Consider the following 70,423-nt stretch of genomic DNA (forward strand, 5'->3'; position numbering starts at 1 on the left):
AGGCATCATCCTGGAACATACGGACACCAAGAATATGAAATGGCTGGACATGGAACATCTGTTGACCTGTAAGTAACAAATACAGGTGAAATCCTATTCATTAGTGAGTTATAAAGAAATTTAGCTGACAAGCAAGCAGTAACTGATACCACAGGTGTGAAGTGCATCAGCCACACATCAAAGGACAGATTCAGCTTTAGTCTGCTCTGAAAGAGGTACGTCTACACTACAGCGTTAATTCAAGTTAACTTAATTCGAAATAGTTAATTTGAATTAAGCTAATTCGAATTATGCATCTATACACAAAACCTATTTCAAAATAGCATTTTGTTCTTTTGAAATAGCGCGTCCACACTGAGTGGACCCTGAACCGAAGTTCAGGCTGGCCGGAACCAGTGCTGGCAGGGCATCAGGTTAGGACATAGTGTGTGGGGCTGCTGCCTCAGGCTAACTGAGCTCCGTGCTTCACGGGACCCTACCCCCACCCCGAACAGACAGTTCTCAGGGTTCCCCGCTCGCTTGTCTACCCCGATGAGGGAGAGCAAAGCAGTCCTGTCTTGGAGTGCCCTGAGTGCCTGCACTCGGGACACCACAGCACTCGGCCACATGGAGCCAGAGCTGCCCCTGGGCACACCGGTGCGTCTCGTAGGGTTGTTGCCATCAGCCCAGCTGCACTTGCTGCAGGCTACCGTCCGGGGAGTCCATCGGGGGGCTGTCAGGATCCAGGAGGCCCTGCAGGAGAGTGTCCACCCCGAGGAGCCCTCAGAGCCACCCCGGTCCTCCCCACCGGGGGCTCGTGCCCCATTCCTCCCTCACGTCCATCTACTTACTCCTCCCTAGCCTCCCTTCCTGATGTCAAATAAAAGACATGTATGTTCAAAAATAGAAACTGGGTTTATTGAACAACAGGGTGAACCTCTGGGGAGACTGGGGAAAGGAGGTGGGAGAGAGGAATAGAGTGGGTGGGAGAGGGGAGGGTGAAACCTGGGAGGAGGAAGTTGGAAGGGAGAAGCAAAGGGAAGAAGGGGGAAGGGAAGATCAGGGCCCAAGGTTGGGGGTCTCACCGCACCAACTTGATTGTCATGCAAACCTGCTCCTGGGTTCGCATGTGGCCTTTGGTGGCCAGGCTGGCAGCTATCCTGCCATTGACGGCCGTGTTCCTCTGTCTAGTGCGGAGATCATGGATGCTGGGGCATCCCTCCCAAACCTGAATAAGGTCCATGATCTCCACCCTGGACCAGGAAGGCACCCGCCTTCTCCAGCCCCTGTCAGGCTCCTGGGTGCTGGCAGACTGCTCCTGAGGAGCAGTGGAGGGTTGGCTGCCAGTGCCTTGCTGGCTCACGTTTTGTGGCTACTGGCTCAGGGGCCCCGGTGGCCACTGCTGGCTCTTGGCTGGTAGGCTTGGATCTGGCACGGGCCAGGGTCTATCCCTTTAATGGCTCTGGGGCCAGGGGGAGAGGAGAGGAAGTTTTCCTGGTTGTGCCCAGAGTGGCCACCAGGGCTCCCTGGGAAGGGCTGGAGGCCCCCTATTTTGAATTAATTGTCTACACAGCACTTAATTTGAAATAGCTATTTCAAATTTGGTGTTACTCCTCGTAGAATGAGGTTTACCAAATTTGAATTAAGCGCTCTGCTATTTCGAATTAATTTCGAAATAGCGGTTTGCATGTATAGATGCTATTAAAGTTAATTCAAAAGAACAGCTGTTATTTTGAATTAACTTTGCGGTGTAGACGTACCTGGAGGAAACTGCAGCCAGTGTGATATAAGTCAGTGCATCTCCTGGCTACCCTGGCAATGCCTCTTCCCAACCTGTGTGATCCACTCTTTGGGCTCCATCGGCTCCCTGGGAGCCACTTTTTGCTACCCCAAACTCCACACCATCAGATTTATTTCTGTCAGGAGATGTAAAATAACTTAAAAGCAGAAGCTATTGAGTCAATGGAGCACCTTCCAATTGGATGAGTTTCTGGTAGGGTCAGGGTCTCCCCTCTCCCCCCTCCTCCATCTCAGTTTGGAGCTTGGAAGGATCCCAATGGAGGAACCTAAAGCTTTGTTTGTACAGAGAGCTTCTGTAGCTTGGTACTCACTGGTACTAAATCTCCAGCTACTGCAGGCATAGGTGACTATATGAAAAGTGAGTCATATTCTCTGTAATTCCAGCTCTCCAGGTCCTACAGAATGACCCAAGTCCCATTGTCCAGCTGGTGGCAACTCAGGTCCTAAGAGACATCTGACCTGGATGAGTGCTCGGGGAATGAAGCACAGACAAATAGAAGAAAGAGCTCCTGCTTCTGTTTCCAGCTTGCACATCATATACTTGGGTGGGAAGCTAGACTGAACGCTATATCTGCTAGCTGTCTATGGGGTAGGGGAGTAGTATAAGGGCCCTACCATCAATCAAACATTAGCCCCGCCCCCTGACCCTGGAAGTCCCGCCCCCCCGACTCCCCGGAAGTCCCTTCTCCCTTGTCACTGGCAGTCCCGCCCCTGGAGGGTAGTACATCCGGGTCGAGAGGGACAGGTGACCGGAAGTAAAAAAGGATGTCATGTGACCCCGGTTAGGCCCGTCCCCTGTCACCGGAAGTCCCGCCCTTGGGGGTAATACATCCGGGGTAAAGAGGGGCAGGTGACCGGAAGTAAGGGGTGTCATGTGACCCCTCTAAGGACTTGCCCCTCCTCCCTCTACCAATCAGGAAGGGCTTTCCCCGTAGGAACGCCCCGCGAACCGCTTTGACCAATCGGGGGGCAGTTCCGGGAACGGATGACCCGCCCAGAAGTGGGTCGTGTGACCCCTCTAAGAACTCAACCCGCCTCCCTCCACCAATCAGGAGGAGTTTTTTCCCTGTAGGACCGCCTCGTGAACTGCTTTGACCAATCGGGGGGCAGTTCCGGGAACGGATGACCCGCCCAGAAGTGGGTCGTGTGACCCCTCTAAGAACTCACCCTGCCTCCCTCTACCAATCAGGAGGGTTTTTTTCCCTGTAGGACCGCCCCACAAATCGCTTTGACCATTCGGGGGGTGCAGTTCTGGGACCCGTTGACCAGACCGGAAGCTGGTCGTGTGACCCCTCTAAGAGCTTCCCGTGACACCCTCTGTCAATCAGAGCATAGCACTTCCCCATAAGTTCTAGCGCCACACAAAAGAGGCCATCTTGTTCCAAGATACAGCTAGGACACCGCAGCGGCACGCCCACGCTGTCTGAGCACGTTCCGCTCAAGCAGAGGCGGCAACAATACCTGCAAGAGTGGTCATGACTGTATACTGTGTGGCAAAACTCACAATAATTTTTCGCTCCGAACAACTTTTTCACATCCAGAACCCCATAGTAATGCTCATCTCCGCCAAGCGCCGCGCGCCCGGGGCCGGCGCTCCCCCCGCAAGCGCCACGCGCCCGGGGCCGGGGCCGGCGCTCCCCCCGCCAAGCGCCGCGCGCCCGGGGCCGGCGCTCCCCCTGCCAAGCGCCGCGCGCCCGGGGCCGGCGCGCCCCCCCGTGCAAGCGCCACGCGCTATGTGCCCAGGGCCAGGTCAGCCCCGAGCACCTGGCGGGTGCATGCAAATGCCCCTGCGGGCGCCATAGCGCCCGTGGGCACCGTGTTGGGGACCACGGACCTACGGCAATAACAGTATTTAATAAGATTTCCAAACACAGTTCAGCACATAGGCCCTGGAGCTTGCAGTTTATACCCTCTGGAGTCCAAGTCAAACAGTCATGGTACCGCTGGGCTGGCGCATTTATGACACAACCCTCACAGTCCTCAAAAAGCTTTTCCCTAAGACAGTGACTAAGGACGGTATAAACACTAATGCGTACAATAGAGCGCATAACTTTTTTACGCTTATGATGTGGCACTGGCTCAACTAGGTCAATGCACAGCCACCTCCTGAATTCTTCATGGCCGTCATCCTAGGCGTTCTCTTCAATGCTTTGTATCGGTGTTGAGCAAAAACAAGGTGGGCCCGGTTCGTCTTCCTCGTCCGATGCAATGCTGTCCTGGGTCTGACGGTCAGCTAGAAAGGCATCGTCAAGCTGTCAAAAGATTGCCAGAAAGAAATAATGTAAGACGCTCTGGTCATTTTTTTTTTAAAGTTTACAAAATCCCGGATTCCTAACCCCATGATGCCCCAACTTCGATCTTTCATTTACCTATTTGGCTTCTTTTCCATGCGTCTTGTCCGACTCCTGGGAGCCATGGGCACCTTCTTCCTCCAGGCTATCTAGCTTGTCTGGCTGCATCGTGAGCGGTTGGGTTTCGGTGTCAGATATTGGTGTATCCATCAGCGGGTGGGTCAAAGGGCTCCCTTCAACTTCTCCTTCCTCCTCGGAACTGTCGCTGAGGTAGCGCTTTCTTCTCGGCACCAAAACAAAGTTGGTGAAAGAAGCCATGTTTCCGCTCAGCGTTTGCACGCTCTCTGAAACACGCGCTCTTGGAACAAGATGGCCTCTTTTGTGTGGCGCTAGAACTTACGGGGAAGTGCTATGCTCTGATTGGCAAAGGGTGTCACGGGAAGCTCTTAGAGGGGTCACACGACCCGTCTCCGGTCTGGTCAACGGGTCCCGGAACTGCACTCCCCGGATTGGTCAAAGCGATTTGTGGGGTGGTCCTACAGGGAAAAAACCCCTCCTGATTGGTAGAGGGAGGCAGGGCGAGTTCTTAGAGGGGTCACACAACCCACTGCTGGGTGGGTCATCCGGTCCCAAAACTGCCCCCCGATTGGTCAAAGGGGTTCGCGGGGCGGTCCTACAGGGAAAAACCCCCTCCTGATTGGTGGAGGGAGGCGGGGCAAGTTCTTAGAGGGGTCACACAACCCACTGCGGGGCGGGTCATCCGGTCCCAGAACTGCCCCCCCGCTTGGTTAAAGCGGTTCGCGGGGCGGTCCTACAGGGGAAAAACCCTTCCTGATTGGTTGAGGGAGGCGGGGCGAGTCCTTAGAGGGGTCACATGACACTCCTTACTTCCGGTCACCTGCCCCTCTTGACCCCGGATGTATTACCCCCAAAGGCAGGACTTCCGGTGACAGGGGACGGGCCTAACGGGGGTCACATGACACCCGGTCAGCTGTCCCTCTTGACCCGGATGTACTACCATCCAGTGGCCGGACTTCTGGTGACAGGGGAGAAGGGAATTCTGGCGGTCAGGGGGCGGGACTTCCGGGATCAGGGGGCAGGGCTAACGTTTGATTGATGGTAGGGCCCTTATACTACTTAGGGGATTCCACATGCCGGGGGAATTCACTAAGGGTGGCTTTAATTGGCATTTAAGCATCTAACTGTGGATTTTGGTGATTTCCTTTAGATATCCAGGGCCTTTAACTGTGCTTGTATTGTCCAGTCTCATAAGTTGCTGAGTGTCCTCAAACTCCCTCTGATGATATTGGGAGTTCAGAACACTCTGCCCTTCAAAGAAGGTACTCAGCAGATATCATTCGTCCTCCAAATTTAGAGGCTATGATCCTCCACCTCATAGAAAAAGTTTCCTGAATAGTTAGGTTTCTAGTCTCTCTCAGCACTTTACTCTTGCCCTCCTGGGTTCTGGGCCTATGAGGAGTCACCAGACAACAGTTAGCAAAGGAGGGTAAAAGGCTGAGGGGGTCTGGGATATCATTGTCTGTGGTTCTCAATGGGGAGAGAATCTTCCTGTGATGGCTGAATATGGGAAGGGGATCAGTGTTTTCCCCTGTTGAATTGACACTTTCTGATAATTCACTATATTAGGTAATAGGAGTTCCCCTAATCTTGTGGTGTTTCCTGTTTTGGAGATTGTTTTCCATTCCATATCCAGCAGCTTAATCCCAACCCATATTATTATATTTATTAAGGGGCATTGTACAAATGCTGATGACTCTTTAAGTTTATTTCTCAGGTGCTGGCCATGCTGTGTCTCACAAACAGTCACCTGTAAATAACCCTCCCCTGTAAATAATATAGTGTTTGTATTTACTGTGCACATGTTTCCAATTAAACTCTTTGAAGTATCTGTTTCAATTACTCAGGGGCCTGATTTCTTCTTTCAGAGTATGTCTACACTACAGCATTATTTCAAAATATCTTATTTCGAAATAGCGCGTCTACACACAAAATGCATTTTGAAATAGCGTTTTGCTATTTCGAAATAGCGCGTCCACACTGAGTGGACGGTGAATCGCATTTAAGGCCGGACAGAATCAGGTCCGGCAGGGCATCAGGTCAGGAGTTACTTTGTGTGGCTGCTGCCTGAGGCTGTCTGAGGCCTGTGCTTAAAGGCACCCCCTTGGACAGCCAGTTCTCAGGTTTCCCTGCTTGCTTGCCTACCTCCATGAGGGACAGGAAACCATTTTGTCTCTGTGTGCTCTGGTTGCCTTCACTCGGGACATCACAGCACTCTGCAACGTGAAGCCAGAGCTGCCCCTGGGCACTCTGGTGCTTTTCGTGGACGCGTTGCTGCGGACCTGTCTGAACTTTCTGCAGGCTGCCATCTGAGAGGTCCATCAGGGGGCTGTCAGTATCCAGGAGGCCCTGCGGGAGAGCTTCCATCCTGAGGAGCCCTCAGAGCCTCTCTGGTCTGCCCCACTGGGGGCTTGTGCCTCATTCCTCCCTCACGTCCTTCCACTTACCTCTCCCTCAGCCCCCTTCCTGATGTCAAATAAAATACACGTATTTTCATGAACACAAACTATCTTTATTTAACAAAACCCCGGGGGAGAGGGGGAGAATGAAACTCTGGTGAGACTGGGGAAAGGAGGCGGAAGAGAGGAGAAGAGAGGGGGGGGAGAGGGAAGGGGGAAAACTTGGGGGGAGGAAGCAAGGGGAAGAAAGGGGAGGGGAAGGTCAAGGCTCAGGGTTGGGGGGCTCTCCAGACCAACTTGATTTTCATGCAAACTTGCTCCTGGGTTCACATGTGGCCTTTAGTGCCACGCTGGCAGCTATCCTGCCATTGACGGCCGCATTCCTCTCTCTAGTGCAGAGATCATGGACATTGGGGGCAATCCCCCCAAACCTGAATAAGGTCCATGATCTCCACCCTGGACCAGGAAGGTGCCCGCCTTCTCCAGCCCCTGTCAGGCTCCTGGGAGCTGGCAGACTGCTCCTGGCGAGTGGTGGAGGGCTGGCTGCCAGTCTTTGCTGGCTCATGTTTGGGGGCCACTGGATCAGGGGTAGTGACTGCTGGCTCTGGCCTGGCAGGCTTGGAACTGGCACAGACACTGTGGCCAGAGTCAACCCCTAAAGGCTCCGGGGAGGGAGGAAGGAGAGGAGTGATCTTGGTTGAGGCTGGAGTGGCCACCAGGGCACCCTGGGAAGTGTCAAAGTCAGACAGGACTCACAGATTTGGCAGACTGCTCTGTTTATTTCAGCAAAGCTTTGCTAAAATGCATTCAGAAAATGTGAGTACCATACAAGGTTCAAACCCCTTGATTTTATACAGTCAAAAGGCCAAGTTAACAAGATCAAAGGGTGTGGCAAAACTTCACATTATTAGTGTGGTTAAGTATCTTCATTTCAATATCAAGCACACAGCAATCTCCTGGCTATATCTCCCTGATTATCTAGAATTGCTTTCTGTCTAACACCTAATGTTTCTCTTCCTGTTAAACTCAGGCCCAAATTGGCTAGCACCTTGATCTGCATACCTACAATCAACATTAACATACTTTTCTTCTTCCTCTTAAAAGACAAACAGAATTCCTTCAACTTATTCAATTATTACAGTACAATTCATCTTTCTCCTACAGTATAATTCTTTCTACTTTCACAATCCCTCCTTTTGGTCAAGCCTCGCCTATGACCAACAATTACTGGGTTCCTTGCATTAACCGTTCTTTGTCTTTTTGTTCATTAGTGATATTTAAAAGCATCAGATTAGCACTCTGGTGAGGGGACATGTCTGTGACATGTCTTGCACAGTTTTGGATACAACAGGAGATTAACTGAAAACATACAAAAATTATTAAGATTCCAAATAGGATAGTCAGGGCTTCCTGAAACAACCAGTTTCCTATGCCAGAGAAATTGGACAAGTTACTTAGCCATTTTCACAGGGAACTTGGCTCTTCGTTGGAAAGGTATGCAATCTTTTTTAAGTAGCTAGCGCGATCTATTCTATCATTGGTGTTGTCTGGTATATATACACAACATTCTTTGCCAATGAGAGCACAGGTCCCTCCTTTTGCTGCCAGCACTATATCCAATGCCTGACGGTTTTGGAGGACCACTTGTCTGATCGCTCCTGTTTCTTTGGCCAGGGCCCTTAAACTTTTTCCAGTTTCATTTTCCATGATTTTAACTACTGTTTGTAACCTCAGAAGCCTTTTTGCATGATGTATTACTCCCCCAAGTGGGTCAAAGGAACCACCAATAGCCTCTTCCCAAGTTAAAGGGCTTATGTGATTCACATACCATTGGGCATCCGACAAGTCCCTTCTTTTTCGCCTAAAATTACGGAGGCGTTCTCATGGGAAGGACTCTAACACTCGGAATTGTGGGAAGAGTTGGGCGGGATAACAGATACCTGACCAGTTAACTGGTAATGTGGTATAGGCCTTTGTTCCACAGACCCAATGATGCCCTATCAAAGCCGGGAAGGGTCGGTTGCACCCCTTTGCCATATAGGTGTCTACAAAGGAGGAGTAATATCCCCCGAAGGGCACACGGTGATTCTCCTTACGGGGAGTGGTGTTATTTGCATGGCATTAAAGATTGTACTGATGTTACAATATGCTGGAGACAACTGCTCCTCCCCAGATTCAGCCCCGTCCCATTACACACCAAACACCAGTGACCTTTTTTCTCCTCCACACTTATCCGTTTAGATACATTTATTCCCACAATTATTCCCACTGCTTCCCAAGTGTCATTACTGTTCCATGTCTTGTTAAACGGGTGAGGCCTGGGGAATTAAGTGGGATTGCCAAGACAGGAACCAGCTTGTGAGTGGGATGGAATGTGGCTGCAGACCCAGCAATTAGAGATATTAAGGGTCTGAGCGATCCATACTTGCTGGTGGATAAAAGAATTGTCATTGTCATTGTGGATTCCCCAGATCTTAAGACACCAGTGGCCGAGGAACAGGCCCCACCAGAGGCACATGTTGGAGGCAAGACCCTTTTGGTTCTGACAACCTCCACTGAGGGACCCGCAGTTACGGTTTTATGTCCACCAGGCAGCAGGCGCTAGGCTCACTACTGCTTCTTCTTGGGCCTTGCTTTTGGTCCTCATCTGCTTCAGGCAATCCTTACGCGAACGTAGGTTGTAAGGTATTGCAGGCTGTTCCTCTACGTCTTCTTCTGGAGTCAAAATTGACTCTGCATGGTCCTGAGGTGATGATTGGTCCGCTGGGGATGGTGCCTTCTTACACTGCGAAGCCTGTATCCATGCTGCGATGCCGGATAACTTAACAGCCGTCTGGGCAGTGAGCAGCACCTGATGCAGGCCCTTCCACCGGGGTTCCATGGCGTGTTTTCGTTGGTGGTGTCGTACGTAGACCCAATCACCTGTCTCGAGAGTGTGGCAGGCATCCGAGGTGGGTTCCGTCGGCCAGGCGGCTCGAACCTGTGAATGGAAGTGACTTACAGCTTGCATTAGTCCCTTGCAGTACTGAAGGAGTGTACTGTGAGTCAAGTTCAAGTCTGAGACTGGAGTAATGGTAGCCATTGTTCACATAAACAATTTCAAAAGGACTTAATTTATGTCTTTGGGATGGTAGGGACAGTGCAGCAGGTGTGTGACATGTAACACACGATCCAGGTGCTGAACAAGTTGTTCAGTAAAACGTGTACCCCGGTCACTGGACAGAGTGGCAGGAGTTTCTTTGGCAGGCATAATATGATTTAACAAACATTTGGCAACAGACAGCGAATCAGCTTTGCGACAAGGAAAGACTTCAATCCAACCCGAAAATAAGCATACCATAACCCAAATAAATTCATATAGTTGACACACAGGCATTTGTACAAAATCAAGCTGCCAATGCAAGAACAGTGCTTGGGGCAGGCCCCAGAACCCTTGAGCTACCTTTACAGGTTTGCCAACATTGTAGCTTTGGCAAGTGGTACAGGCGGCACAGTGGTGAGCTGCAAAAGAGCTGAAATGGGGGGCCCACCATTCTGCCTTAGTTACAGCAGAGATCATACCCTCCTTTCCGACATGCGAAACGCCGTGTAGCAGGGCGGCCAGAGCTGGGTAGAGCGAAAAGGGGGCCACAAAGGCACCAATAAGGGGGCGCCAAAGGGAATCAGGGTGTAGAGAGCAACCCCGGGCGACCCAGGAGTCTTTTTCTGTTTCTGAGGCAGAGTCTTGGAGCAGGGTGACTTTAGAAAGGGACTGCGGTGGTACAGAAACAGAAAGGGAACCGAGAAACGCACCTGGGGAAGGTTCTATGGCAGCATTACCCTTAGCAACATCAGTATCTGCTGTGGAGTGACCAGGGCACTTAACAATAGCTAATGCAGATGGGAGTGCATACAGGAGAGCAGCAATGTAGGGGCCATTCTTGATAGGGGTACCAGCAGAGGTAAGGAAACCCCGAGCTTGCCAGAGGGTGCCAAAGTCATGTACAACCCCAAAAGCATATCGAGAATCAGTATAAATGCTGGCGGAGCGTCCCTCAGCCAGAAAGCAAGTGCGGGTTAGGGCAACTAGTTCAGCGACTTGTGCTGAGGTCACAGAAGGGAAAGGCGCAGCTTCTAGGGTTTCAGAGAGTGATACCACAGCGTATCCTGCGAGGAGACGACCTTGGCTATCTCTAAAGCAGGAACCGTCAGTGAATAACACAAGGTCGGAGTTAGAGAGAGGGACATCAGAAAGGTCGGGGCATGAGACGGTGACAGCAGAGACACTTGCAAGGCAGTCGTGGGGTTCACCGTCATTAGCCAGAGGAAGGAGAGTGGCAGGGTTCAACTGAGAACAGCACTTTATGGTGATATGCGAAGCCGAAAGCAGTAAAAGTGAGGCGGGCGGAGGAAAGGTGAGCTGTATTACATTGTAGCAGGAGAGTATCTATAGAGTGAGGGACCATGAGAGAAACAGGAGAGCGGAGGACAAGGGACTCAGACATTTCAATTAGGCGTGCCGCGGCAGCCACAGCACGCAGACAGGGGGGTAGACCTTGGGCAACAGGATCCAAGGTGGCAGAGAAATAAGCTACTGGACGATTTTTGCCACCATGCTCCTGAGTAAGAACCCCAAGTGCACAACCAGATTGCTCGTGGCAGAAAAGGGTAAAGGCTTACAGTAGTCAGGTAACCCTAAGGTGGGGGGGGGGGGGGCAGTGAGAAGCACTAAAGAGTCAGTTTCTGAGGCAGATAATGAAGGGGAACAGAGGAGTAGATCATTTACACATTGGACCAATGTGGACCCAGAGGGGAAGACCAGGTCAACAAGGTCTTTGGCTAATGCTTGGGAAAAGTAAGACGGGCTTTCTGTGTACCCCTTGGGAAGCATACTGCTGCTCCTTGTAAGAAAAGGCAAAAAGATACTGGAACTTAGGGTGAACCGGGACAGAAAAGAAAGCAGAACACAAATCAACAACAGTAAAATGAGTTGCATCTGGCAGGATAGAAGCCAGATTGGTTGCTGGGTTAGGGATTACAGGAAAGGTGGGTACAACAATGCAGTTAATAGCTTGAAGATCCTGAACAAACCGCCATGATTTACCATCAGCTTTTCGAACTGGGAGGATAGGAGTGTTACAGGGGCTGGAATAGGGGACAATAATGCCTTGTTCCCACAGGGTGGATATGACCGGAGCTGAAACCTCTAAATCCCAAAAACCCGGTGCCACAACCCCTTCTCCGACCTTATCCCCATTCTTGGTACCCTCCCCGTTCCCAGTACTGTCTGCCCTGCCCTGAATAATGCTGTATTTGCAGAGCTATCAACTTTTGTGAGGACTGCTTCTCTTTCCTTTTAGAGTGCAGTGGCAATGCTCTGCCACTGCTTGCAATTTGTCCATGGTCTTGGCCTCCCATCCAACACTTATTTGCTTTAACATACTGCTAATAGCAGATAAGAGGCTATTAACAAACGCATGCGCCAGGGCGCCCTGTCCATTTTTACCTGGTTGCTGTACCCCAAAAACCCCCCCAAAAAAACCAAACAAACAAAAAAAACCATCAGTCAGTCTGTGTGATAGTTGCCCGGGTTTTTTTTTTTTCTTTGTTGCTGTTTACGGGGTTATAAGTAGCTTACACAGTTGCAGGAGGTCTGCTTCAGAGGGTTCATAGGCATTGCACACTAGCAAAATTTCTCTGCAAATTTGGTAGGGTTTTCCTGGGGCTTTGGAAAACCTTTTAAAATCGAGTGGAGCTCCGTGTGGGCCAAGGGTTTATAGCTTCAAGTAGGACCGGTCTGAGTCTTCTTGGAGGACGGGGTAAAGGGAAGCGCTCGATCTGGTGGTGGGAGAGGAGGTTTCCAATAAAGCTTTTTCTTATAATTAGAATTTTTAAGGGAGGCGAGCTTCGATTCAGTTCATTTAAGATTTGCCTCGTCCCACCACTGCATGAAGCTATCTACCTCTCCTCTAGCCAATTTAGTTTTTGGGAAGGCCAAGTTTGTCTTTTAAGACGTCCACTTGGTCTTTGTTCCAAGATCCTAACAGTGGCCACTGAGTTTTGGGATCCCCCCAGAGTCAATCTAGATCATTTTTCCAGAAATTTACAGGAGTCCGGACCCTTTCTAAAATATATAAACTGAGCCAGGGTCCCTTTAGGGAACTATCCCTGCTTAGATGTCTAGTTACCCATACAGGAGGACTTCATACACCAATCACACAAGGAGGAAATTCGGGTTCGTCAGAGCGGTGCCCAGTGCAACACACAAAAGAAGCCCACAGGCTACTGCCTCAATCGCCCTTGCGTTCACTCCAAGGATTTTATCCAAGGTGCGGTGCGGCTGCGATTGTGCAGATTCCAGTCACACAGACCGTGGGGACAGGAGCCCCTTGGTCGGCCAGTCCCTGGACAGGGATGGCTCCCAGACTCACTCACACCACAGGGAAGACGGATAGACACAGAGACAAGACAGTCCTCAGTCCGGACAAAATAATTACCTGACCAGAGTCCTGATGTTAGATCCCGGGATCCCTACCAGAACAGAGCAGGAACCAACAGGTTCGATGGCGTAGACTTCGCTGTGGTTGTGCACCTTTCCGTTCTGGTGGAGGACCGCTCGGGCCAAATGCCCAGGTGCCGGCTACCACGGTCATCCTGCCAGACAGTCAGGGATCACACAGCCTCAGCGAAGACGGTTGCCATCTCAGTGGGACCTCCAAATTGTCAAAGTCAGACAGGACTCACAGATTTGGCAGACTGCTCTGTTTATTTCAGCAAAGCTTTGCTAAAATGCATGGAGAAAATGTGAGTACCATACAAGGTTCAAACCCCTTGATTTTATACAGTCAAAAGGCCAAGTTAACAAGATCAAAGGATGTGGCAAAACTTCACATTATTAGTGTGGTTAAGTATCTTCATTTCAATATTAAGCACACAGCAATCTCCTGGCTATATCTCCCTGATTATCTGGAATTGTTTCCTGTCTAACACTTAATGTTCCTTTTCCTGTTAAACTCAGGCCCAAATTGGCTAGCACCTTGATCTGCATACCTACAATCAACATTAACATACTTTTCTTCTTTCTCTTAAAAAGACAAACAGAATTCCTTCAACTTATTCAGTTATTACAGCACAATTCATCTTTTTCTTACAGTATAATTCTTTCTACTTTCACAACTTTGACCACCAGGGTCTGAAGCCCCACAGACAGGGGCCACGGATGGGGAGGGGGAGAGGCAAAGGGGGCAGTTGTCTCGGGAGCTGATGATTTAAAAGGGTCCAGGCCTCTGGGTCACTGTATCGACTATTATGGCAGCCGCCACTGCCAGAGACCCGGGCAAATGAAATCAGTCCTAGAGCTCTGTCTGGTGCAAGGTGGGTGGCGCTAAGGCCTGATTGGCCCTCGCCTTGCCCCTCCTACCTTTAGCTTTGCCCCTTTGAGGGGGTCTAGAGCCTTGCCCCTTTGAGGGGGTCTTGAGCCGACCCCCTCCCATACATTACCCAGGGCCCGACAACGTCTGTCACCAGCCCCGTTGACATGAATGTGCCCCAAATCCCTCAGACCCAGTACAGTCCCCCCCTCCTTCCCCTCCCGGATCCTTAATTCTTCTCTTGTCATCTGATTGCTTCAAGCATTGTTACAGGCTGGGGACCGACTGGCTAAGCAGCAGTTCAGCAGAAAAGGACCTGGGTATTCCAGTGGATGAGAAGCCGGAGATGAGTCAACAGGGTGGCCTTGTAGCCAAGAAGGCTAATGGCATATTAGGGGGCATTAGGAGGAGCATTGCCTGCAGATCCAGAGAAGTGATTATTCCCCTTTATTCGGCTCTGGTGAGGCCACATCTGGAGTATTGTGTCCAGTTCTGGGCCCCCAACTACAGGAAGGATGGGGACGCATTGGAGGGGGTCCAGGGGAGCTTGACCAAAATGATTCGGGGTATGGAGCACATGACCTATGAGGAGAAACTGGGGGATTTGGGTTTGTTTAGCCTGCAGAAGCAAAGAGTGAGGGGGGATTTGATAGCAGCCTTCAACTTCCTGAAGGAAGGTTCCAAAGAGGATGGAGAGAGGCTGTTCTCAGTAGTGAGGGATGGCAGAACACGGAACAGTGGTCTCAGGTTACAGCGGGGGAGGTCTAGGTTGGATATTAAGAAAAACTATTTCCCTAGGAGGGTGGGGAAGCGCTGGGCTGGGTTCCCTAGGGAGGTGGTGGAATCTCCATCCCTAGAGGTTTTTAAGTCTCGGTTTGACAAAGCCCTGGCTGGGATGATTGAGTTGGGATTGGTCCTGCCTTGGGCAGGGGGCTGGACTTGATGACTCCTGAGGTCTTTTCCAACTCTAGGATTCTATGATTCATCCGTGCGATGTCACTGGAGTCGCAGGGAGGTACATTGTGGGCGAAAGCCCCGATCTTGCTTCTGGTTTTGTACAGGCGGCCGTGAAAGTAACTTTACAGTTTCTCACAGGTACTGTCCTGTTGCAGCCCAGGTCTTTGCAGTTCTTGCTGGAGCTGCGCACCAGGGCACTTTCACCTCTGTGTTCAGGATTCAGAGTTATCTCTTTTCCCAAAGATCTTCCCTGGAGCTGTTCAGAGAGAGCTTGCTCCCTCTCGCCACAGTCTCTCTTAAGGCAACCATGTTCTTCAGAGCCTCTGGCCTGACGTGGAACGGGACGGGGGACACCACAGAAGAGGCCAAATTCGCCGGGGGAAACACTCCAAGGAAATGGATGCTAAAGAGGGTCCATTCGCCAAGACTCATGTGCAGGGCCTCTTTGATTTCAGTGTTGTCACTGTAGACCAGCGCGCGCCCGTTGAGATTATGGTCCCTGAGCCTCTGTTTGTACAGCGGGATGTTTTCCTCCTTCAAGCCGATTGTGTCCATCTGGAAGAGAAGTGGGAGCACCCGTTAGTGCCGTGCATCTACTGAACATGTCGCCAAACACGTTTTTAGGAAGGGTCCGCTATAGCTCCCGAGAGGAACCTGTCTGGGCTTGCTCAGATTCTAGCAAACAAGGCGGGCCGGCCGGCTGTGGGGCCAGGTATGGTACCCTGCACACCCCACTGCCGTGTGCTTGGATTCTGCTAGGGGCACCGCTGAGCAAGTTGGCACGGCAGGGGAAATAGCATGCTCTCTGCAGGCAAAAGCTAGCAATGCAGGGATCACTGGAGGGGTGTGTTGAAATGAAGAGGGAAGGTTTCCTGACCCTGCTTGTAGGCTGGAGGGAAGCATGCAGTCAGCCTGACGGGGGTGGAGTTGGGCCTCTCGACCTAAGGCTATATCTACACTGCGGGCCTTTGCAGGCAGAGAGTATGCTAATGAAGCACTCGTTAGCAACTTCTTGTGCTTCATTAGGGGTGTGTCTGGACTACATGCCTCCGTCGACGGAGGCATGTAGATTAGACAGATCGGCAGAGGGAAATGAAGCCACGATTAAAATAATCGCGGCTTCATTTAAATTTAAATGGCTGCCCTGCTCTGCCGATCAGCTGTTTGTCGGCAGATCGGGGCAGTCTGGATGTTCCCCTGTCGACAGAAAACCCTTTTGTCGACCGCCCCGGTAAACCTCATCCCGTCGACGGAGGCATGTAGTCTAGACACACCCTAGCATGCTCTCTGCAGGCAAAAGCTAGCAGTGTAGACATAGCCTCAGGGTTCTTGTGTGTTATTCTGGATAAGGGGTATTACGCTGCAGGCCTCCAGCAAGAGTATTTATGTTTTTGCCTCGCTTCTCTCTGGAGTGCATAACAGACAGCTACGGGTCTCCCAGTCTTAAAACCGACCAGTCACTTCAGAGCGTAAAGGATGAACCCGGGGAGAGCCAGCCAATGGCTTCGGGGTTGGAGGAAAGAGCTGCAAGGAACCGAGTTGTTCCAAGCAGAAATTTTTTGTGCAAACCAAGAGTCAGGAGCAGCAGAAAGTGGGGGAACTAGCAGAACCCGGACTGTGGCCTTGCCCCCTACATCACCCTTTCCCCCTCATCCTCACTCTGCCCATTCCCCCTCATGTGCCCCCCTACTCCTGAGGCCTCAAACCCACACTGTGCCTTCCCCGAAAGCCCCCATCCCACACCGCCTGTTCCCCTCAACATCCTACCCCCACTAGTTCTCGCTCCTCTCCCTCCAGTTATGCACCAGTTATGTGGGACAGTTTTCTCCCAGCTCTGGGGCCCGTAGTCAGGGCTGTCCCTAGGCCCATGGGAAATATGTAGCTGCATAGGGCACCGGAAAATTTGAGTTCCCCAATGCAGCAGCCATGTGTTCTTGTATGTCTGAGGATATGCCTCTGCCGGTTCGTCTCTGGGGACGCTGTGTCCTGTCTGCTGCAGGGCTTTTCCCTTCGCCCTCCCCCACGTGCTCCTCTCAGCTGGCAGTGTAATCCACACACCTAGTGTGTGTGGTTCACTGTCCCTTCGTGTGGCAATTGGACCTCTTACAGCCAGAGATAAGAACAAGGGAGCTCTACATCCTAAGCTGGGAGCCAGCTGCCTTCATGGCTCCAGCTGTCGAGGCCTCTAGGGGTGTGTCTAAACTACATGGCTCCATCGATGGAGCCATGTAGATGAGGCTGATCGGCAGAGGGAAATGAAGCCGCGATTTAAATAATCGCGGCTTCATTTAAATTTAAATGGCTGCCGCGCTCTGCCGACCAGCTGATGATCAGCTGTTTGTCGGCAGATCGGGGCAGTGTGGACGCTCCCGTCGACATGAAAGCCCTTTGTCGACCTCCCCTGATGCCTCGTGGGATGAGGTTTACCGGGGAGGTCGACAAAGGGCTTTCACGTCGACGGGGAAGCGTCCAGACTGCCCCGATCTGCCGACAAACAGCTGATCATCAGCTGGTCGGCAGAGCGCGGCAGCCATTTAAATTTAAATGAAGCCACGATTATTTAAATCGCGGCTTCATTTCCCTCTGCCGATCAGCCTCATCTACATGGCTCCGTCGACGGAGCCATGTAGTTTAGACACACTCCTAGAGGGCCTAGGTTCAAATCTGCTACGGGGTTCAAATCAGCAGCAGCAGCAAGCTAGCAAACAGAGAGGATCTGCAACTCTGCTCTAGTTCCTGAGCCCTGCTTGGGGTAGGGAGGTAGTAGGAACGACCAGACCTCCAGCAGAAGCTGCATGAGGGGAAAAGGCCCAGGCAATCCTGCAGAAGGGCCCTCAATTATTCAGGGCCCCACGATTTGCAAAGATGGCTCTGCCTGTAGCCATCATCTGTGGGCAGCTGCTGTCACATGAATGACATGCTTCTTGCGATGAAGAGGCATGGACATTCTATCGACAGCTGGCCCTGCTCGAAGGAAGGAAACCCAAGGGTGACCCACCTCTCGGCAGACATCCTCCACCGTCATACCCAGCAGAGTGCAGGTGCTGAGCTTGTCGAATTTCTTTGTCCGTTTCAGTCTGTGGCTGCCACGTTGCAGCTCCATCTGTCTTTTCAGGGATGGGTCCAAATTGACCGTGAAGGGGAGGTAGAAGAGGGCCTCCTCCACCCGAAACCTGCCGCACAGGAAAGTGTGGAACAGCTCGGGATCCTGGTCCAGTTCCAGCAGCTTTTCCATCTGGCCTTTCAGCATGTCCAGCTCTTCCATGTACTTCTCGTAGACCTCCCACAGAGACATGTCGGGGCGGAGCGGGCTTCCATGGCAGCTGCCCATTCGACTCCTCTGCTCCTCATCCTCGATGCACTGCAAGAGCCAGCTCAGACGGCACGGCCACTGGTTGGCAAGGAGCACCCATTCCACCACCTTCTTCGGACACACTTCATCCTTGGGGATGTTACTCGCCAGCAGCCTGATGGTGATGGTGACGGTGTTCACGATGCGCCGCATCTGCACCACGTTGTCTGTCATGAATTCCTTCAAGGCGTCATCCAGGAGGTAGTCGAAAGCATCTTGAATGAGGTCTTTGGCTCGGATACCTTTCCCGCAGCTGCCGGTTCCCAGCGCTGGGGTTCCAACCATGAGAGGTATCTGGCTGTCCTCTGCAACTGGATTCTGGGCATCGTGGTTGGCCGAATGGTAGCGAGAGATGTTGAGGAAGTCAGAGCTGGCTTCCATCTTGCCATCCTGCCGGAAGCCGACCTCTGCCTCTAGCTGCTCCTTGCACGCGATGATATTCCTGATCAGCCTCCGCTTGGTGTCGCAGTCCATCCGAGGGACAGAGAAGGGCAGGGTGACGATGCGGTTTAAGAACTCGTAGCCGTTGTTGGCCATACCTCTCATATACTTGGAGCTTTCCACGCAGTCGACAATGATGCTGGAGTCAACAGCCAGGATGGAGATGAAAGGGGCGTCATCGTCTGAGAGGAGGATGTTCATGGCATCAAGGACGCCCACCACCTTGTCAGGGCTGCATGTATCCAAGTGGGTGATCTCCAGCACCACCCGCAGCTTCCGCCGCTGGAAGATCTCCATGTACTGCAGGAACCCAGTGATTGTCCTGACTTCGCTTTTCACGCAGCTCATGAAGCCCAGCTGTGCGCTGAGAGCCGTCTGGTTCATCTGTCTCTCCAGCTGGCTCTTCTGGGTGACGATAATGTTTCGTACCACTGTGATAGTGAGCCGTATGGCAGCTGCTGCAGAGACGCTGACAGCCGTCACCCCAATGCCTTCCACGACAGCTATGGCGTCTCCTGAGGCATCCCCGATGGGGATCCCAAACACTAGGAGGAGACCACCCACCCCAATAGCTACCATGATCAAAAGGATCACAGCCACCCACAGCGGGAGGAAGAGGAACTTCTTGCTAACCCATTCCTGATCCCCTGGTCTTTCGATGATGCTACATTTCCTGTCTATGGTCCTGTAAATGCTCATGGGTAGGAGACCAAAGTGGCTTTCGATGCCGTCGCACAGTGTGGTAATGAGGCCTGCCCAGAGCTGGTCGCAGCCCGCGTACTCCCAGGCGCTGAAATGGATGAAGACGTGTTTCACGTTCCTTCTCCACTTCTGCTGCTCCGTCAGGACCGGGCGGTAGAAGATCATGAGTAACAGGAGCTTGAGTAGATCCCGGCCAGTGTTGTCACGCTGCATCTTCTGCGTCCGCTGAAATTCCTCCTGGTCTTTCTTCTTCGATTCGTTTTCCATGTTCTCTGAGATAAAAGAGGAAGATATGTTAGGTACCTGGCAGTGCCTTAAATCTCTCCTCCTGAAGGGTCTTCCAGCTTCACAATCCCTCCCTTCTGGGAAGCAATCAAGAATGGGTAGCTCTTGGCAAAGCCATCCTTAGGATTGATGGGATCCTACACCGTTCTATTAAACTGGTGCCCATCTGCCCAACAGCAGCCCAGATGGATGTTGAATTTTTAGCGATGTGATTTTATAACCCTCATCCACACACTAATAAACAAACACATTTTAAACTAAGGTCCTGTCGACTCTCACAGTAAATTCAGCAAACATTTAGCAGAGGTTGGCAAATGCCTGTTAAATGGCTTCATTACTATGTCGTCGATGTTCTGCCAGTAGCTCGAGCAGACTTTGTCACTTGTAAATTAACTAGATCTTCTAGAACTTCTGCTGCTGGAGGAAGCAGAGCCACAGACCATGGATAGGAAGAGGCAGGTGGGTGGAGTGGACATGAAAACCCAGTGCTGCTCCAAATTTTCAGGTCCCCTATGCGATTGCATAATCGGCAAATGAGTACGGGTGGCTCTGGCTCTTTGGAGATGGTTGTCATCCATTAATCCCCATCCCCACAAGGTTCCTTCCCCGTCTTACGTTCCCCGGGGCAGTACTCACCCTTGATTTTGTGTAAGAGCAGGTTTTTGCAATGTCCCCATGGTGCATAAAACCCAGCAGTCACTGGCGTGGGCACAGTGTACAGGGCCTTTGCTAAAGCGAGGCAGTAGATATCCTCCTTGGTCTGGAACCCTGCAACGGGGATGAGGTAAAACACGAAGATTAGCCTCACCGAGCGCATCCGCAGTGGATGCTCAACAGTGTCTCCTCTAATATTTTTCGGTTCAAGGTACTAGGTACAAGGGGAGGGAGCAAACAAATGTCCGAAACCAGACAAGTTTATTTTAGGCTATAAATATTGGGGTGCCTGGCCTTACCCCCTTTGCATGGCCGAAGGGACAACAGAGACTTACTGACTGAATTGCTCCTCATCCTGGAGCACTTGAGTTGGTGCACGCGTAACCGCAAATCCAGGGCACTAGATCTGTGACTACACAGCTATAAACCTGGCCAAGTGCCTCTGTCACCAGACGGTGCCTGTGGTCGGTCTTTGTGCATAACAGCGAGATCTGCAGCAGGAGCAGGCTGCGTTACCTGCACTGACCACTGATAACACCAGAGCTCCAAGAACAGAAGCACTGAGCCACGCTGCTGAGGCAACCACATCACAGCTCTTAACACTAGGAGCCCGTAAGTACTCCTGTAGACCCTGCTTTCGCTGGCATTAAGCCAAACAGCGTCCACAGAGCCCCCTGGCACTCCTGCGCCCTGCTGTGCAATGCAGAGGGAGAGATGGAGAAGAGAAAGGCCCACGTGTTCCTTTGCCCTGGCCCAGGCTAGCCTATGCCACTTCCCATGGTTCTGTGGGCCAGACTTGCAGGGCGGGGAAAAGAGATGTAGAGGTCATGGTGGGTAATCAGCAGAACATGAGCTCCCATTGTGGCGTTGGGGCTTAAAAAGCTATTGTAATTCTGGGATGTATAAACAGGAAACGCTTGAGCAGGAGTAAAGAGGTTGTCTCGCTTCTGTGATGGATGGGAGGCCCACTGTTCTTTTCTGAACATCCCAGTATTCAGTGACTAAAGGGTTAAACCTAGCTAGCTAGAAAGTGTTGGCAGGGAGTTCAGATCTGCATTAAAAGGGAATCTGTCTGCTGTTTTTCTTTGTGAGTTTAATCCTGGAGCTGTGGAAGGGGATGAGGGGGGGGATGAATTGAACTGGGCAGGGACATCATGCCTAAAAAAAAGAATACCTGGGCCTAGAATTGGACTGGACCTTGGAAGTGTGGATACTTGAGTAGATAGAGAATGTTTATTTAGATGCGATCAGGTTATTTTTTTGTTTTGTTGTTTGGTTAAACTCCTCTGTGCTAAATCCATATCCCCTCCTCTCCCCACTATAACTTTAAACTGAATCCCAGGGATGCAATTGTCTGTGTTTTAATCTGTTCTTTTCTCAGTTGCGCTATAACTCCTAGCAGCCAAGTCAGCTTTACAAATGAATACCTTTTTGTTTTCTTAATATAATCACCTATTTTAAGGCTATGATCTGATTTTGTATCCTGGAAAGTAATAGGAGGTCTGTGTATACCTGCCTAAGACTAAGAGGACAGCTATCAGAAATTACAGTTTGTTTTCATTTTTCTTTTTTTCTTTCCAAGTGCTAAATAAAAGGGAATAATGACATCTCTGGATCTGCTGGCAATGCTCCTCCTAATGCAACCTAATATGCCATTAGCCTTCTTGGCTACAAGGGCACACTGTTGACTCATCTCCAGCTTCTCATCCACTGTAACCCCCAGGTCCTTTTCTGCAGAACTACTACTTAGCTGGTTGGTCCCAGGCCTGTAACAATGCTTGGGATTCTTCTGTCCCAAGTGCAGGACTCCGCACTTGTCCTTGTTGAACCTCATCAGATTTCTTTTGGCTCTTGTGTAAAAGAGTTTGGGGTACCCTTCTGGAATACGTTCCCAAGTGACTTCTTCCTGCGTTCAAGAAGAAAAAGATTTTTTCCACTTGGGTAGAGGCAGCAACCCTCCTAAGCTCAGGGAATCTGTGACCTTGGGGAGTTTTGAAGCAGAAGCCCATAGAGACACGGTATTTTAAGGTCTCTTTTGGGCCCATACCTTCTGCACTCCAAGTGCCAGAGTGGGGAACCGACTTAGCCTCTTTATTCGGCACTTGAACTTCTGCTGCTGGAGTTCTGTGCCCAGCTCTGGTGACCAGAATTCCAGATGGATGTTGATAAATTGGAGAGGGGTCATGTCAAGGCTGTTTCCCACTCTGGCACTCCAAGTGCAGAAGGTGGGGGCCCACAAGAGACTTTAAAATACCCTGCCACTGGAGGCTTGCGTTGGTGTTGCTGCCATCATCCAAATGCACAAACCCCTTTGAGAACCAGACAGGCGCATTTCAGAATTCCCTCCTGTGGGGTACCTTCCTTGTCCTTGACACTCCCTCCAGAGAGAGCTTGAAAACCTGTAATTTCTCCTAGAAGTATGGCTTGCTGTCTTAGGCACGTGCATACAGAACCTTCCGCCCTCTAGGATGCAGGAATCAGATCATGGTTTTAAAAATGTGACGTCTATTAACAAAATAAATACACTTGGTGAAACATTACTTAGAATCATAGAACCATAGAGCTGGAAGAGACCTCAGGAGTCATCAAGTCCAGCCCCTGCCCAAGGCAGGACCTATCCCAACTAAATCAACCCATCCAGGGCTTTGTCCAGCTGAGACTTAAAAACCTCTAGGGATGCAGATTCCACCACCTCCCTAGGGAACCCATCTCAGTGTTTCCCTACCCTCCTAGTGAAATAGTTTTTCCTAATATCCAACCTAGACCTTCCCCATTGTAACTTGAGACCATTTCTCCTTGTTCTGCCATCCGTCACTACTGTGAACAGCCTCTCTCCATCCTCTTTGGAACCTCCCTTCAGGAAGTTGAAGGCTGCTATCAAATCCCCCCTCGCTCTTCTCTTCTGCAGACTAAACAAACCCAAATCCCTCAGTCTCTCCTCATAGGTCATGCGCTCCAGCCCCCTAATCATTTTGGTCGCCCTCCGCTGGACCCTCTCCAATGCGTCCACATCCTTTCTATAGTGGGGGCCCCAGAACTGGACACAATACGCCAGATGTGGCCTCACCAGAGCCGAATGAAGGGGAATAATCACTTCTCTGGATCTGCTGGCAATGCTCCTCCTAATGCACCCTAATATGCCATTAGGTTTCTTGGCTACAAGGGCACACTGTTGACTCATATCCAGCTTCTCATCCACTGTAACCCCCAGGTCCTTTTCTGCTGAACTGCTACTTAGCCAGTCGGTCCCCAGCCTGTAACTATGCTCGGGATTCTTCCATCCCAAGTGCAGGACTCTGCACTTGTCCTTGTTGAACCTCATCAGATTTCTTTTGGCCCAATCCTCTAATCTGTCTAGGTCACTCTGGACCCTATCCCTGCCCTCCAGCATATCTACTGCCCTCCAGCGTATCTACTTGGTTGCTAGGTGTTACAAAGAAACTGAAAAAAGAAAGATTAAAACACAGAAAATCGCTTCCCTGGGATTCAGTTTGAAGAGTTCCAGGGTAAAGGGGGATAGTTACATGTGCTTAGCAAAAAGAAGTCCAACAAACTAAAAAAATAAAGAAAATAACCTAGTAGCATCTGACTAAAAATTCCCTGTTCTACTCACATCTCTCTTGTTCCAAGATTTAGTCTTTCCCTAGCCAAGAAAGTCGCTGGATTCTGCTTGCCCAGGTTCCTGGCTTAATTCACATCTTCCAGGCATGATCACACAACAGGCACATTACTGCTTCCAATTCAAAACCCCAAATTCTGTTTCCATTTTCTTTCCTGGCCTCCTGTCAACTCGCTTCCTGCTTCTCTAGCATTCCTGGAGACTTTCTAGGACCTTTTGTCTATGGTTTCAACCTTTCCAGGCAAGACAGTTAGGGTTAAGTCCCAAGACTTTCAGGCAACCGTCTGCTTTTGACACGACCTGCCTGTTTCTCTTCAGCTAACTCTTGCTTACTTTGGTTCAGGCCTCAGGCCTTACACCAGGCCCATGCTTCAGGCCCATCCTTTCTAGTACAGGATGTAGCCTGGTAACAAAGCCCTGACTGTGGTATCAGGAAACCTGGGTTCTATTCCTGCCTCTCCCACAGGGTGCTCTTTGGAGAGGTTATTCCCTGTCTGTAAAATAAGACTAATGATACTAACCTTCACTTTTTAGACCTACACACAGCAACTAGGGATTTTTATTAACTACTCAAATATCGGTGAGCCTGGCTCGCTAGATGAACCATCCGGTTCCTCTTGGAATCATGTTAAATGCTTGATCCCCATGACCAAAGTCTCAGATACTGGGAGAAGTGACACGGGGGAATAAAAGCTGCTGTCTGAGGTAAACTACCTGGCAGGAATCCCCTGGAATGGGAGCCATCGCTACCAGGAGCCCAGGAATAACAAGACTCCAAAAGTCCAGCTGCCAGGCAGTTTGACCATCTCCTTCAGGCCAGTGGCCCAGAATTCCAGGACATCTTTGGGCCTGGGTTTAAAAAGAGGCAGCACCGTGTGCTCAGCCCCTTTTTATCCATCCCCTTTCCCTCCATTGGCACGCAACCCTCAAATGGCCAAAGGTTTCCCTTTCCCTCCCTCCTTGGTTAAACAAGCTGGTTAAACAGCTCGAGGTGATGGAGTGATAAGCACCCACTGACAGAGTCGCTCGGGTTGCAGGGCCAGCGTAAGTCCGCTTTTAAAACTGCCGGCCATAGCTGCAGCTACGGGAGGGGACTCTAGCAAGGGCCTGGAACAAGGAACAGGGCTCCACTCCTGCATGGGATTCGGGCTTCCCCCAGGCAGATGCTCTGTTGCTGCTTTCCTGTCTCTCCCTTCTCCAGGTGGAAGGGGACGGTTAGCCAGTGTTCCCTGCAAGCTGAGCTCTTGGGCGGCCAGCCAGGAGACATTCAAATGCTGCCCAGTTTGCTAGCCGGTAGCATGTGTTTCTAGTGGTGGTGCATGTGGTGTACTGGGTGTAGACATAGATCTTGTTGTTATAGTAACTGCGTTAGGTCACTGGGGGTCAGCCCAGCTGGTTTGGGTTTTTTCTAGCTAGCTCCGTGCTATGCAATAAAATGGACACTTGCAACTACTCAAGCTCTCTGTATTTCCACTGATTTCTTCCCATGCTGTGAAACTCCACGTGACGTAACAGTGCACATCCGTGCATGCCTTGGTGCACATAACAAAATGTATTCCGCACAGGAGTGGGGGAAAAAGTAGAGGCATTATTGCCGCTAGCTCCTTACTGAAACTCAGTGAAAGGCAGGGGAAATGAGAGATCAAGATCCTGAGACTGACAGTCCCCAGGAACAACGGGAAGAGGCTAAAGTCCCAGTTCAGCCTGACTGGCAGAGCAGGGAGCCAGGAGGGAGCCAGGGTCGGCAGAGTGGGACTGAGCTAAGGAGAGAGCAGGGGCCCGCACTGAGCTGGGGAGCAGGACTGGCCTCGGGGAGGGAGAAGGGGAGGCCGGGGTCAGGATCGGGGGCAGTGCGACTGGCCTCAGGGAGGAAGGGGGTCAGAGGCAGCATGACTGGCCTCGGGGAGGGAGAAGGGGAGGCCGGGGTCAGGATCGGGGGCAGTGCGACTGGCCTCAGGGAGGAAGGGGGGGTCAGGGGCAGCATGACTGGCCTCGGGGAGGGAGAAGGCGGGGCCAGGGTCAGGATCTGGCCCTTCCCCCCCAGAGCTGCTTCCCATCCCCTCTTCCTTCCAGCCAGTTCCTGCCCCCCCCCCCCAGCCAGTCCCTCTTCCTCCCTCCCCCCTGCCCAGGATCAAGTGTGTCCGTTTTTTTGGGGGAGGGTCTACCTCGCAACCCTACGAGTCAGACCCAGCGCAGGCACCAAGTGATGGGGACTGCCGGAACTTTGGGAACCTGAGACTGCGGGGTGGGGGTTTGTGGCAGGTCAGGAGATGAAAGGGGAAGGCACTAAGGGACAGGGTGTAGGTGAGAGACAAATGCCAGGTGGCCAAGTGGAGACAATGAGGAAAAGGGCAGGAGGGGAGGTGTCAGTGGGGGGGGGGGGCAGGATGATGCTAGGAGAGGAGAGGGGAAGGGCTTTGGGGGCTAGAGGGGAGAAGGGGAGGTGCTGGGAGAAGGCTTGAAAGAAGGGGTGGGCATGAGGAAGGCGGAGATGGAGCAAGGCACGTGTAAAGGCACAGGGGCATGAGGGGAACGGGGGCAGAGGGTGGTGAGGGAGTGGGCAAAGTGGGTAGGGGCAGTGAGGGAAGGGGGAGGCACCAAGAGGGTGCAAGGGTAAGGGAAGGTGCAGGTGCCAGGGGAGTCCGGGGGTGAAGCAGAAGGGCAGACACCTGCAGGGGAGGGACCAGCACCAGAGGAGAGAGGCAGGACAGGTGTGTAGAGGGAGGTGTTAGAAGAGGGGATGAGGAGGGGTAGCTCACATGGTCAGAGTGGGACTACTGGAGGAGTGGGCACAGGGGAAGAGAAAGGCTGCTGGAGGGGGCAGGTCTCGGGAAGGCCGAGGGCAGTGAGAAGGGCAGGAGTCAGGAGAGCAGAGGTGGGTGAGGGGTTGGGGGGCAGCAGGCACCAGGGGAGCTGATGGAGGAAGGGAAGGAGACAGGGCAGCAGAGGGGAAAGGTAAGATATTTATGAATAACTTGGGTGCCACCATGGCACATCCAAACAAGCCACAAACTCAGTACTGGTGCACAACACAAAATGTATTGTGCTCATGGGAGGAAACTCTTAGACTAGAGGGAACACTTCCCCCAGCCTCTCCACCCCCCGAGTTAATGTCACACACATTGGGTTAATGCAATTGCAGGATCGTTGCACAGGGGGGGTTGGTGAGGGCCAAACTAATCCCTATTGGTAAGAGGATGGTAGGAAAAGTCCTTGGGGGGGGAGGTCACATGACACCTTTTATTTCTGGTCATGTTTCCATATTGCCCTGAAAGTGTTACCTCCAGAGGCGTGGCTAATGGGGGTCAAGGGGGTCAAAGAGTACATTTAAAAACATTCTTTGGGTGCACACCCTAATGAAATGTGCTGCGCACGCCTATGGGCAGAGAGCAGATCCAGTCCTGGGAGCAGGGCTGCAGCCACAGAGTTATAGACGCCGCCCAGAGAGCAGATCTGCATGCTGGGAGCAGGCCTGCAGCTGTAACCCACACACCTGATGTGGGTCACTATCCTATGGAGTGGCACTGAGACCACGCCCAGCAAGCAATTATTACAAGGGAGCTCTTCAGCCTATGCTGAGAGGCAACTCACTTATAACTCAAGCTGTAGCAGCTCCTGCCCTAAGCTCCAAAAGTCCCAGGTTCTAATCCACCTGGTGGCAGTTGCACAGCCATGGAAGCAGAGGGGCCAGGGAACCCTCTGTACAGGACTTCCCCCTCCCCCTCCACACACACACCCTTGCTTCCTGGAATCAGCCACCTAGGTGAATAAAGCTGGAAACCCCCATGCCTATAGCTGTGCACCTTTCCTAAATAGCTACAGCCATTCTAAAGTGCCCAGATCTCACAACAGAAAGGAGACGTCCCAATGAGCTGCTAAGCTGTGCTGCCTGCCATGGACAAGTAGCTCCAAGAGGAGCAAGTGCTGTTGACTCTGGAGCCTAATGATGGTGGTGTCTTCCAGCCATTTTCAGATTAGTACAGCTGCCTCCCTGTGAACCAGGTGCCAGCTGGCCATGGGGTCCCATAGACCTGGCTTGTGCAGCCTAACCTGATAACCAAGCAGCCCATCCATTACTAGCCAGCCGATTACCTTGGGCATGGGAGACCATTGCACTCGTAATTCCTGGGGCCTTCACGCACTGACAGGGCTTGACTTGATGGGCCAGCTAGGGAGAAAGAAATAAACAGAAGGCAGAGGAGTCACCAAGAGATCAGAAGACCAGCATGATGCCTTATAGGCCGTTCAGCTGTGAAGAGTCACCAAGACAGGGCAGGTGATGCTAACCTGAGTTAGTCCATTAGCTGCGGCTAGGCTGGGCCATGAGAGGAGAGACAGGAGAGACAGGCAGTAAAACTGCAGCTGTCAGACCATAAGGAGGACACTGAGGTTTCCAGACAGGGCAGGTGATGCTAACCTGAGTTAGTCCATTAGCTGCGGCTAGGCTGGGCCATGAGAGGAGAGACAGGAGAGACAGGCAGTAAAACTGCAGCTGTCAGACCATAAGGAGGACACTGAGGTTTCCAAACCAGCTCAGAGAACAGGGCTGGGTAAGATGCAACCTACCAAACACTGTGATCTGGTGATCTGGCCGCTTTCTGTTTAGATCCTGCTGCCTATGCCGCTGAATTCTAAGTGGTGACTCAGGCAGCAGGATCCAATTTTAAATGATTCACAGCTCATGGTTACAGCAGGGGCAGGAGCCATGAGCCCTTTAAAAAGCTGTAGCAACGCTGGACAGCTGCCAGTAGTGGCAAATCTGTGAGCTCTTTTCTGTGCTTTTAATTGAAAGCCTCAGCCACGGAGAACTCTGAGGGTGGGCTAGTCCACAACACCGCCCCTTCTGCCTCAGGCTCCGCCCCTTCTGTGGGTGGAGCCGGCCTATGACCCCATACCAAAATCCATTAAGTGGCCCCCTTCTGAAAATTATCGCCCAGCCCTGTCACAGAATCATAGAAAAGTCTGAGTGGAAGGGACCATGATAGGTCCAGTGTTTCGCAAACTTTTTTTATAATGTACCCCCTTTAAAAAAAAATGTGTAAGTACCCCCAGTACCTACAGTTTTCAGACACACACAATTTTTTTCTACCGTTGCAACACATTTGTTTAAACAACTGCATCGTAGCCGGGCGGGCGATGGCATTTTTGGGTGTAAAAGGTACAAAAAGAATAAAGCGCTGTCAAACTGAAAACTAAAATTCAGTTTTCTCCAAATTTCAGTTGTGTTGACGTGTCCCCCAGACATCTCTTGAGTACCTTTAAGGGGACTCGTACCACTGGTCGATAAGCACTGATCTAGTCCACCCCTGCACCGAGACAGGACCAAGCATGTTTGTCTCACCTCTTGGCTCCTAGGACACGGCTTGAACTAACGCACTTGGAAAGACATTATCGTATATACGCCCAAAGTGCTTCGTCTCAGTGTATTGCCATAAAATCTAACTGACCAAACTCCGACCTTTCATTTCCCTGTCACTTGGCCAGCCACAGCCTCACAAGCCTTCGGCATCGATCTCAAAGCCTTCGTCACGCTTTTACACACCTGTGCTGACACGCTTGTGAGCCAGGCACACTTGTGCGACACGTCCCAAAGCACTTGCTCCAGGGCATTACATCGCACTTGCCTGCCTTTGATGGACAGGGAAAGGGAGACCTGAAAGGCCTCTCCAAGGTCACCAGCGCGAGAGTGAGCGCAGAATTGCGGAGCAAGGGTCTAACACACAACTCTGTGCCTTAGTCACTAGGTGGCATTAGATTAGAACCCGGGAGTTCTTACACCCAACCCCCTGCCCCCTCCACTAGGCCATGCTGCTGGCCTCCCGCCTCTCCCCCAGGGCTTGGAGACAGACGGGAGGCTGGAGCCAGCCTGCGCAGAAGGGGCTGTAACGCTTACAGCACGTTCATGACATTGCCCCTGCGCAGCCCCTCTCAGATCCACACTCGGAACCCACAAGAAACACCCCAAGAGCAGAGATGAAACCGCCACTCACCTGCAGCCCAGCTTCCAGGAAGGGCAAAGCAAAAGCGGAGCTCGCGGATTCCAGCCCAGCCTGGCACCTGCTTCCTGAACTTTGGCCCCTTTCCTCCAAGATAGCAGGAGGCTGCTCTGGGCCTTTTGTGCCCACGACGGGGCAGAAAAGCAAACTCAGCTGTTGGTTCCATCTTGCGGGCAGAGCCCCGGCAGACAGTGGCAGGCGGGGGTATCGACTGACCCTCCAACCCAGGATATTCCCCCCACACCTGGATTCGCTTCCTAGTCATCCCCATCTCCCTGCACGATCCTTGTTTCTCATCCCGCCGGTCCGAGAAATTGTCAGAGCAGGTTGATCCCGACCTTGCCAAGGGCTTAGGTTACATCACAAGGCTTTGCCGCCACAGCTGGCTTGGCTTGGGTGTGTGGCAAAAGCCCCCCCCCCCCCCCGCTGGCACAGCTATTCTGGCAAAGCCGCCAGGGCAAATGGCAACTCTGCCGAAAAGCATCTGCTGGCTTTAAGCTCCCTGCGAGCTGTTCTCATCGCTCAGCCATCACCACCACTGCCCTGCCTCTGTCCTGCTCCTCATCCCCGCCCCCACTCCTATCCCCTGCTCTCCTCCATCTCCTCCCCCTTCCCTTCTCCTGCCCCTCCCCATTTCCACCTGCCCTGCCCATCCCTGTCCTCTCCCTCCCCCCGTCTGTCCCCCTCTTATGTGAGGGCTTTGCTGGAAACGCCCCCCCCCCCAAGCCAGGGAGATCTCCCCTCCAGGAACAATTCAGCCCCCCCCCATCTCGCTCCCTCCACTCCACAGTATTTCCTCCATTCCCCACAGTTGAAAATTGAGCTCCCCCATCCCCTCAGGTGACAGTCGGGCTCCCCCATACGCAGCTGCCTAGGTAGGCACCTCCGCAGCCAGAGCCTGCCCCTGGCGCCCACGTCCCCTCCCCGCCTGCCTGTCCCAGGCGACCACCTGAACCTGCGTCCCCCATTCCCTCAGATCACAGCTCCCTCCCTGACCCTGCACCCCCCGACACCCCTCCCCAGGCCAGACTCCTCTCTGGCACCCGCACCCCCTCCCCCAAACCCTCTGCTCCCCCTTCACCCAGGTCACAGCTCCCTCCCTGACCCTGCACCCCCCCGACACACGTCCCCCAGGCCAGACTCCTCTCTGGCACCCGCACCCCCTCCCCCAAACCCTCTGCTCCCCCTTCACCCAGGTCACAGCTCCCTCCCTGACCCTGCACCCCCCGACATCCCTCCCCCAGGCCAGACTCCTCTCTGGCACCCGCACCCCCTCCCCCAAACCCTCTGCTCCCCCTTCACCCAGGTCACAGCTCCCTCCCTGACCCTGCACCCCCCCGACACCCCTCCCCCAGGCCAGACTCCTCTCTGGCACCCGCACCCCCTCCCCCAAACCTTCTGCTCCCCCTTCACCCAGGTCACAGCTCCCTCCCTGACCCTGCACCCCTCTAGAGCCCCTCCCCCAGGCCAGAGTCCTCTCCTGCGCCCATACCCCCTCCTGGACCCTGCACCCCTATCCACCGCCCCAGATCATACCCCCCCCCTGCACCCAGGCTCCACCCCTAAGCTCCCTTCTGCACCCAACCACCCCGTCCCAGACCCCAAAGCCCTCGGTAGAAATGTGGCCCTTGATCAGTTGCCAAAATGGCCCCCCCATTACAAATTATTGACCAAGCCTGATCCAAATGTTTTTTGAAACATTGTTTAATGAGAATGTAAATACAATTCAATACAATTGGGAGGGTTGGGGGGAGGGGGACGCAGCTGCTGGCTCCTCAGCTCTTGCTGCTCTCACTGGGTGTCTTCCTGCTGCAAGGGAAGCAGAATCCGTCACATTCATCCCTGGGGACTCAGGGGAACTGGCCCCCCCCCCAGCATTTCCACCCTCCTCCCCCCTGCTCTCTGGTCACCCCCCGTCAGGCCCGCAGGGTGAGCTCCTGACCCCCCCTCCCCAGAGCTCCTGACACCTCGGCCCCCTCCCGCCTCCTAGGACAGTTTCTGTGTTCAGAGCCTCCCCCACCCCCAGGGACGCTCGCAGGGGCAGGAGGGATTCTGCCAGCAGGGACGTGGGGTGGGGGCAGCCTGAGGAAAGGGGCGGGGGACTCCCTGAGGGGATGGGAAGGAGACCCTGGCCCTGCCCCACTCTCCTGATCTGCTCCGGCTGCTCACCATGTATTCCAGGAGCTGATGGGCCTGCCCATGCAGGGCGTGGGCCAGGACCAGCCCGGCCTGGCTGTGGCGCCGCAGGGGGGAGCGGGCAGCGAGCAGAGCCTTGTCCAAAAAGCAATTCCCCTGCTCTGGTGTAAAGAGCTGCCCAAAGACCTGAAATCAAGAGCACAGGAGGTTTCAGCTGACGGCCCAGAGCCCGGCCCCAACTCCTGGGGCTAAAACAGCTTCCTCCTCCCCCAAACTCCCTTCCAGACCCTGCACCCAGACGCTCTCCTCACCCGGCACCCCAACCCCTGCCCCAGGTCACAGCTTCCTCCTGCCCCCAAGACCCTCCTACCCCCACGAGGGCCCCAGCCAGCCCCACCCCCGAGCCCTGCCCTGCCCTGGCAGCGCGTCCTTACCTCTCCCACCCTCACGCTGTTGCTGTGAGCCAGGACCCATCTTTCTTTGTAGTAGTGTCTGCACCACAGGTCCTCTGCCTGATGGATGTTGAGGCCTGCAAGAGACACAACAGGGTCATTCTGCTGGCAGGTCTGAGCCCTTCCCCTCCCACGGGTCCCTGCAGGCATCCCTGGGCAAATGGAGGGGCACAGGGGGCAGAAGGGGAACACAGAGGGACGCATCCCCCCTTGGGCCAGTCTGGGGGAAAAGGGCTGGGTCCCCTCCCCCCGCCGCCGGCACCCTCAGGGTGTCCCTGGGGCCCAGGTCCCGGCTGGGTTCCTTACCCCTGTGGTGCAGGAGGAGTTGATACAGGCTGTGCACCCCCTCCCGGGCCAGCCGGCTGACGTCTTCGGATGGGTCCGAAATAAAAAGGCCCAGCTGGGCCACGTGGTGACCCATCCTCGGCCAGTCGGCGGAGTTCTGAGGGGAGAGAAGAGGGGGGGTCCCTCAGCATCCTGGGGCTGCACGTCCCATGCAAACGGCCGCCGAGGCGGGTCTGAGCTCGGGGGACGGACAGAGACACCTCCCGGGGCGGGGCGGGGCCGGCCTTGCAAGGAGACAACCCAGAGCAATGGCCCCGACTGAAGGGTCACTCCGGGGGTGGAACAAGGGGATCCACTGACGGCCACTCCCCAGTCCCCAGGCCCAGTCCCTCAAGAGCCCCCCTGAAGGGCCCAGGGTCGCCCCTCCCCGGGGAAAGGAGAACGCGGCCCATTCCCGGCCCATTCCCGGCCCTGCCTCTGCCTCCCGGGGACGCTTCCAGCCCCGCGCCCTGCAGCCCCAGACCCCCCGGCTCCGAGGTCACTTACGTCAAACCCCGGGAGGGTGGTGGCGACTCCCAGCAGGGCCGTGGTGCTGCCAAGGGCCCTGGCTCGCTCCTGGGGCAGGCGGGACTCCAGCCACGGGCTCAGGTGCTGGGGGGGAAAGAGGCAGGTCAGGACCCGTAGGGAGGTGCCGGTTCTGGGCAGAGCCTGGGGCTCCTCTCGGACTGTGCCCCCCCCCAGCCACTGACACTGCTCCTCTCTCGGCCCCCCCCCGAGGAAGCAGGGACAATGGCCCCGTCCCCCCCACGGGGCTCACCTCCATTATGAGCTGCAGCCGGGCGGTGTCTGGGGACTCGGCGAGGAGGCTCGCCAGTAGGGCCTGGAGGTCGTAGGGAAGGGCCCGGATGAACTGCTGCAAGACAAGGGGGAGCCCTGGGTCAGAGGGGGGTTGGGGAATCCAGGCCACCCGCTGGCTCCGGGGTCCAGCCTTGAGCAGGGTCTGAGCCGCCTCGCAGAGCAGGGAGGAGCCCAGGCTGGGCATGGAAGGGACGGGCCCCCCGGGAGAGCAACGGGAACCCTGGAGGGAAGGATCCAAACCTGCAGCTTCTTCCCTCCCTCTGCCCCCCCCCCCCTCTCTGGAGCTCCAGCCCAGCCCGGGAGCAGGGCCCAGAGGGACGTACCTGAGTGTGGATGGGCTCCTGCTGCCAGTCCCCAGACACTGTCTGTCCCACGGCCGCCGTCAGCAGGGGGCTCAGGAGCTGGGCCCGCAGGGGAGGCTGCAAGGTGCTGGCAGGAGAGAGGGGCAGAGGCTGTTAATTCAGCAGCAGGAGACAGAGACTTTCCCACTCCCTGGCCAGGGGATCTGCTCTGGGGGGAGTCGGCGGGGGGGGGGTCGGTACCTGAGGCTGCAGGCGGCGTTGAGGCAGTCGGCCAAGACCAGTGGGGGGGGCGAGTCCTCCATGATCTCCTGGGAGACCCAAGGAGACAAAGGGGCGTGTGAGGCTGGGCCCCCAAGAGACGCTCACACGGCCAGCGCCCCCACCCAGCAGGATCCAACCCCACTGCCTCCCGCTGCCCTGTAGCCCCCCTGCCCGACACAGGGCCCCTCCCAGCACCCCCCTCCCAAACCGGGACCAGCTCAATCCTTGTCCCCAGGCCGTCTCCTGCCCCTCCCTGCCCTGGTGACCAGCCTCTGAACCTCCTCATCCCTGCTCCCCAGGCGCATCCCCAGCAGCCCGCTCGGCTCCCTTCCAGCCCCCCATGGCCCGGGGAGACCCCTCCCTGTCCCGAATCCCCCTTCCTGTCCGGCACACCAGACCTGCCCCATTTCTGTGTCCCTCCCTCCTCCAGCATCCCCACCCACCCTCCCCATGTCCACCTCCAGCCCTCCTGGCTCCACCCATCCCGTTTCCAGCACCCCCACCCGCCGCCATGGCCCAGGCAGACCCCTGTCCACCCCTCGTATCCCCTCCCCTCCTCCCGGCTGCCGCGACTCGCTTACAACGATCCTGGCCATCATGGTGTCCTTGCAGCAGCGCGGCGCCAGGGTGTCCTCGCCCCTTTGGAGGGCGGCGAGGCAGGCGAGGGGGATGGCCAAGAGGAACCGCTGCAGGGCGGCTGGGCTCTGCACCCCAGAGAGAGTCTGTGAGCCTGGGGCCTGCCTGCCCCCCACGGACAGCTGCAGGGCTCAGGTCTCCCAGGAGTGGAGGTGGGAGCTGCTGGTTGTCCAAGCACCCACACTCCCCCCCCAACTGCTGCCTCAGGCTTGTGGGGGCCCAGCTGGTGCATGACAAGAGCCCCCAGCTTGGGGGGCCCAGGTCATGCAGGAGAAGGGGCCCCAGGGGGATCCCCAGGGACAAGCCCCTCCCGGAGGGGGGGGGAACGTGCTGGGAAGGGGCCGGACAATCTCAGGTCCCCCCCGTGTGGAGAAGGTTCCTACCGTGTCCCGGGTGTGGAGCTGCTCTTCGATGTCGTAGATGGCCCCTTCCTCCACCCGGGAGTCTACCCGCTCCTGGCAGAGCTCCGCCGAGGCGCAGGGGGGCTCTGTGCGGGAGGGAAGGGAACAGGGTGACTCCAGCGGCCAGCAGGGGTCATGCGCCCCCATGTCAGGGACCCAGGGCAGGTTGGGCCCCACACGCCCCTCGCAGGGACCCACCCCCCTTCCACCCTCACATCTGCCAACGCCCTCAGCAGAGCCCCCACCAGGAAGAAGAGAGCCAAGCAGCCCCCCCCCCCATCCATTGCCCTGGCTGCGGGGCAGACACTGGGGCTGCCCCTCCCCGCCCCCCGGGTACTGGGTGAGCCCCTGGGCCCAGCGTGTTCACGGCCCCTCACCTGGGTCTGAGCGGCTGCAGGAGGTGGCCCGGCTGCAGCTGGAGGCCCAGGCGCTGCTGCTGATGGACCTGGACCCACAGCTGCAGGGGCTGGTGCGGGGAGCGACGGGCTGGGGGCTCCCGGAGACTAGCAGGTCTCCGGGGGCCGGGCAGGGCGATGCCCCCTGGTGGTAATGGGGGCTGGGCTCCCGGGGCAGGTGTTTCTCTCCACAGAGGAGGCCCCGGAGCCACCCTACCCGGCTCCCCCGCTGGGCTGGGTCCCGCCTGCCCAGCCGCCTCTGGAGCCAGGTCCGGGGGGGCCTGGCCGGTGGGCGAGTCGCCCCGAGCTGGTGGGATCCAGCTTCCCCGCCCGCGGGGACGGAGAAGCTGCTCCCCACCGGCCCTGGGGCCATCTTCAGGGCTTTCTTGAACCACAGCCGAAAACGTTTGGCCATGCTGCAAATGAGGGGAGCAAAGGGGAGCTTGGGGCGCAGCCTGATGAACGAAATCCAGGGGTTCCAGCTCCCCAGAGCGACTGCCCCCAGCCGCCAAATGGCCCCTTGCTTATCGGTTCGGTCTTGCACAGGCACTGCAAGGACCTGAGGGTATGTCTACACTACCCCGCTAGTTCGAACTAGGAGGGTAATGTAGGCATACCGCACTTGCAAATGAAGCCCGGGATTTGAATTTCCCGGGCTTCATTTGCATAAGCGGGGAGCCGCCATTTTTAAAACCCCGCTCGTTCGAACCCCGTGCAGCGCGGCTACACGGGGCACGAACTAGGTAGTTCGAACTAGGCTTCCTAGTTCAAACTACCGTTACTCCTCATTCCACGAGTCTCCTGCCCATCAACAGCCCCTTCTTGGCCAATCAGGGGAGAATCTAAGGTGTGGGGGGTGGAGCGTTCTCCCCAAAGACACCGGCATAGACTTGTTCCAGCCCCACCTCCCCAGTCCCCACAATGGGGGCTGCATCCCCCACCCCACGGCTCCTGCAAACCACCCCCCGTCCTTCAGCTAGTCTGTTGGGTCCCAAGCTGGGGGAGGCAGCAAGGGAAGGTCACAGAGGAGGCAAGAACAGAGCAGAAATGTGGGGGGATGGAGGAAAAGGGAAACCAACCAGGAGAAAGCCCCAGTGGCGCTAAGGACGCAGCCCAGGTGAGGAATCACCTTCTGGCCCTTGACCGAGGGCTGGGCCTGCCTGGAACCCAGCCGGCCCCGGGCGGGATCCAACCCCTGGGGGCTCTTACCTTCGTCACAAAGGTGTCGGGATGTGGAACTCACAGAACGCGAACGAACCGTGAGGAGGAGACGCACCAGAGCTAAAGCAACCGGGGGTCTCCAAAGTCCCCTGGGCCCGCCCCCCGCTTTTATCAGCCTGAGATGTGGGTCCCTCTGTGAGGTCATCACCTCCCCACCTGCCCTTTGCCTTATATGCTGAGGGCTGCCCAAAGCCCCTGTGAGGTCACCGCCCCCCCCCACCCTGCCAGGCAAATGTCCTGCCTCTGACCACCCCCCTGGGAAGTTTGAGCCATTACTAGGGGTCCCTCCCCCTCCCTCATAGGCTGCTCCCTGCCCTACACTGCAGGCTTCTTGCACGAGAGCTGTTTCACGCCGGAGTTCTTGCGCAAAAGGTCTCGTGCAAAAGTGCCTCCACCCTGCCATGGGCTTTTGCACAAGAGCGTCCATGGCAGTGTGAACGCTCTCTTGTGCAAGAAAGCTCTGATGGTCATTTTAGCCATAAAAGTGTCTTGCTCAAGAAGCCCCTGGTGCCCGTCCACGCTGCCTTCTTGCACAACAGCTCTTGCACAAAGGGGGCTTAGTCATCGTCGGGAGAGGAATAACTCCTGTGCAAGGAGCCCTGTTCTCTGATGCTTTACTGCAAATTTACTTCTGCAAGAACACACGTAGAGTGTAGACGCGCCACAAGTTTTTTCGCAAGAACACGCAAAAACAAGCCATGTGGATGTTTTCTTTTTAGGCAAAAGCCCCTTTTTGCACAAGATCGGTCGGCCTTTTTGCAGGCATAGGGATCTTGTGGGAAAAGGGGTTTTTTTGCACAAAAAGTAAACATCCACACGGCTTGGTTTTGCGCACAAACCCCGAGCACAAAAACGGATCGGCAGAAAATATGCAAATGACATTGCGTGTCATAGAGTCCCTCGTTAGCATATTTGTTGCCAAAAAAACTCGTTGTGTAGACGTAGCCTAGGAGAGAAGCGATCTCAGACACAAAGCCCTTCAGTAAGAGGGCATAGCCCTGGGGCGTGGTAGGAGACGTACGGCAGACATGGGAGGTCACTCTCCTAGCTATTTGGCACGGAGGAGGCCTCAGCTGGAGCACTGTGTCCAGATCTCAGGGCCATGCTTTAGGAGAGAGAGTCCAGAGGGGAACTATGAAAAGGGATTAGGGACGTTAGATATTCACTGAGTAGTCAATTAACCTCATGATTTCTTATCGGTTACTTGACTTTTCGATAGTCCCCAGGGGCCAGCTGTCTCAGTCCTGGCTCGCGCTGGGTGCGGGACCTACCCCCTCTGCGGCTCTGCATTTACAGTGTGTTAGGAGCCAGGCAGGCAGGCAGCCTCGCTCAGTTCCAGTTTGCACCAGGTCCAGAAGCTCAGACCCAGCCCCCAGGCAAGGGCTGCTGCCAGCTTGTGCTGCTGCCTCTGATACAGAGGCAGCAGTACGGAGTGCCAGGAGGGAACTGGTCTAAAAAGCACCTCCCCTTGCGACCTGGCTGCCTGTCATCCCACGCTGCTGCCTCCGTTTTTGGCGAGAGAGAGCCGCCTGTCTTGAGACACCGGTGGGGAGTCGGATTTTCAAAAGGCAGGTCTCTGTCCTTTGTGAGCCTTCCAAAGCGCTTCGGTGGGGGGAGGGGGCAGGAAGGCGGACGACACTCAGGAATTGTAGCACCCAAATCCACGGAGTGTTTCGCCAGCACCTCCTGCAACAGAGCCCAATCCCTGACAGGCTTTTAGGCAAGATAGATCATTTGAAAAAATGACAGACACAGGGTTTTCCGTCACCGCTCTCCCTTTCTTTTATTTCCCTGGGCTAACTGGCTTGTTCCTCTTTGGCTAAGGATGGAAGGGTATGTCTACACTACAATGTTAGTTCGAACTAACGGACGTTAGTTCGAACTAACATTCATAGCCGCTACACTAGCGCTCCGCTAGTTCGAATTTGAATCGAACTAGCGGAGCGCTTAGTTCGAACTAGGAAAACCTCATTTTACGAGGCTTAAGCCTAGTTCGAACTTACTAGTTCGAATTAAGGGCTGTGTAGCCCCTTAATTCGAACGAGTGGGAGGCTAGCCCTCCCCAGGTTTCCCTGGTGGCCACTCTGGCCAACACCAGGGAAACTCTATGCCCCCCTCCCGGCCCCGGACCCCTTAAAGGGGCACGGGCTGGCTACGGTGCCCGTGCCAGGTGCAAGCCTGCTAGCACCCAGCCAGCAGACCCTGCACCTGGCACGGCACAGAGCCACCCACCCGATGTCCCCCAGCCCACCCCCTCTTCCCGGGACCAGGCTGGCGGCTCCCGGAAGCTTGCCCGGGACCGCAAGAGGCGGGTACATTCCTGGGCTAGTGCGGACATCGTGGACCTCGTCCACGATCTCCGCACTAGGCACAGGAAAGTGGCCATCTAGGGCAGGAGAGCTGCCAGCCTGGCCACCCAGGAGCAGGTTTGCATGAAAATCAAGGGGGTCCACTGAGACCCCCGACCCTGAGCCCTGAGCTTACAATGGCCGTCCTGGGTCAGACCAAAGGTCCATCTAGCCCAGTAGCCTGTCTGCCGACAGCGGCCAACCCTAGGGACCGTGGAGGGGATGGACCAAAGACAGTGACCAAGCCATTTGTCTCGTGCCATCCCTCTCCAGCCTTGCACAAACTTTGGGCAGGGACACCACTCCTACCCCCTGGCTAAGACTACTCCATGGACCCAACCTCCATGACTTGATCTCACTTCCCTTTCAACTCTGTTCTAGTTGTAGCCTTCACAGCCTCCTGTAGCAAGGAGTTCTACCGGTTAACTATTTGCTTTGTCAAGAAGAACAACTTTCTCTTACTAGTTTCAAGCCTGCTACCCAGTCCTTTCCTTTGGTGTCCTCTAGTCCTTCTTTATGGGAACTCATGAAGAACTTTTCTCAATGCACCCTCTCCACCCAACCCCTGCTTTTAGAGACCTCTATCCTGTCCCCCCTCCGTCTCCTCTTTTCTAAGCTGAACAGTCCCAGTCTCTGTAGCCTCTCTTCATCTGGGACCTGTTCCCAACCCCTGATCATGTTAGTTGCCCTCCCCTCTCCCAGCCTTAATCTTCCCCTCTCCCACCTCCTTTTCCCAGTCTCCCCCAGTTTTGTTCAATAAAGACAGAGTCAATGTTGGAAGAAACGTTATCTTTATTTTGTACATCAAGAAGAAGGGGGGCTAGGGAAGGGTAAGTGGAAGGAGGTGAGGGAGGAATGGGGTACGAGCCCCCGATGGGGAGGACTGGGCTGGCTCTGCAGGCTTCTGGGGGTGGAAGCTCTCCTGCAGTCCCCCGATTACCCCCTCTCCCCAGATGGCAGCCTGCGGCAAGTGCAGCCGGGCTGATGGCTGAGTGGTGTGATGTGCCCAGTGTGGGTACTCCGGGCACTCCAAGCCAGGACTGGTTTTCAAGCGGGGCACCCCTTAGAACTGTCTGTCCGGGGTGGGGGTCGGGACCCTTTAAGCGCAGCCCTCGGCTAGCCTGAGACTGCATCTCCACGCTCTAAGTCCTCCTCTGATGCCCTGCTGGCACTGCTTCCGGCCATCCTTAAGCCCTGTTCAGAGTCCACTCAATGTGGACTTGCTAGTTCGAATTAGCAAAACTAGTTTTTAGTTCTAGACGCGTTAGTTCGAATTAGCTTAGTTCGAACTAGCGCTGTAGTGTAGACATACCCGAAGAGAGGAGCCAGCAGGGGTAGAATGAATTGTGTACCAGGTCCTGGAAACAAGAGCATCTCCTCCAGATCACCCATCCACACCTGAACTGTTTAAAAGCTTGGCTGCCAATAAAGACACCTTAGCTCAGCAAATGCCAAGCCAGGCACCTGTGTTTGGACACGAGGGGTGCACAGGGATGTGAGAACCAGGAAGGCTGATCTGTGAATTCACCCCCAACCGTCCCAGTACAAGACAGACGCTTGCGCCAACCAGCAGGGGTCACTGCTCCTCCGGTTTGGCTTGGACAAAGGTGCCCATCTGTTTGGTGTTCGCGTCTCGGAGCTGCGCCAGCTGCCTCTGGCCACGGCGGAGCAGATACTCGATGTGCATCACGTCGGCCCGGGGGATGCTGGCGTTCTTCCGGAACTCGGCCTGGATGCGAGGCAGGAATCCCGGCTTCTCCCGGCCGGCGCGCAGGAACTGCCTGTATAGGCTCAGGACGTGCTTCTGCAGCTTGCTATGCCGGGCCATGGTGCGCCTGGGGAGCCCTCCCAGGCCACGGGGGGGCCAGCGCCACGAGGCAGGGGCTGGAAGTGAACAGAGGCGGAGATGTTAGAGCAGCATCTCATTCCCAGACGCGCCTGTGCGGGCAGTTCTGTGCCCTTTTCACCCCCACCTGCTAGGGTTACCAGATGGTTTAAAAAAAATACCGAACAGCAGGGGCCGGGGGGGGGGGGGGGGCGGGACTGGCTGGAGGAGAGGGGGTGGGGGGGAACCTGCCGCCGGGAAGCAGGGCTGGCTGGGAGGGGGCTGGAGGGAGCGGGGCTGGCCGGGGGGCAACCAGCCGTCGGGAAGCGGGTCTAGTTGGGTTGAGGACCAAGAGGTGGGGGAACCGGCCGGCAGCGCTGCAGAGATGTACCAGAGCCTGGGTCGGATTCATCTTTGGTGGGCCCTGGCTCCTAGACCATAGACACACTCCCCCCCCCACCCCCCCGGAGGCCCTAGGGAAAATGGCACCCCGGCCCTGTGGACATGGTGCCCTCTCTGTTTCCCTTGGCCCCGTAGGCACTAAGCTCCACTCCTGCCGCCCAACTCCTACAAGGCCCGACGGATTTCTCTGTGGCCCCCGACCCAAAAAAGGATCCCCCCAGCCCTGTGTTAGGGGATACGAGGGAGTCTGGCTGGGACGTAAGTGCAAATAACTCTGCTCTTAGCAGCTCTGAACCGATGGGCTCTGCCCTGTGCCCCAACCAAGAACCCTAACATAAGAACGGCAGTACTGGGTAGCCTGTCTGCTGACAGTGGCCAGCACCAGGTGCCCCAAAGAGGGTTGACCAAAGACAATGATCAAGCGATTTGTCTCCTGCCATCCTTCTCCAGCCTTCCACAAACAGAGGCCAGGGACACTATTTCTATCTCCTGGCTAATGGCCTTTTATGGACCTAACCTCCGTGAAATTATCTAGCTTCTCTTTAAATCCTGTTATAGTCCTAGCCTTCACAGTCTCCTCTGGCAAGGAGTTCCACAGGTTGACTACACCCTGTGTGAAGAAGAACTTTCTTTTATTAGTTTTAAACCTGCTACCCATTAACTTCATTTGGTGTCCTCTAGTTCTTCTATTATGGGAACTAATAAATCACTTTTCTTGATTCACCCTCTCCACACCACTCATGTTTTTATAGACCTCTATCATATCCCCCCTCAATCTCCTCTTTTCTAAACTGAAAAGTCCCATCGCTTTAACCTCTCTTCATATGGGACCCGTTTCAAACCCCTAATCATGTTAGTTGCCCTTTTCTGAACCCTTTCCAAGGCCAAAATATCTGTTTTGAGGTGAGGAGACCACAGCTGTACACAGTATTCAAGATGTTGGTGTCCCATAGTTTTATACAGGGGCACCCTGAGTTACCAAACCACATGACACTGCCCATTAAAAACCCACCAGGACTTACCCAGCATTTATATGCAGAGGTCCCGCACCAGCAGCGGTCTGCACTGGACAGGAAACCATCCGCCCAGCACGCGCGGGAAATCACAGGAACCCAGCCTGGACGGTCCGATGCCCCAGCCCTGACAGAAGAAAATCAAGGTGTGCTTGAAGTGCCACGCCCACCATCCCTTGGTCCTCTGGGGCATTCGGCACATCCTGCTGGGTGAAAGGGCCGGTCACAGCTCCAGGGTCTGTCACACTTCAGGGCCTTTGCCAGCTCCTATTCACCGGGGTCAGGCAGATAATCGCCCCGAGCTTTCCCAGCACTTTTCAGCATCAGCTCTCAAAGGGGGGCAGCGTGACCCCCATGGGAGCAGGGGAATGTAAAAGAAGGAATGGGGCGGGGCAGGGGAGGCAGCCAACGGCTTCTCCTAATTCAGTGGTCCCCAACCATTTGAGGTTTCCCGGCGCCAAGGGGCGTGGCCGTTTGCCCACAGGGCGCCCTGGCGCGGGGAACCCCATTGTGCACCTGGGGGCGGGGACCCCCCCATAGCCACATTGCCGGGTGGGGGCCCCCCATAGACACATTCCCAGGGCCAGGCCTCCCACCAAGCGCCGCGCGCCCGGGACCGGCGCTCTCCCCCCAAGCACCGCGTGCCCGGGGCCGGCGCTCTCCCCCCAAGCACCGCGCGCCCGGGACCGGCGCTCTCCCCCCAAGCACCGCGTGCCCGGGGCCGGCGCACCCTGCAAGCGCCACGCGCCCGGGGCCAGCACTAGCGCTGGCACTCTCCCCCCCCCAAGCACCGCGCGCCAGGAGAGGGGCCCCCCCTTCCCTTCCCCTGCAGGCCCAGCTAGCCAGGAGAGGGGCCCCCCCCTTCCCTTCCCCTGCAGGCCCAGCTAGCCAGGAGAGGGGCCCCCCCTTCCCTTCCCCCGCAGGCCCAGCTAGCCAGGAGAGGGCCCCCCCTTCCCTTCCCCTGCAGGCCCAGCTAGCCAGGAGAGGGGCCCCCCCTTCCCTTCCCCCGCAGGCCCAGCTAGCCAGGAGAGGGCCCCCCCCCCTTCCCTTCCCCTGCAGGCCCAGCTAGCCAGGAGAGGGGCCCCCCCCTTCCCTTCCCCCGCAGGCCCAGCTAGCCAGGAGAGGGCCCCCCCGCCCCCCCCCGCAGGCCCAGCTAGCGGGGCTGCACGTACGTCCCGTCCTCGTTGCTCCGGTAGAACACCAGGAAGGGGTCGGACTTCCCGAAGAAATCCTTCTTGTCCAGCTTGTTGGCACAGAACTGCATGGTGCAAGTGCCGCACGCCCGGAGCCTGCGCTCCCCCCATGCGCCACGTGGCCATAGCGCGGGCAGCCAATCTGCGGCGCCCCCGGGGCCGGTGCTCACCGTGCTCCATGCGCCCGGGGCCAGCTCCGGCACCGCACATGCGCCACGTGCCTGGGGCCATGCCAGCCCTGAGCACTTGGCGGGCGCATACAAATGCGGGCACCGTGTTGGGGCCCACTGTCCTAATGTTAGCAGTGGGGACACCAAGTTCGGAAGTGAATGGTTAACCAGTAAGCCGGTTATGGTTAACCAGTGGGGGCTGGAGCAGCCCTCCACCAGCCATAGGCAGAGGGCACTCTGGCACGCCACGGGTAGGGTTGCTCAGCAGTCACAGCAGTGTGCCAAGGGGGTAGGTGTGTGGGCTGCTCCAAGCCCATCTTTAACACGTCCTACGTGTCCCATTTAATCGGTTAACTGGTTCAACATATTGTTTAACTGGTTAGCTAATTAAATGAGATTTTACATCCCTGGCACCAAGGTGGCTAAAAGTAGGGTTGAATTGGGACTAGAAATTCCAGGATTTTGACTTTTTTTTCCTGATCACACACAGTTCTGCAAATAAATTCACGTTTTGTTTAGATTTTGACTTTTTTTAAATGTAGTACGGTGGATTACGGAAGATAAACTTTAAAGAGACCAAACAAAGAGTCATTTCAGGAATGGAAAACTACATTTTAATGTTCTGAAATGGTGGAGTTTTCCCCTTCCAAACAAAAGGTCACTAAAATCAGCATTTTCCAATGGAAAAACATCCCCTCAGAAAACTTCCTTCCAGCTCTAGTTAAAACGGCCGTATTTTGAAGTGTATAATCAACCTCTGGAACTCACTGCAAAAGGATATTAATGATGGTGAAGGAAAGGGGAGGGAATCATAGAATCATAGAGCTGGAAGAGACCTCAGAAGGTCATCAAATCCAGCCCCCTGCTCTAGGCAGGACCAATCCCAACTAAATCAACCCGGCCAGGGCTTTGTCAAGCTGAGACTTAAACACCCGCTGTGTACAGCCTGTCTGATCCCTTCTGGGGAAGCATGGGTGGGAAGAAAGAATTAGACAGGGTTAGACAAACCCGTAGGTCTTGGTTGACTTCGTCCTGCTTCAGGGCAGGGCGCTAAACTTGGGGACTACTCTAGTCCCCAAACCCAACCCAACCCAACCCAGGGAGAAACACGTTCCTTGGTTTGTAAACACAGACACAGAGAACAGCTCCTTCCGCTGGGGGGGGGTGGGAATAAAGAAAATAATCCCTCGCCCCCTCCACTTCCTATTTGGTCCTAAAGGATGAAGATTTGTGCAGGCTGCGGGGGCAGGACTGATACTCAGGGAATGGGGAGCATGGGGGAGAAGGGGGCAGCTTGCTTACAATCCAGGGGCAACCCCGTGTCTCGGGGCTGGCCCAGCAGAGGCGGGATTTCTGCAGCGCAGGGGGACACGAGGTGAAACAAGCAGCGACTCGGCCGATTGGGGCTTGTTATTGTAGGGTCGCATTGAAGCAGACACTGGCACCAGCGTCGCCTCCAAGAGCGAGGGGAGTGCGCGGCCTGGTAACCCCGGACGGACCCGGACCTGGACCCCCCTGCGCTGGGGGGCCAGGAGTCACCGCCCCCCGCCCCTCACCTCCGCCTCCTGCCTGCTCGCAGCTCCCGGGCCCGCGGCAGCAGCTGTGCCAGCCGGCTCCGAATGTTGAAACACCAGCAACATTAGCCCTCGCTTCCCATTGGCTGGAGGGCCCCAGGGGCGGGCGCAGGAAAGGGGAAGCTCCGCCCTTCGAGGGCCACGTGGGCCGGCAGTGGAAGTTGCAAGTCAGCTGGAGGAGAGAGGGGCCCGGCCCGGCCTGCGCACGTGGCTTTCACCGCAGCGCTCACCTGCCCTCACGCCCCACGCTCCTGCTTTTCCCTCCCTGCGTTGTTCGACCCAACCCTCACCCAGGCATCCACCCAGTTCACCCCGATTCTCACCCCTTTTTAAACTTGTTCCTAAGAAACCCCGATCGGTTCCTGGGAAATTCCCAACAACTCTTATCAGTGGTGCCTGTTACATACCAGCTGGGTTTTCCCTTTGATATTTACATACCCCCTGCCTCCTTTTTTCGCCCCTCCCATTTTTTCCTCCCCTGTTCATTTTGGTTCTGGACATACAACACTCCAGTCGTCTGAAGAAGTGGGCTATGCCCAGGAAAGCTCATGATCCCATTGACACGGTTTGTTAATCTTTAAGGTGACTATATGTTGTGTTTTAAGTTTTTCCTGTTACAGACTCACTCAGCTACCCCTCTGAAACTCGTGGGCTCTGTCTACACTGCAGGCTTCTTGCACAAGAACTGTTTTGCAGAAGAGTTCTTGTGCAAAAGGTCTTCCATACGAGCGCGTCCACTCTGCCATGTGCTTTTGCAGAAGAGATGTGCTTTTGCACAAGAGCATCCATGGCAGTGTCGACACTCTCTTGCACAAGAAAGCTCTGATGGCCATTTTAGCCGTAGGGGTTTTTTGCGCAAGAAATTCATGTTGCCTGTCTACACTGCCGCCTTCTGGAAGAGCTCTTGTGCAAGAGGGCTTATTCCTCGTGGGGAGAGGAATAACTCTTCCGGAAGAAGCCCTGTTTGCTGATGCTGTACTGTAATACTTGTGCAAAAACACGCACGCAGTGTAGACACTCTGCAAGTTTTTGCGCAAGAACAGCTGTTCTTGTGCAAAAAGCCTGCAGTGTAGACATAGCCTTAGAGGGGCAACCCCAACAGTCATTACTAACAAGGAGTCCTGTGGCACCTTGAAGATTTATTTGGGCATCAGCTGTTGCGGAGGAAAAGCAGGTGCAAGTGTTTTTTACCCCTGGAAGCGGATGCCCAAATACACGTGTTAGTCTTTAAGGTGCCCCAGGGTGCCTCTGTTTAAACAAGTGGAAGAGAAGGGCCTGTGTGCACCTCATAGGATGCCAGGCTAGACTGAAGATCACAATGGCCCTCTCTGGCCTGGAAGTTAATGAATGGTTACATCTGGCCAGGCTGCCTCTCTTTATGCTTGCATTAACTAACTGGGTTATTTGCAGGTGTTGTACTCAGTCCAGCTGTGTCGGAGCGCCTGCTGCTGGAGGAGAACGCAAAAGTTCTGTTACCTGGTTTGTAAGTCTGGAGCCTTCTCTACTGCATGAGGTACAAACCACCTGGCTCTTCGCTAAAGTTGCAGAGCCGAGTCACTATCGCTGGATGTGGTCTCCGTGCCCAGAGTCCCCAGAGACCACAAACCAGATAAGATTCGAAATCGCCCAAGCAGATTTTTTGCGTAACAACATGCAATAATAGTTGCCAGCGAACAGACTCAGCGCTGCGCCGCTACACTTTATGGAAGCCGTGGCAATGTCCTAACACCCACTGAGCACCATCCAGTGCCCCCACACAGTCAGCTGGTGAACACCATTTGAGGTGAACTTTTATACATTCCTGACGTATCAGGTTGCTACCCCCTGTTACCTGGTTACCGTCCCTTACCTTGCAGAAGGGGGCTTACTTCCTTGTCTTCATACTGTCAACTTACTATCTGTTATGCTGTCAACTTTGACCTGGTCCTGAACATAGGTCGGTATGTACTTTATTTGTGGGAGGTAAATGGTACCAAGATGTTCCTTAGGACAATCCACAGAACTACAGACCGGTCAGCCTTACCTCACTCCCCGGAAAAATCATGGAGGGGATCCTCAAGGAATCCATTTTGAAGCACTTTGAATAAGGAAAGGGATCAGGAGCAGTCAGCATGGATTCACCAAGGGCAAGTCATGCTTGACGAACCTGATTGCTTTCTATGACGAGGTAACTGGCTCTGTGGACATGGGGAATTCAGTGGATGTGATATACCTGGACTTATTCTTGCCAGCAAGTTAAGGAAGTATGGATTGGATTAATGGACTGTAAGATGGATAGAAATTGGGCTAGACTGTTGGGCTCAATGGGTAGTGATCAACAGCTCGATGTCGGACTGGCGGTCAGTTTCAAGCAGAGTACCTCAAAGACCGGTTCTACGGTCGGTTTTGTTCAACATCTTTATTAATGACTGGATGAGGGGATGGATTGCACCCTCAGCAAGTTTGCCTATGTCACTAAGCTAGGGGGAAAGGTAGATACATTGGACGGTAGGGTATATGGTGCAGAGTGTCCAAGACATATTGGAGGATTGGGCCAAAAGAAATCTGATGAGATTCAACAAGGACAAGTGCAGAGTCCTGCACTTGAATGGAAGAATCCCAAGAATTGTTATAGGCTGGGACCGACTGGCTAAGTAGCAGTTCTGCAGAAAAGGACCTGGGGGTTACAGTGGATGAGAAGCTGGATATGAGTCAACAGTGTGCCCTTGTAGCCAAGAAGGCTAATGGCATATTAGGGTGCATTAGGAGGAACATTGCCAGCAGATCTAGGGAAGTGATTATTCCCCTTTATTGGGATGTGGTGAGGCCACGTCTGGAGTATTGTGTCCAGTTCTGGGCCCCCCACTAGAGGAAGGATGTGGACGCATTGGAGAGGGTCCAGTGGAGGGCAACAAAAATTATTAGGAGGCTGGAGCACATGACTTAGGAGAGGCTGAGGGAGTTGGGCTTGTTTAGTCTGCAGAAGAATGACGGGGGATTTGATAGCAGCCTTTAACTATCTGAAGGGAGGTTCCAAAGAGGATGGAGAGAGGCTGTTCACAGTGGTGACGATGGCAGAACGAGGAGTGATGGTCTCAAGGTGCAGTGGGGGAGGTGTAGGTTGGATATTAGGAAAAACTCTTTCCCTAAGAGAATGGGGAAGCACTGGAATGGGCTAACTAGGGAGATGGTGGAATCTCCATCCCAAGAGGTTTTTAAGTCCTGGTTTGACACAGACCTGGTTGGGATGATTGAGTTGGGATTGGTCCTGCTTTTGGGCAGGGGGCTGCACTCGATGACTCCTGAGGTCTCTTCCAGCCCTGGGATTCTATGATTCTAAGGCAAGGGACTTCTTTTATTTGAGAGCCCCAATTCCTTCAACAGCAGTATAGGTCTAATCCATGGAGCTCCTGAAGAGCAGCTCTGCATCCCTTTCTATGGCAGCCCAACTGTCCTTGGAACTGGTCAGACCAGTGTGACATCCCCCTGTGTAGGCATAATGAGCTAACGTGTCCTTCACTCCCATGCACCAACTTTGCCACTTATCAACTATGTTTTTAATTTGTTCGAAGGGAAAGCTGAATGAAGCCAAAATTAATGAGTGTTTTAACTTGTAACAAAATACAGGACTGTGTAGCACTTTAAAGACTAACAAGATGATTTATTAGATGATGAGCTTTCGTGGGCCAGACCCACTTCCTCAGATCCACTATTTGATCTGAGGAAGTGGGTCTGGCCCACGAAAGCTCATCATCTAATAAACCATCTTGTTAGTCTTTAAAGTGCTACATAGTCCTGTATTTCGTTTCAGCTACACCAGACTAACACGGCTACATTTCTATCACTGTTCTAACTTGTGTTTCTGTTCCCAGGAAATGTTGAAACGGTAGATTCCTAGGGACTGTCAAGTAGAAAGATTGACCCAAATTAGTTACTTGTTTACTTTCTTTGGCTCCACTGGAATCTTACAACAGGGATTAACTAGCTCCATTCATATCTATAATTAACACAAACAAAATCTATGTTTAGTGACAGGTAAGGTTTCCTGAGCACATGTCTAACAATCCAGACATTTAAAATCAGAAGTTAGTGGAAGGAGGCTGAAAAAGGTGAGGCTTTCGAGAGAAAAATTGCCCGAGAAAGGGTTATTTTGAACTCCAATTTACTCTGTATCAACCCATTTTTCCATTAAACCAACCTAAAGTACTATAAATAGGACTCAAAGTTTATGTCCTATGTTTTAGTTTTTGTCATAAACACCACAAGAAAAAAATATAAAGCAAATGGGAAAAAAGGGAGGATGCGAGTTATGAAAAAGCAAACAGTTGATAGGAGAAGCTAAAATTGGGGGGAAAAATCTATAACCAGTAACATAAAGGATAATTAGGAAATGTTTAAATATATCGGGAACAAAAGAAATCAGAGGAATGGTAAAGATCCATTACTGTATAAGGCTGGTCAAATTGCCAATCATGATGAAAAAAAGAAACTTCAGCAACCTGCTTGGAATTTAATGCGTTGAACTACACACAAGCCATAAAGATTGGATGTCTTTCTAAAACATATGTGGTAGCTCAACCGAGGGATGTAGTTGGTGGAATTTCCATCGACTACTCAATTAGTCAATAAGGGTATGTCTACATTAGCTCGTTAATTTGAGCTAGGTAGGCAAAGCAGGCAACCGGAGTTGTAAATGAAGCCCGGGATTTAAATAGCCCAGGCTTTATTTGCATGTTCCCGTCCGGTCGCCATTTTGAAATTCCACTAGCCCGAAGTAACTGCCGCGCGGCTATAGAATGAGATGTAACAGTTAATTCGAACTAAGGACTTAGTTCGAGTTACCGTTTCATTGCCACATGTAGCTGGCAGGAAGGGACCTCGAGAGGTCGAGTCCAGCCCCCTGCCCTCATGGCAGGACCCAGTACTGTCTAGACGAGTGTTTCTTAAACTTTTTAAGACCGAGGAACACCAAACAATTTTTTTTTAATGAGGATTTTTTGTTGACTCCTGAGGTCTCTTCCAGCCCTAGGATTCTATAAATGTGCTTGGTACCTGTGCCTGGACCTTTATGCTTGATCTGGCTTATACTATTTCTCTTTCCTGCCTGCGGTTCCACTGAGCCAAAGTCTTGCTTCCTAGATTTCAGGCCTGTTGCTGTTTTTATGTTACCGGCCTTTATTCAGGCCTGCTGATTTTATGTTACCAACCCTCAAATTACTACAGAGGCAACTGAGTCCCAAAAAGGAGGAGCAGCTTGTTCAAAAACACAGCAAGCCAGTGGCAGCGCTAGGAATAGGACCCATATGTCCCAACTCCCTGTCCCCTGCTGTACTAACCAAACCAAAATACTTTGACCACCAGGGTCTGAAGCCCCACAGACAGGGGCCACGGATGGGGAGGGGGAGAGGCAAAGGGGGCAGTTGTCCCGGGAGCTGATGATTTAAAAGGGTCCAGGCCTCTGGGTCACTGTATCGACTATTATGGCAGCCGCCACTGCCAGAGACCCGGGCAAATGAAATCAATCCTAGAGCTCTGTCTGGTGCAGGGTGGGTGGCGCTAAGGCCTGATTGGCCCTCGCCTTGCCCCTCCTACCTTTAGCTTTGCCCCTTTGAGGGGGTCTAGAGCCTTGCCCCTTTGAGGGGGTCTAGAGCCGACCCCCTCCCATACATTACCCAGGGCCCGACAACGTCTGTCACCAGCCCCGTTGACATGAATGTGCCCCAAATCCCTCAGACCCAGTACAGTCCCCCCCTCCTCCCCCCCTGGATCCCTAATTCTTCTCTTGTCATCTGATTGCTTCAAGCATTGTTACAGGCTGGGGACCGACTGGCTAAGCAGCAGTTCAGCAGAAAAGGACCTGGGGATTACAGTGGATGAGAAGCCGGAGATGAGTCAACAGGGTGGCCTTGTAGCCAAGAAGGCTAATGGCATATTAGGGGGCATTAGGAGGAGCATTGCCTGCAGATCCAGAGAAGTGATTATTCCCCTTTATTCGGCTCTGGTGAGGCCACATCTGGAGTATTGTGTCCAGTTCTGGGCCCCCAACTACAGGAAGGATGGGGACGCATTGGAGGGGGTCCAGGGGAGCTTGACCAAAATGATTCGGGGTATGGAGCACATGACCTATGAGGAGAAACTGGGGGATTTGGGTTTGTTTAGCCTGTAGAAGCAAAGAGTGAGGGGGGATTTGATAGCAGCCTTCAACTTCCTGAAGGGAGGTTCCAAAGAGGATGGAGAGAGGCTGTTCTCAGTAGTGAGGGATGGCAGAACACGGAACAGTGGTCTCAGGTTACAGCGGGGGAGGTCTAGGTTGGACATTAGGAAAAACTATTTCCCTAGGAGGGTGGGGAAGCACTGGGCTGGGTTCCCTAGGGAGGTGGTGGAATCTCCATCCCTAGAGGTTTTTAAGTCTCGGTTTGACAAAGCCCTGGCTGGGATGATTGAGTTGGGGTTGGTCCTGCCTTGGGCAGAGGGCTGGACTTGATGACTCCTGAGGTCTTTTCCAACTCTAGGATTCTATGATTCATCCGTGCGATGTCACTGGAGTCGCAGGGAGGTACACTGTGGGCGAAAGCCCCGATCTTGCTTCTGGTTTTGTACAGGCGGCCTGTTACCCACCAGCTCTGTGATTATTGGGGAACCAGAACATGGTCACCTGTCAGCCTTGTGCTCTTGGGGAGTCAGGGAGTGATACTCATGGAAAACTATCCCCCTCCCTCAGGCCTCTGCTAGAATCAAAGACAAAGCAAAGAAAAGGCCAGGGAAGACACACACCTAAACTGCTTCAGACAAGGGTGATACAATTAAGGAAACACCCCAGCCTCATTTACATTAAAGATGGAACAGAGGGACATCTCATTAGCATACAGAATGGAGAGCAGCTCTTCCAAGGCAGGAACCGCACTGAACTATGGGACACCGAAAGCAGAGAAGCACTGCCTGATGGGAAATCCCTGCTCCAGATGCTAATGAACCTAGGCCTGCTCACACCCAAATTAGTCATTATCAGACCAATTCTAGTAACGATCCTATTGACATCTAAAATACTGAAACTGCCAAGTTGCATTGTGAGCTCGTTCAAGGAACATCCCCCATAACCAGGTGTGATCAGTCTCTAGTGTCTCTCCTCTTTCTCTTTGAACTATCTCTATAAAACTCCTATCCTTGCCCCAAGAAAACTGTTCTGATACCTGGACTTAAACTGCATCAGTTCCATTGAGACTTCTTCATCTCCTGTCTGATCGTGCTGGGGGCTCTGTCCTGCTTTTCTCCTGCCCTCTGGACCCCCGGCTACCATCATCATCTGGGAACCCCGATCAGTGCAAGCTCCGTGGAGTGGTGAGGTCTCTCTCTCTCTCTCTCTTTCTCTTTCTCTCTCTCAACTATCTCTCTAAGCATAGCCTCCTGACCCTGCCCTGTGTAAACTGTTATATGGTTACCTAACATGTGTAATCAGCTTCAATTTAGATTTAATATTGTAATTGTTAGATTTAATATTGTAACTGTTTGATATCTATTCACTACTCAGAAATAAATCACTTTCATTGTTAAGCTGGTTGCTTCTCTCTCTTTCTTTCTCTTTTGCTCACTCTTCCTTAAGGGGTGTTGTTTTGGCTTCCCCATTCGCTCTCCAACAACGCTTCTTGTACCCAAGCAAAAGATCCCTGTAGTGCCCAAAATCCTGTGGGGTTTGCTCATCGTGTGGTTTACCTGTGAATGACTGTGGTGTGAAAGTGGGGATAAGGGGTGCTGAACCTGGGGGCTTATGAGGATGGCAGCTTAAAGTGCTGTTTAATCCAGCCCACGGAGTCCAAAGGCACATGAGGGTGCAGTGTGGCATTGCTGTGAAACCCAGCCAGCTGAGTCCAGGGACATATGAGGGGGTCAGCTTGTGAGTGCTGAGTACCCAGTCCTCTCAGACGTGCTCTGATTAGTGGGTGTGAGTGTCTGTGTGTGTTGCTAAGGTGGGAAGAACCCCATCCTGAGGAACCTAGTTCCTGCAGGAGAGCTCCAGTGGGAGGGGGAATTGGCAGCAGGGAGAATTCAGCTCCATATGAGAGCCCAAGTAAGCACAAACAGCACACTGATAGAACTGTTAACCTTCCCCCAGTCCCATAAGGGTAACCCTGATAAATGAGCATACCCCAGGGTATTGGGCAAATCTGGTAACAGCCGTGAAAGTAACTTTACAGTTTCTCACAGGTACTGTCCTATTGCAGCCCAGGTCTTTGCAGTTCTTGCTGGAGCTGCGCACCAGGGCACTTTCACCTCTGTGTTCAGAATTCAGAGTTATCTCTTTTCCCAAAGATCTTCCCTGGAGCTGTTCAGAGAGAGCTTGCTCCCTCTCGCCACAGTCTCTCTTAAGGCAACCATGTTCTTCAGAGCCTCTGGCCTGACGTGGAACGGGACGGGGGACACCACAGAAGAGGCCAAATTCGCCGGGGGAAACACTCCAAGGAAATGGATGCTAAAGAGGGTCCATTCGCCAAGACTCATGTGCAGGGCCTCTTTGATTTCAGTGTTGTTACTGTAGACCAGCGCGCGCCCGTTGAGATTATGGTCCCTCAGCCTCTGTTTGTACAGCGGGACGTTTTCCTCCTTCAAGCCGATTGTGTCCATCTGGAAGAGAAGTGGGAGCACCCGTTAGTGCCGTGCATCTACTGAACAGGTCGCCAAACACGTTTTTAGGAAGGGTCCGCTATAGCTCCCGAGAGGAACCTGTCTGGGCTTGCTCAGATTCTAGCAAACAAGGCGGGCCGGCCGGCTGTGGGGCCAGGCATGGTACCCTGCACACCCCACTGCCGTGTGCTTGGATTCTGTTAGGGGCACCGCTGAGCAAGTTGGCACGGCAGGGGAAATAGCATGCTCTCTGCAGGCAAAAGCTAGCAATGCAGGGACCACTGGAGGGGTGTGTTGAAATGAAGAGGGAAGGTTTCCTGACCCTGCTTGTAGGCTGGAGGGAAGCATGCAGTCAGCCTGACGGGGGTGGAGTTGGGCCTCTCGACCTAAGGCTATATCTACACTGCGGGCCTTTGCAGGCAGAGAGTATGCTAATGAAGCACTCGTTAGCAACTTCTTGGCACTCATTAGCATGCTCTCTGCAGGCAAAAGCTAGCAGTGTAGACATAGCCTCAGGGTTCTTGTGTGTTATTCTGGATAAGGGGTATTACGCTGCAGGCCTCCAGCAAGAGTATTTATGTTTTTGCCTCTCTTCTCTCTGGAGTGCATAACAGACAGCTACGGGTCTCCCAGTCTTAAAACCGACCCAAGTCACTTCAGAGCGTAAAGGATGAACCCGGGGAGAGCCAGCCAATGGCTTCGGGGTTGGAGGAAAGAGCTGCAAGGAACCGAGTTGTTCCAAGAAGAAATGTTTTCTGCAAACCAAGAGTCAGGAGCAGCAGAAAGTGGGGGAACTAGCAGAGCCCGGACTGTGGCCTTGCCCCCTACATCACCCTTTCCCCCTCATCCTCACTCTGCCCATTCCCCCTCATGTGCCCCCCTACTCCTGAGGCCTCAAACCCACACTGTGCCTTCCCCGAAAGCCCCCATCCCACACCGCCTGTTCCCCTCAACATCCTACCCCCACTAGTTCTCGCTCCTCTCCCTCCAGTTATGCACCAGTTATGTGGGACAGTTTTCTCCCAGCTCTGGGGCCCATAGTCAGGGCTGTCCCTAGGCCCATGGGAAATATGTAGCTGCATAGGGCACCGGAAAATTTGGGCACCAAATTTTTGAGTTCCCCAATGCAGCAGCCATGTGTTCTTGTATGTCTGAGGATATGCCTCTGCCGGTTCGTCTCTGGGGACGCTGTGTCCTGTCTGCTGCAGGGCTTTTCCCTTCGCCCTCCCCCACGTGCTCCTCTCAGCTGGCAGTGTAATCCACACGCCTAGTGTGTGTGGTTCACTGTCCCTTCGTGTGGCAATTGGACCTCTTACAGCCAGAGATAAGAACAAGGGAGCTCTACATCCTAAGCTGGGAGCCAGCTGCCTTCATGGCTCCAGCTGTCGAGGCCTCTAGGGGTGTGTCTAAACTACATGGCTCCGTCGACGGAGCCATGTAGATGAGGCTGATCGGCAGAGGGAAATGAAGCCGCGATTTAAATAATCGCGGCTTCATTTAAATTTAAATGGCTGCCGCGCTCTGCCGACCAGCTGATGATCAGCTGTTTGTCGGCAGATCGGGGCAGTGTGGACGCTCCCGTCGACATGAAAGCCCTTTGTCGACCTCCCCTGATGCCTCGTGGGATGAGGTTTACCGGGGAGGTCGACAAAGGGCTTTCACGTCGACGGGGAAGCGTCCAGACTGCCCCGATCTGCCGACAAACAGCTGATCATCAGCTGGTCGGCAGAGCGCGGCAGCCATTTAAATTTAAATGAAGCCACGATTATTTAAATCGCGGCTTCATTTCCCTCTGCCTCATCTACATGGCTCCATCGACAGAGCCATGTAGTTTAGACACACTCCTAGAGGGCCTAGGTTCAAATCTGCTATGGGGTTCAAATCAGCAGCAGCAGCAAGCTAGCAAGCAGAGAGGATCTGCAACTCTGCTCTAGTTCCTGAGCCCTGCTTGGGGTAGGGAGGTAGTAGGAACGACCAGACCTCCAGCAGAAGCTGCATGAGGGGAAAAGGCCCAGGCAATCCTGCAGAAGGGCCCTCAATTATTCAGGGCCCCAGGATTTGCAAAGATGGCTCTGCCTGTAGCCGTCATCTGTGGGCAGCTGCTGTCACATGAATGACATGCTTCTTGCGATGAAGAGGCATGGACATTCTATCGACAGCTGGCCCTGCTCGAAGGAAGGAAACCCAAGGGTGACCCACCTCTCGGCAGACATCCTCCACCGTCATACCCAGCAGAGTGCAGGCGCTGAGCTTGTCGAATTTCTTTGTCCGTTTCAGTCTGTGGCTGCCACGTTGCAGCTCCATCTGTCTTTTCAGGGATGGGTCCAAATTGACCGTGAAGGGGAGGTAGAAGAGGGCCTCCTCCACCCGAAACCTGCCGCACAGGAAAGTGTGGAACAGCTCGGGATCCTGGTCCAGTTCCAGCAGCTTTTCCATCTGGCCTTTCAGCATGTCCAGCTCTTCCATGTACTTCTCGTAGACCTCCCACAGAGACATGTCGGGGCGGAGCGGGCTTCCATGGCAGCTGCCCATTCGACTCCTCTGCTCCTCATCCTCGATGCACTGCAAGAGCCAGCTCAGACGGCACGGCCACTGGTTGGCAAGGAGCACCCATTCCACCACCTTCTTCGGACACACTTCATCCTTGGGGATGTTACTCGCCAGCAGCCTGATGGTGATGGTGACGGTGTTCACGATGCGCCGCATCTGCACCACGTTGTCTGTCATGAATTCCTTCAAGGCGTCATCCAGGAGGTAGTCGAAAGCATCTTGAATGTGGTCTTTGGCTCGGATACCTTTCCCGCAGCTGCCGGTTCCCAGCGCTGGGGTTCCAACCATGAGAGGTATCTGGCTGTCCTCTGCAACTGGATTCTGGGCATCGTGGTTGGCCGAATGGTAGCGAGAGATGTTGAGGAAGTCAGAGCTGGCTTCCATCTTGCCATCCTGCCGGAAGCCGACCTCTGCCTCTAGCTGCTCCTTGCGCGCGATGATATTCCTGATCAGCCTCCGCTTGGTGTCGCAGTCCATCCGAGGGACAGAGAAGGGCAGGGTGACGATGCGGTTTAAGAACTCGTAGCCGTTGTTGGCCATACCTCTCATATACTTGGAGCTTTCCACGCAGTCGACAATGATGCTGGAGTCAACAGCCAGGATGGAGATGAAAGGGGCGTCATCCTCTGAGAGGAGGATGTTCATGGCATCAAGGACGCCCACCACCTTGTCAGGGCTGCATGTATCCAAGTGGGTGATCTCCAGCACCACCCGCAGCTTCCGCCGCTGGAAGATCTCCATGTACTGCAGGAACCCAGGGTATGTCTACACTAGAAAGTTAGTTTGAACTAACGGACGTTAGTTCGAACTAACTTTCCTAGGCGCTACACTAGCGGTCCGTTAGTTCGAACTTAATTCGAACTAACGGAGCGCTTAGTTCGAACTAGGTAAACCTCATTTTACGAGGACTAACGCCTAGTTCGAACTAGCTAGTTCGAACTAAGGGCTGTGTAGCCCTTTAGTTCGAACTAGTGGGAGGCTAAGGCTTCCCAGGTTTCCCTGGTGGCCACTCTGGCCAACACCAGGGAAACTCTATTGCCCCCCTCCCGGCCCCGGAGCCCTTAAAGGGCCACGGGCTGGCTACTCACTTTGTGCCAGTTGCAAGGCTGCAAGCACCCGTGCCTGCACAGCCTGCACCTGCCACAGGATGAGCCAGCCATCCGAGGGTTCCCAGCCCTCCACTGCTCCCCACGACCAGCCTGGCGGCTCCCGGGAGCCTGCCCGGGGGCGCAAAAGGCGGGCGCCCGCCTGGTCAAGTGCGGAGATCGTGGACCTCATCGAGGTTTGGGGGGAAGCCTCCAATGTCCACGATCTCCGCACTAGCCACCGGAACGCGGCCGTCTATGGACGCATGGCTGCCAGTCTGGCCGCCAGGGGCCACCAGCGCAGCCGGGAGCAGGTGCGCTGCAAAATTAAGGACTTGCGGCAGTCCTACTCCCGGGCCTGCCTGCCAGGGGCTGACCCGGAGGCCTGCCCCCACTTCCATGCCCTGGACCGCATCCTGGGGCCTCATGCCGTCCCTGCCCCCCGGGATGTGATTGACCCCGGGGCAGAGGGACCGCTCCTGGACACCGAGGAGGAGGAAGAGGTCTCTGAGAGCCAGGAGCCTGCCGCCAGCCTTCCCAGGACCCGGGACCCCCGAGGCACCCCACAGAGCCGCTCGCCTGCATCATCAGAGGCCGGGGAGGCGTCCACCTGTGAGTACCCTCGTGTTCCCCTTATGTGTACGGGGGGCTGGGGCGAGAGGGAGCCCCGGGACCGTGCGCCTGGGCCTTGCCCACCACGGAGCAGCAGCTGGGGATCCTGCAGGGGCCCTGGCCTTGCAGAGGGGAGCTGGGTTTCACACACCTGGGCCCCTGGGGTCATTGACCGCTGGTCTTCTTGCACCACAGCTGCAGCACCGGGGCCTGCAGGGCGCACCACACCGCCTGCAGCAGCCGCCCGCGCCCGGGCAAGCAGGTCAGCCAGGAACCAGGAGGACTACCAGAGGCGGCATCTCCGGTTCCTGGACCGACAGCTCCGTCTCCAGGACCACTGGGTCCAGGAGGACCTCAGGCTGCGCCAGAGGAGTCTGGAGGCCCTGGAGGAGCAGGGCCGTGCCCTGCGAGGCCACCTCCAGAGCCTGCTGGACCGCTTCCCGTTTCCTCCTCCCCCTGCTCCCCCTCTTGCTCCCCCTCTTGCTCCCCCTGCTCCCCCTCTTTCTCCCCCTCTTGCTCCCCCTGCTCCCCCTGCTCCTCCTGCTTCCGCTCCTGCTTCCTCCACACCCCCTGTCCTCTCTGCCCCCCCCTCCACAACCATTCCCCACCGACGCCCCCGGACCCGCAGTGTGGCGAGACGGGAGAGGCAGCCGGACTCCCATCCCTGAGCTTTCCTTTCCCTTCCTCTCTTCCCTCCCCTCCCCTTCCAGCTCCCTCGTCCCAGGTTTCCCCCTCCCTTCTCCCACCTTCATTCCTCCCTCCCCCACCCTAGTTCTGTGAAATAAACAGACGTTTTTGTTGGAAAAACAGGTGTCTTTATTTGACAGTAGGTAGGGAGGGGAAAGGGGAAGGGGGGGGGTAGGGTGGAAGAAGGCCCCGGTGGGGCATGCAGGGAGAGGTCAGTCCTCCTCCTCCTCCACCTGGAAGCTCTCCCGCAGGGCTTCCCGGATCCGGATGGCCCCCCGCTGGGCTTCCCGGACGGCGGCGGTGCGGGGCTGACCGTAGTGTCCAGCCATGCGGTCAGCCTCAGCCATCCAGGCTGGCAGGAAAGCCTCCCCCTTCCGCTCACACAAATTGTGGAGCACACAACATGCCGCCACCACGGGAGGGATGTTGTGCTCGGCCAGGTCCAGACGGGTGAGGAGGCATCGAAAGCGGGCTTTCAGTCGCCCGAAGGCCCCCTCCACCACGATGCGGGCCCTGCTCAGCCTGTTATTGAAGGCCTGGCGGGAGGGATTGAGGTGCCCCGTGTAGGGCTTCATGAGCCACGGCTGCAGTGGGTAGGCGGCATCCCCCACCAGGCAGACGGGCATGTCCACGTCCCCGACCCTGATGTGGCGGTCGGGGAAGAAGGTCCCGTCCTGCAGCCGCTGGCACACGGAGGAGTTCCGGTACACCCGTGCGTCGTGTGCTTTGCCGGACCAGCCCACATTTATGTCCGTGAACTGTCCCCGGTGGTCACACACGGCCTGCAGGATGACGGAGAAGTACCCCTTGCGGTTCACGTACCGGGACGCCTGGTGTTCCGGGGCACGGATAGGGATGTGCGTCCCGTCGATGGCCCCCCCGCAGTTGGGGAAGCCGAGGGCGCCGAATCCCCGGATGACGGCATCCGGGTCGGCGAGGCGGACCACCCTGCGGAGCAGCACCCGGTTGATGGCCTTGACCACCTGCGGAGAGAGACACAGCAAAGCGTCAATCAGTGGGGCGCCCGGGTGGCTGGGAGCGTGCGTGCCCTGGCAGTGCCCCGGGCCCCACTCCCGGAAGCAACCCCCCTGGCGGCGTGTAGTACGGCCGGGACAGCCCGACCCCTCCGGTGCGGGGCGCTTTCGCCTCCTCCCGCCCCCCCCCTTTGTCCCTGGGGCGGCCCATCCCCTCCTCGCAGCCCCCCTCCCCTCCGGCTCGGTGGCCGACGAGCGCCGTACCTGCATGAGCACTGCTCCGACAGTGGATCTCCCCACGCCGAACTGGTTCCCGACGGATCGGTAGCTGTCCGGCGTGGAGAGCTTCCAGAGGGCGATGGCCACCCGCTTCTGGAGCGGGATGGCGGGCCTCATGCGAGTGTCCCTTCTTTGCAGGGCAGGGGCGAGCCACTCGCAGAGCTCCAGGAAGGTGTCCCTCCTCATCCTAAAGTTCTGGGTCCACTGTCGGTCGTCCCAGCGCTCCAGGACGATGCGGTCCCACCAGTCGCTGCTGGTGTCCAGACGCCAGATGCGGCGGGGCACGCCGGTGCCGGGGCGCCGCCGCGGCTCCTCCACGGCCCCCAGGGCGGCCAGGCGGAGAGGCAGGGGGCTGACGTTCCCCAGGTGGTGCCAGGCAGCCTCGAGCCATTGCTGGCAGGCTTGCAGCAGCAAGTCCAGAAAGTGCACCAGAAGGTGCAGGGCGAGCCGTGGCTCCATGTTGCCACCTGCGGCGGTCCCCCCCGAAGGGAAGCACCGACACAGACGGGCACAGAGACCGACGCTTTGCTGTCCCTCGGCGAGGTTGGCAAGCAAGCAGGAAAAGCTGAGAACCGGCTGTCCAGGGGGGTCCCTTTAAGCACGAGCCTCAGATAGCCTCAGACAGCAGCCACACAAAGCAACTGCTGACCTGATGCCCTGCCAGAACCGGTTTCAGCTGCCCTTAAATGCCCCCCTGCGTCCAATCAGTGTGGACGCGCTAGTTCGAACTAGCAAAACGCTAGTTCGAACTAGTTTTTAGTTCTAGATGCGCTAGTTCGAACTAGCTTAGTTCGAATTAACTAATTCGAACTAAGTTAGTTCGAACTAGCGCTGTAGTGTAGACGTACCCCCAGTGATTGTCCTGACTTCGCTTTTCACGCAGCTCATGAAGCCCAGCTGTGCGCTGAGAGCCGTCTGGTTCATCTGTCTCTCCAGCTGGCTCTTCTGGGTGACGATAATGTTTCGTACCACTGTGATAGTGAGCCGTATGGCAGCTGCTGCAGAGACGCTGACAGCCGTCACCCCAATGCCTTCCACGACAGCTATGGCGTCTCCCGAGGCATCCCCGATGGGGATCCCAAACACTAGGAGGAGACCACCCACCCCAATAGCTACCATGATCAAAAGGATCACAGCCACCCACAGCGGGAGGAAGAGGAACTTCTTGCTAACCCATTCCTGATCCCCTGGTCTTTCGATGATGCTACATTTCCTGTCTATGGTCCTGTAAATGCTCATGGGTAGGAGACCAAAGTGGCTTTCGATGCCGTCGCACAGTGTGGTAATGAGGCCTGCCCAGAGCTGGTCGCAGCCCGCGTACTCCCAGGCGCTGAAATGGATGAAGACGTGTTTCACGTTCCTTCTCCACTTCTGCTGCTCCGTCAGGACCGGGCGGTAGAAGATCATGAGTAACAGGAGCTTGAGTAGATCCCGGCCAGTGTTGTCACGCTGCATCTTCTGCGTCCGCTGAAATTCCTCCTGGTCTTTCTTCTTCGATTCGTTTTCCATGTTCTCTGAGATAAAAGAGGAAGATATGTTAGGTACCTGGCAGTGCCTTAAATCTCTCCTCCTGAAGGGTCTTCCAGCTTCACAATCCCTCCCTTCTGGGAAGCAATCAAGAATGGGTAGCTCTTGGCAAAGCCATCCTTAGGATTGATGGGATCCTACACCGTTCTATTAAACTGGTGCCCATCTGCCCAACAGCAGCCCAGATGGATGTTGAATTTTTAGCGATGTGATTTTATAACCCTCATCCACACACTAATAAACAAACACATTTTAAACTAAGGTCCTGTCGACTCTCACAGTAAATTCAGCAAACATTTAGCAGAGGTTGGCAAATGCCTGTTAAATGGCTTCATTACTATGTCGTCGATGTTCTGCCAGTAGCTCGAGCAGACTTTGTCACTTGTAAATTAACTAGATCTTCTAGAACTTCTGCTGCTGGAGGAAGCAGAGCCACAGACCATGGATAGGAAGAGGCAGGTGGGTGGAGTGGACATGAAAACCCAGTGCTGCTCCAAATTTTCAGGTCCCCTATGCGATTGCATAATCGGCAAATGAGTACGGGTGGCTCTGGCTCTTTGGAGATGGTTGTCATCCACTAATCCCCATCCCCACAAGGTTCCTTCCCCGTCTTACGTTCCCCGGGGCAGTACTCACCCTTGATTTTGTGTAAGAGCAGGTTTTTGCAATGTCCCCATGGTGCATAAAACCCAGCAGTCACTGGCGTGGGCACAGTGTACAGGGCCTTCGCTAAAGCGAGGCAGTAGATATCCTCCTTGGTCTGGAACCCTGCAACGGGGATGAGGTAAAACACGAAGATTAGCCTCACCGAGCGCATCCTCAGTGGATGCTCAACAGTGTCTCCGCTAATATTTTTCGGTTCAAGGTACTAGGTACAAGGGGAGGGAGCAAACAAATGTCCGAAACCAGACAAGTTTATTTTAGGCTATAAATATTGGGGTGCCTGGCCTTACCCCCTTTGCATGGCCGAAGGGACAACAGAGACTTACTGACTGAATTGCTCCTCATCCTGGAGCACTTGAGTTGGTGCACGCGTAACCGCAAATCCAGGGCACTAGATCTGTGACTACACGGCTATAAACCTGGCCAAGTGCCTCTGTCACCAGACGGTGCCTGTGGTCGGTCTTTGTGCATAACAGCGAGATCTGCAGCAGGAGCAGGCTGCGTTACCTGCACTGACCACTGATAACACCAGAGCTCCAAGAACAGAAGCACTGAGCCACGCTGCTGAGGCAACCACATCACAGCTCTTAACACTAGGAGCCCGTAAGTACTCCTGTAGACCCTGCTTTCGCTGGCATTAAGCCAAACAGCGTCCACAGAGCCCCCTGGCACTCCTGCGCCCTGCTGTGCAATGCAGAGGGAGAGATGGAGAAGAGAAAGGCCCACGTGTTCCTTTGCCCTGGCCCAGGCTAGCCTATGCCACTTCCCATGGTTCTGTGGGCCAGACTTGCAGGGCGGGGAAAAGAGATGTAGAGGTCATGGTGGGTAATCAGCAGAACATGAGCTCCCATTGTGGCGTTGGGGCTTAAAAAGCTATTGTAATTCTGGGATGTATAAACAGGAAACGCTTGAGCAGGAGTAAAGAGGTTGTCTCGCTTCTGTGATGGATGGGAGGCCCACTGTTCTTTTCTGAACATCCCAGTATTCAGTGACTAAAGGGTTAAACCTAGCTAGCTAGAAAGTGTTGGCAGGGAGCCAGGAGCACCAGTGAGAAGAAAGAGTTCAGATCTGCATTAAAAGGGAATCTGTCTGCTGTTTTTCTTTGTGAGTTTAATCCTGGAGCTGTGGAAGGGGATGAGGGGGGGGATGAATTGAACTGGGCAGGGACATCATGCCTAAAAAAAAGAATACCTGGGCCTAGAATTGGACTGGACCTTGGAAGTGTGGATACTTGAGTAGATAGAGAATGTTTATTTAGATGCGATCAGGTTATTTTTTTGTTTTGTTGTTTGGTTAAACTCCTCTGTGCTAAATCCATATCCCCTCCTCTCCCCACTATAACTTTAAACTGAATCCCAGGGATGCAATTGTCTGTGTTTTAATCTGTTCTTTTCTCAGTTGCGCTATAACTCCTAGCAGCCAAGTCAGCTTTACAAATGAATACCTTTTTGTTTTCTTAATATAATCACCTATTTTAAGGCTATGATCTGATTTTGTATCCTGGAAAGTAATAGGAGGTCTGTGTATACCTGCCTAAGACTAAGAGGACAGCTATCAGAAATTACAGTTTGTTTTCATTTTTCTTTTTTTCTTTCCAAGTGCTAAATAAAGGGGAATAATCACATCCCTAGATCTGCTGACAGTGCTCCTCCTAATGCAACCTAATATGCCATTAGCCTTCTTGGCTACAAGGGCGCCCTGTTGACTCATATCCAGCTTCTCATCCACTGTAAACCCCAGGGCCTTTTCTGCAGAACTGCTGCTTAACCAGTCGATCCCAGCCTGTAATAGGGCTTGGGATGCTTCAGTCCCAAGTGCAGGACACTGCACTTCTTGTTGAACCACATCAGATTTCTTTTGGCTCTTGTGTAAAAGAGTTTGGGGTACCCTTCTGGAATACGTTCCCAAGTGACTTCTTCCTGGGTTCAAGAAGAAAAAGTTTTTTTCCACTTGGGTGGAGGCAGCAACCCTCCTAAGCTCAGGGAATCTGTGACCTTGGGGAGTTTTGAAGCAGATGCCCATAGAGACACGGTATTTTAAGGTCTCTTTTGGGCCCACACCTTCTGCACTCCAAGTGCCAGAGTGGGGAACCGACTTAGCCTCTTTATTCGGCACTTGAACTTCTGCTGCTGGAGTTCTGTGCCCAGCTCTGGTGACCAGAATTCCAGATGGATGTTGATAAATTGGAGAGGGGTCATGTCAAGGCTGTTTCCCACTCTGGCACTCCAAGTGCAGAAGGTGGGGGCCCACAAGAGACTTTAAAATACCCTGCCACTGGAGGCTTGTGTTGGTGTTGCTGCCACCATCCAAATGCACAAACCCCTTTGAGAACCAGACAGGCGCATTTCAGAATTCCCTCCTGTGGGGTACCTTCCTTGTCCTTGACACTCCCTCCAGAGAGAGCTTGAAAACCTGTAATTTCTCCTAGTAGTATGGCTTGCTGTCTTAGGCACATGCATACAGAACCTTCCGCCCTCTAGGATGCAGGAATCAGATCATGGTTTTAAAAATGTGACTTCTATTAACAAAACAAATACACTTGGTGAAACATTACTTAGAATCATAGAACCATAGAGCTGGAAGAGACCTCAGGAGTCATCAAGTCCAGCCCCTGCCCAAGGCAGGACCTATCCCAACTAAATCAACCCATCCAGGGCTTTGTCAAGCCAAGACTTAAAAACCTCTAGGGATGCAGATTCCACCACCTCCCTAGGGAACCCATCTCAGTGTTTCCCTACCCTCCTAGTGAAATAGTTTTTCCTAATATCCAACCTAGACCTTCCCCATTGTAACTTGAGACCATTTCTCCTTGTTCTGCCATCCGTCACTACTGTGAACAGCCTCTCTCCATCCTCTTTGGAACCTCCCTTCAGGAAGTTGAAGGCTGCTATCAAACCCCCCTCGCTCTTCTCTTCTGCAGACTAAACAAACCCAAATCCCTCAGTCTCTCCTCATAGGTCATGCGCTCCAGCCCCCTAATCATTTTGGTCGCCCTCCGCTGGACCCTCTCCAATGCGTCCACATCCTTTCTATAGTGGGGGCCCCAGAACTGGACACAATACGCCAGATGTGGCCTCACCAGAGCCGAATGAAGGGGAATAATCACTTCTCTGGATCTGCTGGCAATGCTCCTCCTAATGCACCCTAATATGCCATTAGGTTTCTTGGCTACAAGGTCACACTGTTGACTCATATCCAGCTTCTCATCCACTGTAACCCCCAGGTCCTTTTCTGCTGAACTGCTACTTAGCCAGTCGGTCCCCAGCCTGTAACTATGCTCGGGATTCTTCCATCCCAAGTGCAGGACTCTGCACTTGTCCTTGTTGAACCTCATCAGATTTCTTTTGGCCCAATCCTCTAATCTGTCTAGGTCACTCTGGACCCTATCCCTGCCCTCCAGCATATCTACTGCCCTCCAGCGTATCTACGTGGTTGCTAGGTGTTACAAAGAAACTGAAAAAAGAAAGATTAAAACACAGAAAATCGCTTCCCTGGGATTCAGTTTGAAGAGTTCCAGGGTAAAGGGGGATAGTTACATGTGCTTAGCAAAAAGAAGTCCAACAAACTAAAAAAATAAAGAAAATAACCTAGTAGCGTCTGACTAAAAATTCCCTGTTCTACTCACATCTCTCTTGTTCCAAGATTTAGTCTTTCCCTAGCCAAGAACGTCGCTGGATTCTGCTTGCCCAGGTTCCTGGCTTAATTCACATCTTCCAGGCATGATCACACAACAGGCACATCACTGCTTCCAATTCAAAACCTCAAATTCTGTTTCCATTTTCTTTCCTGGCCTCCTGTCAACTCGCTTCCTGCTTCTCTAGCATTCCTGGAGACTTTCTAGGACCTTTTGTCTATGGTTTCAACCTTTCCAGGCAAGACAGTTAGGGTTAAGTCCCAAGACTTTCAGGCAACCGTCTGCTTTTGACACGACCTGTCTGTTTCTCTTCAGCTAACTCTTGCTTACCTTGGTTCAGGCCTCAGGCCTTACACCAGGCCCATGCTTCAGGCCCATCCATTCTAGTACAGGATATAGCCTGGTAACAAAGCCCTGAATGTGGTATCAGGAAACCTGGGTTCTATTCCTGCCTCTCCCACAGGGTGCTCTTTGGAGAGGTTATTCCCTGTCTGTAAAATAAGACTAATGATACTAACCTTCCCTTTTTAGACCTACACACAGCAACTAGGGATTTTTATTAACTACTCAAATATCGGTGAGCCTGGCTCGCTAGATGAACCATCCGGTTCCTCTTGGAATCATGTTAAATGCTTGATCCCCATGACCAAAGTCTCAGATACCGGGAGAAGTGACACGGAGGAATAAAAGCTGCTGTCTGAGGTAAACTACCTGGCAGGAATCCCCTGGAATGGGAGCCATCGCTACCAGGAGCCCAGGAATAACAAGACTCCAAAAGTCCAGCTGCCAGGCAGTTTGACCATCTCCTTCAGGCCAGTGGCCCAGAATTCCAGGACATCTTTGGGCCTGGGTTTAAAAAGAGGCAGCACCCTGTGCTCGGCCCCTTTTTATCCATCCCCTTTCCCTCCATTGGCACGCAACCCTCAAATGGCCAAAGGTTTCCCTTTCCCTCCCTCCTTGGTTAAACAAGCTGGTTAAACAGCTCGAGGTGATGGAGTGATAAGCACCCACTGACAGAGTCGCTCGGGTTGCAGGGCCAGCGTAAGTCCGCTTTTAAAACTGCCGGCCATAGCTGCAGCTACGGGAGGGGACTCTAGCAAGGGCCTGGAACAAGGAACAGGGCTCCACTCCTGTATGGGATTCGGGCTTCCCCCAGGCAGATGCTCTGTTGCTGCTTTCCTGTCTCTCCCTTCTCCAGGTGGAAGGGGACGGTTAGCCAGTGTTCCCTGCAAGCTGAGCTCTTGGGCGGCCAGCCAGGAGACATTCAAATGCTGCCCAGTTTGCTAGCCGGTAGCATGTGTTTCTAGTGGTGGTGCATGTGGTGTACTGGGTGTAGACATAGATCTTGTTGTTATAGTAACTGCGTTAGGTCACTGGGGGTCAGCCCAGCTGGTTTGGGTTTTTTCTAGCTAGCTCCGTGCTATGCAATAAAATGGACACTTGCAACTACACAAGCTCTCTGTATTTCCACTGATTTCTTCCCATACTGTGAAACTCCACATGACGTAACAGTGCACATCCGTGCATGCCTTGGTGCACATAACAAAATGTATTCCGCACAGGAGTGGGGGAAAAAGTAGAGGCATTATTGCTGCTAGCTCCTTACTGAAACTCAGTGAAAGGCAGGGGAAATGAGAGATCAAGATCCTGAGACTGACAGTCCCCAGGAACAACGGGGAGAGGCTAAAGTCCCAGTTCAGCCTGACTGGCAGAGCAGGGAGCCAGGAGGGAGCCAGGGTCGGCAGAGTGGGACTGAGCTAAGGAGAGCGCAGGGGCCCGCACTGAGCTGGGGAGCAGGGCTGGCCTCGGGGAGGGAGAAGGGGAGGCCGGGGTCAGGATCGGGGGCAGTGCGACTGGCCTCAGGGAGGAAGGGGGGGTCAGGGGCAGCATGACTGGCTTCGGGGAGGGAGAAGGGGAGGCCGGGGTCAGGATCGGGGGCAGTGCGACTGGCCTCAGGGAGGAAGGGGGGGTCAGGGGCAGCATGACTGGCCTCGGGGAGGGAGAAGGGGGGGCCAGGGTCAGGATCTGGCCCCTCCCCCCCAGAGCTGCTTCCCATCCCCTCTTCCTTCCAGCCAGTTCCTGCCCCCCCCCCCCCAGCCAGTCCCTCTTCCTCCCTCCCCCCTGCCCAGGATCAAGTGTGTCCGTTTTTTTGGGGGAGGGTCTACCTGGCAACCCTACGAGTCAGACCCGGCGCAGGCACCAAGTGATGGGGACTGCCAGAACTTTGGGAACCTGAGTCTGCGGGGTGGGGGTTTGTGGCCCAAAAGGGGGCTGAGAAACCTAAGACAGACAGAGTAGGGGGAGCACCAGAAGGGTGACACAGTCAGGGCGACCCTAGAACTCTGTTACAGACCAGCTGGCGGCTGCTGGAAGAGGAGGGAAAAATAGGGGGTAAGGGTCAGAGAGGAAAGGGCGTGTGCTGAGGGGAGGGGGGCAGGTCAGGAGATGAAAGGGGAAGGCACCAAGGGTCAGGGTGTAGGAGAGAGACAAATGCCAGGGGGCCAAGTGGAGACAATGAGGAAAAGGGCAGGAGGGGAGGTGTCAGTGGGGGGGGGGGACAGGATGATGCTAGGAGAGGAGAGGGGAAGGGCTTTGGGGGCTAGAGGGGAGAAGGGGAGGTGCTGGGAGAAGGCTTGAAAGAAGGGATGGGCATGAGGAAGGCGGAGATGGAGCAAGGCACGTGTAAAGGCACAGGGGCATGAGGGGAACGGGGGCAGAGGGTGGTGAGGGAGTGGGCAAAGTGGGCAGGGGCAGTGAGGGAAGGGGGAGGCACCAAGAGGGTGCAGGGGTAAGGGAAGATGCAGGTGCCAGGGGAAACCAGGTTTACCTGTGTCGATGAAGAAAGGCTTCTTTGTCGGGGCATCGCGTCCAGACTCTCCCGATCTGCCGACAAACAGCTGATCGGCAGATCGGGGCAGCCATTTAAATTTAAATGAAGCCGCGATTATTTTAATCGCGGCTTCATTTCCCTCTTCCGATGTGGCTAATCTACATGCCTCCGTCGACGGAGGCATGGAGTCTGGACACAGCCTCAGAGGGAACACTTCCCCCAGCCTCCCCACCCCCCGAGTTAATGTCTCACACATTGGGTTAATGCAATTGCAGGATCGTTGCATGAGGGGGGGTTGGTGAGGGCCAAACTAATCCCTATTGGTAAGTGGATGGTGGGAAAAGTCCTTGGGGGGGGGGGGTCACATGACACCTTTTATTTCTGGTCATGTGTCCATATTGACCTGAAAGTGTTACCTCCAGAGGCGTGGCTAATGGGAGTCAGGGGGCGTGGCTAATGGGGCTCAGGGGGCGTGGCTAATGGGGGTCAGGGGCGTGGCTAACGGGGGTCAAGGGGGTCAAAGAGTACATTTAAAAACATTCTTTGGGTGCACACCCTAATGAAATGTGCTGCGCACGCCTATGGGCAGAGAGCAGATCCAGTCCTGGGAGCAGGGCTGCAGCCACAGAGTTATAGACGCCGCCCAGAGAGCAGATCCGCATGCTGGGAGCAGGCCTGCAGCTGTAACCCACACACCTGATGTGGGTCACTATCCTATGGAGTGGCACTGAGACCACGTCCAGCAAGCAGTTATTACAAGGGAGCTCTTCAGCCTATGCTGAGAGGCAACTGACTTATAACTCAAGCTATAGCAGCTCCTGCCCTAAGCTCCAACAGTCCCAGGTTCTAATCCACCTGGTGGCAGTTGCACAGCCATGGAAGCAGAGGGGCCAGGGAACCCTCTGTACAGGACCCCCCCCACCCCCCACACACACACACACCCTTGCTTCCTGGAATCAGCCACCTAGGTGAATAAAGCTGGAAACTACATGCCTATAGCTGTGCGCCTTTGCTTTCAATTGCTACAGCCATTCTAAAGTGCCCAGATCTCACAACTAAAAAGAAGACGTCCCACTGAGCTGCTAAGCTGTGCTGCCTGCCTCGGACAAGTAGCTCCAAGAAGAGTGAGTGCTGTAACTCTGGAGCCTAATGATGGTGGTGTCCTCCAGCCATTTTCAGATTAGTACAGCTGCCTCCCTGTGAACCAGGTGCCAGCTGGCCATGGGGTCCCATAGACCTGGCTTGTGCAGCCTAACCTGATAACCAAGCAGCCCATCCATTACTAGCCAGCCGATTACCTTGGGCATGGGAGACCATCGCACTTGTAATTCCTGGGGCCTTCACGCACTGACAGGGTTTGACTTGATCGGCCAGCTAGGGAGAAAGAAATAAACAGAAGGCAGAGGAGTCACCAAGAGATCAGAAGACCAGCACGATGCCTTATAGGCCGTTCAGCTGTGAAGAGTCACCAAGACAGGGCAGGTGATGCTAACCTGAGTTAGTCCATTAGCTGCGGCTAGGCTGGGCCAGGAGAGGAGAGACAGGCAGTAAAACTGCAGCTGTCAGACCATAAGGAGGACACGGAGGTTTCGAAACCAGCTCAGAGAACA

The 70,423-nt window shown here is 54.2% G+C and overlaps 1 protein-coding gene across 1 annotated transcript; it reads right to left on the reverse strand.

Annotated features, from left to right (window-relative positions):
* Positions 1 to 28,522: 28,522 nt before the first annotated feature.
* LOC149523238 (uncharacterized) lies at positions 28,523 to 43,701 on the reverse strand. The gene is made up of 5 exons (XM_089770403.1): positions 43,606 to 43,701; positions 34,176 to 34,243; positions 33,957 to 34,062; positions 33,593 to 33,688; positions 28,523 to 28,537 (listed from the first exon to the last, which is right to left on the reverse strand). The coding sequence occupies exons 1-5, from the start codon at positions 43,699 to 43,701 to the stop codon at positions 28,523 to 28,525; spliced, it is 381 nt and encodes a 126-aa protein (XP_089626529.1).
* Positions 43,702 to 70,423: the final 26,722 nt, after the last annotated feature.

Source organism: Pelodiscus sinensis, chromosome 18 (assembly GCF_052426305.1).
Source record: "Pelodiscus sinensis isolate ZL-2025 chromosome 18, ASM5242630v1, whole genome shotgun sequence".
Taxonomy (NCBI): domain Eukaryota; kingdom Metazoa; phylum Chordata; order Testudines; family Trionychidae; genus Pelodiscus; species Pelodiscus sinensis.

Excerpts from the sequence above, each read along its gene's own strand:
- LOC149523238 (XM_089770403.1), bottom strand. The coding sequence starts at position 43,701 with ATGCAGTTCTGTGCCAACAAGCTGGACAAGAAGGATTTCTTCGGGAAG. Across the intron at positions 34,063-34,175 it reads AACGCCGCCTGCAGCCTCAG|CACCTTGCAGCCTCCCCTGC; the intron begins GTACCGACCCCC and ends CTCTCCTGCCAG. Across the intron at positions 33,689-33,956 it reads AGGAGCCCATCCACACTCAG|CAGTTCATCCGGGCCCTTCC; the intron begins GTACGTCCCTCT and ends CTTGTCTTGCAG.